The 72,089-nt window shown below is 43.0% G+C and overlaps 2 protein-coding genes across 7 annotated transcripts; both read right to left on the bottom strand.

The window, feature by feature from the left end:
• Window positions 1-18,983: 18,983 nt before the first annotated feature.
• Window positions 18,984-42,262, bottom strand: LOC308328208 (phosphatidylinositol 3,4,5-trisphosphate 3-phosphatase and dual-specificity protein phosphatase PTEN). Of its 5 annotated transcripts, XR_013965271.1 has the most exons (11): window positions 41,000-41,520; window positions 32,981-33,065; window positions 32,364-32,408; window positions 31,881-31,924; window positions 31,169-31,407; window positions 29,843-29,984; window positions 26,898-26,966; window positions 25,844-26,010; window positions 23,267-23,668; window positions 19,579-21,864; window positions 18,984-19,542 (listed from the first exon to the last, which is right to left on the bottom strand). XR_013965271.1 is itself a non-coding variant. In XM_080781949.1 (10 exons), exons 1-10 carry the CDS (start codon window positions 41,076-41,078, stop codon window positions 21,679-21,681), a joined length of 1,458 nt encoding a protein of 485 aa, XP_080638075.1. In that variant the 5' UTR covers window positions 41,079-41,520; the 3' UTR covers window positions 18,984-21,678. The 5 variants fall into 5 exon arrangements, 4 of the variants coding, with proteins under 4 accessions (XP_080638075.1, XP_080638076.1, XP_080638077.1 ...); XM_080781949.1 differs by having other exon boundaries at window positions 18,984-21,864; XM_080781950.1 differs by having other exon boundaries at window positions 18,984-21,864; window positions 23,276-23,668; window positions 41,000-41,518.
• Window positions 42,263-45,435: 3,173 nt separating this feature from the next.
• LOC308328225 (bifunctional 3'-phosphoadenosine 5'-phosphosulfate synthase 2-like) lies at window positions 45,436-65,640 on the bottom strand. Of its 2 annotated transcripts, none has more exons than XM_080781981.1 (12): window positions 65,431-65,640; window positions 58,934-59,114; window positions 58,249-58,484; window positions 56,642-56,780; window positions 56,091-56,209; window positions 55,350-55,463; window positions 54,177-54,288; window positions 53,648-53,853; window positions 52,488-52,623; window positions 49,520-49,788; window positions 48,397-48,626; window positions 45,436-47,178 (listed from the first exon to the last, which is right to left on the bottom strand). In XM_080781981.1, the coding sequence occupies exons 1-12, from the start codon at window positions 65,455-65,457 to the stop codon at window positions 47,040-47,042; spliced, it is 1,908 nt and encodes a 635-aa protein (XP_080638107.1). In that variant the 5' UTR covers window positions 65,458-65,640; the 3' UTR covers window positions 45,436-47,039. The 2 variants fall into 2 exon arrangements, with proteins under 2 accessions (XP_080638107.1, XP_080638108.1); XM_080781982.1 differs by having other exon boundaries at window positions 58,934-59,048.
• Between the last annotated feature and the right edge of the window lie 6,449 nt (window positions 65,641-72,089).

The raw sequence follows: 72,089 nt of genomic DNA, 5'->3' as shown, positions 1-72,089 counted from the left end.
ACGACCCCCAAAAAATATATATTTGAACTGGGGACCCCACACCCTGACAAGCACTTTGAATAGTATAGGAGCTGAACTGGGGACCCCCCACCCTGACAAGCACTTTGAATAGTAGGAGCTGAACTGGGGACCCCCACCCTGACAAGCACTTTGAATAGTAGGAGCTGAACTGGGCACCCCCACCCTGAGAAGCACTTTGAATAGTATAGGAGCTGAACTGGGGACCCCCACCCTGAGAAGCACTTTGAATAGTATAGGAGCTGAACTGGGGACCCCCACCCTGAGAAGCACTTTGAATAGTATAGGAGCTGAACTGGGGACCCCCACCCTGACAAGCACTTTGAATAGTATAGGAGCTGAACTGGGGACCCCCACCCTGAGAAGCACTTTGAATAGTAGGAGCTGAACTGGGGACCCCCACTCTGAGAAGCACTTTGAATAGTATAGGAGCTGAACTGGGGACCCCCACCCTGACAAGCACTTTGAATAGTATAGGAGCTGAATTGGGGACCCCCAACCTGAGAAGCACTTTGAATAGTATAGGAGCTGAACTGGGGACCCCCACCCTGAGAAGCACTTTGAATAGTTGCGAACGCAGTGAGCACTTACTATGAGACCTAGCAGATCATGTGTGTGTGTGTGTGTGTGTGTGTGTGTGTGTGTGTGTGTGTGTGTGTGTGTGTGTGTGTGTGTGTGTCGCTATACGTCCAAATATGGAGTGTGTTGCATCAATACGTCCAAATATGGAGTGTGTTGCATCAATCACAAACAAATCACTCAGCTCCATATATGGGCACAAAAGGGGCCAGGTCCACATATACAGTAACAGCGGGACAGACACACAGACAGACAGACAGACATGATCTGCAGGGTCTCAGCTGCGTTTGCTTCCCGCGTTTGCGCGTCTTACTGGTATAGGAGCTGCAGTGTTACATTTGGTTTGACTTGGCTTCACATATAAATATTGTGAAAATAGCAGCTCTACAAGCTTGTGGATCGGAGCTTGTGGATTGGCTAATTTCTAAATGTGTATTATATTTATGGACAATTTGGCCAATATTCGGCCAGTTTTTAGTATAGTTTATTGATTACGTTTGATGCAGAAACGTTTTGAAGGTATTAAAATGGTCCGAAAAGTCCTTAAACTGTCATATCTGGGAATCCCCCCAAAATCATGGCATGTGGGGAGGGGTGCCCCCTGGGGGTCCTGGCCCACAGGTTGAGAACCACTGCTCTAGCATATACTGTAGGACTTCCTTTCTTTTGCTCACGACCCAAAAGATACATTAGGCGTGCGGTCACACCAAACTTTTATTCCGCTCTTGAGAGCAGATTCTGCCAATGCTTTTCAATGAGAACCAAACAGTTTGTTGCCATTTTTCAAACGCTATATTAAATAATTGTGCTGGGGACCCCTTGGAAACCCTTCAAGGACCATTCGGGGGTTCCCCTGCACGGCCACTGTGAGGATTTATGGCAGCATGGTGTTTTTTGAGCGGTACCTCCGCTCCATTACAGAGCTGTGTATGTATGCGTACGTGCGTGTATGCGTACGTACGTGTACGTACGTGTCCCAGCGCGGACACCCCCACACCCTAAAGTGGTACAGTAGAGTACAGCACAGCGTAAAGTGGCACAGACTACACTACGAGCCCTGGGCATGTTCGGGGACCACCCGGGGACCCCCTTGAGGACCCCCACACGGTAACTCTGTCAGACTCATTTCTCTACCGTGTAGGACACGGGGAGGCTTGTCGGAACCCTGGCCGCGTTCATGGGGGTCTGGATGTTTCAAAGACTTTCAAGACTTTTTCCAAAATTAATCAGGGTACAGTACAGAGCACAGTACACTACAATACAGTAAAGAGCACAGTACAGTAACTATAACAAAAATCACACCCGTGTGAAGTGAGGTGCGCTCTTATCTCTAATATATTAAAGTCTAACTCATGTTGCTATGATTAGGTGTTGTAATGATGATGTAAAACAAACGGTGTCAAAACAAACTAAATTTAATTATCTTTATTGTTAATGGGATTTAATGTTTGTGTTAGGGACAAAACAATTAATTTCTCTTCATTGTCAATGGGCGTTTTTAAAACAAACATAATTGAACTAAAAACAAACCTGTATATAGGTCAATAAATGTATAGTTGCACCACTCACTTCACACAAGTGTGATTTGTTTCTTCTTTTAGCTGACAGAATGTTATCTTAGTCAGTGCACTTCAACATAAACACTGCTAATGGTTTTAGCATGCACACCATGATAGCGAACTGGATAGATATAGCACTGTTTACGCTGCTCATTTAGGTACAGTTGATCGTTGTCAGACCTATTATTTTCATATTTTAACTCATTTGTGTTTTTTCGTCAATTATAACGCCCTAGTTTACAGTGAGTTTACACCCGACAGAGAGGTGATGTTATTTTCACAGAAATATTATAAAGCTATTGTAGTCTATACGCTCTGTCATTTTCATGTTCTGGAAGTGTAGATTTATTTTAACATTGAGCTAATAGAGCCTGCCTACTTGTTCAGGGGAGAAGTAGAGTTTTGACCTCCAGGCAAGCAGTAGTAGGTATACCTCCTGTCAACCAGGGGTTAAACCTGACCACTAAAGGTCTGAATAGAAGGGCAGGGAGACCAAATACAACAATTGTATAAGTCATATTGTATTAACATATACTCCACCATACAGACTGGACAAAATAACACTCTATTCACAAAGAAAGCGATATTCAGCAGCATAGCTATAACCACTCAACCCCTATTTTATACTTTAACGATTTGAAAATAGACGGTCTACATTCTAAAAGCTCACTATGTGTGTGTCACATCACAAGCCTGTGTATAGATCTGCACATTTTTGGAAAATCTTTGAAAAGAATCTGCCTATACAGTATAGGATTTTCACACAATAACGCCATGCCCAAAACAGGGTCTGTTAATGTCTTGGGAATTAAATTAAACTGATGTTAGAACATTATATATGTGTAGCATGAAGACAAGGTTTGCATTGGAGCGGTGCATAGGGCCTCATTCATAATTCAGAGGTGTTGCAGCGATATGAGAGAGGAGGACGTGCTCATCTGTGTGTGTGTGTGTGTGTGTGTGTGTGTGTGTGTGTGTGTGTGTGTGTGTGTGTATGCGTGTGTGTGTGTGTGTGTGTGTGTGTGTGTGCCCGCGTGTGTGTGCGCAAAACTGTGCATGTGTGTCTGCATTACAGTGGCGTTGCATCCACGTTGCATCACCCTCCTGGGTGGTTCGTTTTTTTCCACAGTTTAATGCACTCCCCTATCAGTTGCGTGCGTGCGTGCGTGCGTGCGTGCGTGCGTGCATGCAGTTGGCTGTATGCGCTCTAATTCCAGACTCTGATAACAGCCTTTTATTTGGTCTCGTCAGCTCTCTCAGCCCTGTTACAAGAATTAAAGGCCTGCTTTAAAAACATTTACATCAGTAAAAGGAGAAAAGCATTGGCATCAAAATATACTTACAGTACAAAGGTAAAAGTATTCACATTTGTCAAATTAGAAAATATAACACGGTTAACAATTTCCATGCCAACTGCCAAGGGCCCTCAAATTGATTTGACCACAGACCACCATCTGAAAATGTTTTACTTAAATATGAATATGAAGGCATAAATAGTAGCAGGTGTGTAGCTATACATAAGGCTAGAGTCTAGCCTTATGTATAGCTACACACCCGCTACACACCTTATGTCTGTCTAGCCGTTAGACAGACATAAGGTGCATGAAAAGTATTCGACATATTTAAAGATTTAAAAAAACAATAGCAGATCTACAAACTCGTGTCACATGATCGCCACAAAATGTGAGCTTGTACATGTGCTATTTTCGAGCAGCCGCTGTATAAAATACTGATTTCCATTCTGGCTGGACCCAGTGGACACCCTCAAGGAACACCTGGGGGTCCCCAAGCCGCACTTCGAGAACCAGTGGGCAAGAGCTGCATTCTGGGAGTGAAATGTTTGTAACACTCCAGACGGGACAAGAAAGCCTAATGTATACTTTTTAGTCGCATGTCGGTATGTTGTGCTCAGTAAATAGCAGATCTACAAGCTCACAAATGCGTCACAAATGTGACACGTTGTGAGCTTGTAGATCCGCTATTTACGGCACGCAGCAATATAGGCACAGCACAGGTTTAAGTCTCCGCGGGTTACAGCAGATTTCCCCCATGCACCCAAAAAATAAAAATGTTAAAAATGGTTACAAAAAAGATTAATTTCTGAATAATTAAAAAATCACACCAGTGTGAACCGAGTGGTGCAACTCCCCCCCCCCTCCTCTCTCTCTCTCATTAGCAGGCAACAGTGCAGCACTATCCCTCTCTCTGTTTCTGCACAACAGCGCCCCTACTGGTACTCATTATACTGGTAGGTAGGTGAACACATAGGTGAACACATATAGGTGAACACATAGGTGAACGGAACACGGACATTGCTGTTCCTTGGAGTGGTTGCACCACTCAAAAATATAATAACTAATCTCTCAAGATTACAAGATTATAAGATTATATATACATTTTATTTTATTTTTAATTTATTATTATTATTATTATTCTCACCGAATGAGTTCCAAGATTGGGGCTTAACTTAATTGTTAATATAATATTTCAAAATAACAATGAAAATGGTGGGTTTTCTGAAAAGCACACACGGTTGCACGAAGGACGATCCATGAGTCTTATGGATATTATTATGAGTCCTGTGCTATCGACCCATCCCCCCTAGACATACACGCACGGACGCGCGCTGCATGCACGCATGCACACACATATACACATGCATGCATGCACGTATACACACGCATGCACACACATGTATAGCGTGCATCTCACACACAAAGAGATGTGTTTTATTGGAAGCCCTCTCTCTCTCAGTCACACACACACACACACACACACACACACACACACACACACACACACACACACACACACACACACACACACACACACACACACACACACACACACACACACACACACACAGCTGGCTGCTGGTCTGTCTGACCTAGTTTAGGTCTGTGGGCTGCCTCTAATGGAAGAGGTGCATTGTGGGACGGCATGTGATTTGCATTTCTGTCCTGTCACTGGCAGATGGCACCAGAGGTCGACAACACAGCTTTTGGAGACACACGCACGTCCACACATATTGCACGCACACACACACACACACACACACACACACACACACACACACACACACATGCTCGCACGCACGCACACACGCACGCATGCATGCATGTGCTGTGCATGCATTTGTGCATATGTGCAGTATGTGCATGCACATAAGCAGAAATGCATTCACGGAGTTCACGCATGCGTGCACACACACACACACACACACACACACACACACATGGACATACGTATAGGCCTACAGAGATACATCCACTGGGGTTTGTGCGAAAGAGTCAGGAAAGCTATCACACACACACACACACACACACACACACACACACACACACACACACACACACACACACACACACACACACACACACACACACACACACACACACACACACACACACACACACACACACACACACACACACACACACACACACACACACACACACACACACACACACACACAATATCGCTCTCTCCCCAGAAATTACAGAGGAAGTGAAGAGACATGAAACCTCAGCACTTTGCCAATTCTATCTGACAGATCAGTGATTCTTAAAGTTCGGTGGACTCACCAGGGCTCCTACTGTACAGAAATGGAAGAAGGGGTTAAAATGATTGTGATGCTGTATTAACACATTTAGCAATGTTCACTTTGACAACTATACCAATGCTTGATACGTACTGTAGCCCACGCAATCCTAAATGTAAATTATATAACTCTGAGAGACACAATGGTAGGCTACACACCAAACTACCAACTATAACCAATAGTTAAATTAAAACTGAGGATTCTGATATGCAATGACAAACACCATGCCACCCGGCCGGGACTGACACTTTGACAATGCAGTGTGTGTGTGCGTGTGTGTGTGTGTGTGTGTGTGTGTGTGTGCGTGCGTGCGGCATGGATATAAATGTGACATTTGTTGAAATATGTTAATGTTGTACGTCGTCAACCTTAAACGGCTGTGTCAGATTTGCTGCAGCATGTGACCCATATACCGTCAGAGATATCGTCACTGTCGGGTAGAAGCCTTGTATCTCCATGTTTCTTTCTCGTAATTAATGCCCTAATTTGTAGAAGAAGAGTGTCAAGCTAACCTATCTGAAATAGCACAGAGCTCTACATCTGCTATGAAAAGAAATAACAATAATTGAACATGAAAGTGATTAAAGTGGCACTATTTAACTATTTAACTTTAGAATATAACTTTTGGGGTGGTTGTATTTGGATTTTGGTCTCCCTGTTCTTCTATTGAGACATTTAGATCGTGTCAAAGGTCAAGTCTCACCTATAGACACAGGATCTGACACAAAGTTTGCCCTGATGGTCAAGATAACATGCATCTTCCGGGCGAGCAGGCAGGCTCAATTAGCTCAATGGGCAAAAGAATCTGCAGAATTTGACAGAAGTAGCAGGATTTTGGTCCCGCTCCAGGAAATGACGTTGACCCTTTACAAATCTGTTTTACATTCTCCGTGTATGAAACAACGAGGCTACTATTTGAGTTTTTTCGCGCAATATCGCCGTCGGAATTAACGCTCGCTCCTTGCCTGTGTAGATGAGGTGTTATAAATATTGAATCAATGAAAAGTATTAGCAAGAGCTTGTGAAAAATACTAACTGCATTGGGTCCATTGGGACACAGACAGTGTAGTAACTATAAGTACATTTATTCAAGTACACTTTTGAGGTATGTTCTTTTTACTTTATAGAGTACTTCCATACTTCTATTCTACTACATCGATCTCAGAGGCAAATATTGTACCTTTACTCCACTACAATTATTTGAAAATGTTATAGTTATGGTTACTTTATAGATTTTGATTACTATACAAAACCAGTTACCCACTTCAGCCTTTATATATTTCGGCACATTCTGAATAATGAGTACTTTGTACTTTTGGTATACTTAAAGTACATTTTGATGCCAATACTTTTGTACATTTACTCAAGTCAATTTTGAATTCCAGACTTTTGTTTCTAACAGTATTTCTATATTGCAGTATTGATACTTTTACTTAAGTAAACAATGTTTTTCCACCACTGAACACAGGGTTCTTCTTTACGTTGGCTGAAAAGTAACAGTTTTTTGGACATACAAGGTTTCCACCCGACAGAGACGCTACACAAAATGACAAAGCCTGCATGGCTTAAACATGGATTAGGATCCATGTAGCGCTGAGCACAGTCTGCTGCTTATATGTGTCCAGACATACTGCATGTGCAAGTGTGTGGTGCATGTGTGCGCGCACACACACACACACACATGCACATGTGCGTGTGGCGGGGCCGCGGGGGTGGCAGTGGCTGTGGCTCAGGGGTAGAGTGGCCACTGGCCAGTAGTGCAGCCCGTCGGATTGATCCCAGGCTCCTCCAGCTCAAGTGTCCTTGAGCAAGACGCTGAACCCTCCATGTGCAGCATGTTGGGCCCCCATGACGATTATAAAAACATTTCGTCCCTGCCATTGACCACACTCTCAACCATAGACATAAACACCGCAGCAGAGCGCAGCGCCTGATAACACCCGGCTAATGTTATGAGCACACTGGAGAGCAGGAAAGATGCAAAACGGAGACAGCATTTGTTTCACCTGACAAATACGACTATGTAATATTTCTTGTTATTTTAAAATATATTTTCGAAAGGAAATGTCAGCTTCCTTGCTCGGATTTTGGGAGGTGTAGTTCTAGACTCTATATAGCATTCGGAGATTGTGGAATAGTTGTCTGGCTATGCGAGACTAGCATGTCCGAGGCCGGACCACCAGAGGAAACAAGTTCCCAGTCCACTCCCACATTGCTGCCCAGTGTCAAAGCACTCTCCGTAGCATAGCTGACCCCCTGGTCCCGAAATCCACCCACTGTTGGTCTGACTGTAGTCAGACCAACGGTTGCCTCACTGTTTTCCCGAATATTTGACGATGGGATTCTCAGATTGGTCTGACTGCGGACGGACACATGCACCGGAAATAGTGGATCTACAAGCTCACAAACGGTCTCAGCACCATGCATTTTTAGGGCTACATAATGGCAAATGTATTGCAACAATGCATTCATAAAATCGGCCTCGAAAATGTTGATGAACCTCACAGGTAAGTAATACAAACATATCATCTCTGTCCAAAACTGTTACTTTTCAGGATCCAAATTCAAAAACAGCAAAAGTAGAAGACCTGCAAGTTCAAAACGTGTCACTTCACACTGCATTTTAAGCTTGAAGATCTGCTACTTTTGTATGACGCTGTAGTGTGGCGTTAATTTACGAAAAAACACAAAATGTTAGAATATGGAGATAAGAGGTTACTGCCGACAGCGACGATATACAGTAGGCCTACTCTCTCAGTGTGTGTGTGTGTGTGTGTGTGTGTGTGTGTGTGTGTATGTGCGTGTGTGTACGTGTGTGAGTGTGAGTGTGAGTGTGAGTGTGTGTGACTGTGACAGTAGCTTCACATAGCCGGGTTCAAGGAAGGGACACCTTCTTCCTCGCTATATTTCTGAAGCGAGGGGGTGGGAGAGGGAGATGGGGGGGGGGGGGTATTAGCACATTATCTGAGACCATGCACGCATGTTCTATTCATCATTTAATTTGCCGTCAGCGTGGTGCAGCCATGCCTTGTCGTCTCTCTCGCTCAATGTTTGAGGGGAAACAGCTGCTAATCCTAATCCTACCCAAACACCCCCCGCATGCGCGCACGGACACACACGCACACACACACACACACACATGTGCACGCACACAGGCACGCGCACACACACACACACGCGCGCGCACACACACACGCGCGCGCGCGCACACACACACACACACACACACACACACCCTTGGGATTCTGTCAAATCACAGACCCCCTTTCCAAAGCCCTCACTGGCTGGCTGGTTGACTTGCTGACTGCGCACGCACGCATGCACACACGCACACGCACGCACACACACACCCACACACACGTTCCACCAGTATACAAAAAAAGTGCTTCTACACGTATTTATACTTTACTGCCACTAAAACATAATGGCCGTATGAACTTTGGCTCGCCCATCAATAAAAAATATTTTATTGCACCTCGTGTCATGCTGTGTAAACCGTACTTGATAAGAGAAAGACAAAGACGTAGACCTACAGAAAGAACCAAACTCTAATAAAGCAAAATAAAATACAATTTCATGACTGAAGAACCACTTGGTCCCAGTCTGGGATTTGAGAAGAAGAGTAAGACAATGTTATTAGGTGTTATCATTCTAAATAGGTATCATTGTAAAAAGGTAAGATACCTGTCAAAATACTTCCTTAATGTCAACAAAGTCCACGATCACAACACCAGAGGTAGTTCCACAAACCACGTTCAAACCCAGATTTGGCTCCAACGAGGAGTTTAATTCATTTCGCTCCTATGCCATGCACTAAAATGTGGAACAGCCCTACCAACAGAGAAATGCCAATCCCTAGATGCCTTCACCCCTTTATTTTTAACTGTTTATGATGATTTATTTTGTTGCATAAAAGTGTCTTTAAATGTTCTGATGAATTAAAAATGGAGGACCAAGTCTTAGTGCTTTTTCTGGTTTTATACTCGTAGCAGTTTTTGTATTGACCTGGACTTTTGTTGAACTGTACCCATTCTACAAACATTCTACAAAATAACATGCTGCGTTCATGATTTGAGGCTTTTTGTTCAAAACGGGCCAACTGCAAACTTTGAAAGCCAATGGTAGCCAATTAGGATGGAATCTGAAATATCGGACAGATCCATCTTTAACACATGACTATAGAGATAGTGTGTAACAATTTGCGGGATTTTTGGACAGAATCTGGAGGAGTAATATCAAAATATCAAAAGTTGGCCTCCTGGTGGCGCTATAACAGGCTGTTCTGGAAAATTTGGGGCAGAGGTTCATCGTTGGCACGCACGCACACGCACACGCACACGCACACACACACACACACACACACACACACACACACACGGGGGGGGGGGGGCGGAGTGCAAAACATACTCTCTTCCCATGCCTTCGGCCTGGTGGAGACAATAATAACTAATAGAAATAGCTAAGAGGTTTGGTGTAGAGGGAAAAAGAGTAGACCAAGTACAGATCCTAAGCCTAAAGTTTACTATAAGACAGTGAGAATACACTGATGACAGTGCTCTCAAACAAGTCTTGGAAGCTGTCCATCTATGAAAAGGTTTAATCTACAACTCAATTTTAGCTTGTAGATCTGCTATTTTCAGTGTGTGTGTGTGTGTGTGTGTGTGTGTGTGTGTGAGAGAGAGAGTCTTTACAGTAAAGCATTTGTGTGTGTGTGTGTGTGTGTGTGTGTGTGTGTGTGTCTTTTTACATAAGCTGCACGTCATTTGCCCGTAGCGACAGTACATGCATGTCTTCTATTACTCTACACGTGTGCTCTTCATTGATCATATGATGGGAACGAGTGTATATGTGTGTGTTTTGGGGAAAGGGGTGGAGTGTGGAGGCGACAGCGCTACAGTAACCGTTTCCATGTGCTTCACTTATTCGTAAAGACACACACACACACACACACACACACACACACGTTCATGTGAGTCATTAGGTGAGTCAGTCTTGACAGTAAAAAGCAATAAATATGTGAAAGCGCCAAAGCCCGTTTTATCGTCTTACCGACATAAAGTTTGATAGTTGCCAACCAACGTACCATTTAGTCATATCATATGTCTCACTTACAAACTGCAGCACTCCATTCACCTGCACTGTAGATAGATCATTCTCCATTTTACTTCCCCCGCTCACTCATCATAGTTCCCGTTTCATAGGACAGTGAGAGTGTGTTGGTGTTAAATCACTATACTAAACCGGGTCCTCCCTTGAGCAAGGCACTGAGCCCCAAACTGCTCCCGCGGAGCAGCTTTTACTGTGTGTGTCCATGTGTGCGCAAGGGTGTTGCTGGAAATGAGCAGTGGTGGATTTTGAAATAATAATTAAACATTAATTGGAGGAAACAAAAAAACTAAAGGGACCCATAAAGATTGCTCAGCGACCACATACTGTATGGGTCCTGGAAACAGTGGGGTGTGGAAAACTGTGTTTGAAATTTTAAAACTGCAAAAGTAGCAGATCTACAAGCTCGAAACACGGCGCGGATGCTTCTGTGTGACGCCGTAGTATGATCAAGTAGTGGTGTTAATTTGAAAGTTAAAAATATCCATGACATAAGAGGTTTCTGCCCAACAGCAAAATGATCATTTTCCACAAAGCGAAAACCCTCGACAACACCGGGCAAAGAGCCGTGCTTTCTGCTTACAGAAAACACACATTCCAGATGTCCAGGCCACTGCTTGGCTGCTCCTAGATTAAATCAAGACACACTCTTTGGTGTATTAATGTGATTATAATAAGTGTAAGAGACCTGTGCTTAATCGTGTTCTATTTGTTGTGTTGGCATCCGCTCTGCATCCACCATCTCATAATGGAAATGTCAAAGATCTGATTAAAAGCAACAACAGCAGCTTCGTCACCAGGAGTCAGCCCAGCTATAGCTCCTTATATCCTTATAGAACACCTGCCCTACAGGTAGCCTGGTTCCCTGCCTGGTTCGCAGCCTGCTTGGCTGCGTTCCGTCAATTTGTTTTGACCCTTTGCTTCTCGTGACAAAATTCACGGAACGCAGCAAAGCAGGCTGCAGTCCGACTCCGACACGTATTAGTCTGACACCCTACCTCAAGCCCTATCCTCACAGGGAAGCCACGGCCGGGTGAGTCTTAACCGGCCACGCATGTCGGTAGTCTTAACCGGCCACGCATGTGTCTTAACCAGTCATGCATGTCGGCGCAACGGGTGAGTCTAAACAGGCCACGCATGTGTCTTAACCGGCCACACATGTGTCTTGACCGGCCACGCATGTGTCTTAACCGGCCATGCGTGTGTCTTAACCGGCCACACATGTGTCTTAACCGGCCACACAAAGCGGCGCAACGGGTGAGTCTAAACAGGCCACGCATGTCGGACTGTTAGTATGTCGGACCAACATATGCGCCTGGCTATAGAAACCAGGCTATACCCTACAGGGCACCGTGATCAGCTTTAATGGTACACCTCAGTATTGGCTGTGGCAAGTGGCAACCCTCTGTGGATTCGTAGTTTTTATGCTTCTGTTGGAGATGCAGTTTCACTCTGTAGCACGTTACTGTCCGTCCGTCTGGGTGTGTGTGTGTGTGTGTGTGTGTGTGTGTGTGTGTCAGAGAGCGTGCATGTGTATGTTTGTGTGCGTGTGCAAGAGTGTACCGAGTGGACCGTCAGATATTCTGCAGAGGCTCTGGTAACTTAGGAGAGCCGAGAGTGTGTGTGTGTGTGTGTGTGTGTGTGTGTGTGTGTGTGTGTGTGCGTGTGTGTGTGTGTGCGTGTGCACGTCTTTGTGCACGTGTGTTTTCTTTCTTTTCTTTTTCTCTTTTCTTTTTTTTTCAAAGCTTTGTTTAATTTCTACTTCCTGTTTTATTCTTGGCCTAATCCAAACGCAACACAGCTGTGCAGTGAGCCAGAGAAAAGGGGGAGGGGTTGGCAGGTCCTGGCCAGCTCAGCTCAGCTCTGAAGCTATACCAGCTCTGCTGCAAACGACTACCAACAGATGGGAGCCGGGAAACAAGCAACTAGGTCTGTGATGACGACCCAACGCCCAAAAGATGCCAGCTCCCTTCGCCACTTTAACCCATGCAGGCCTGACGTCTAAATCATGACAATTTTCTGAAAGATTTGAGCCACATTTTAACGATTTTTCAAAAATAGCAGACCTACAAGTTCATAGCGTGGCACTCGGTGCCGTGCTATGAGCATGTAGATCTGCTATTTTTCAATAGCTAAATTATAACAATGTATGTAACCACCAAAAGGGGTTCCCGCTCAAAATGGGTTAAACATAGATAACACGTTGGCTATTGGAAAATAGCAGATCTATAAGCTCAGAAGAACGAGTTGTGACGTGTTGTGAGCTTGTAGATCTGCTATTTTCAAAAAATATTTTGAAGAAATTTGAAGGGATTTGAACAAAACAAAAGTTTGAGGGGCCCAAGCCCCTCCTATGTCCAGCTTTTAGTGTGCGTGTAAACACAAACTATAACACAAACATTAAATGCCATTGACAATGAATGGAAAGTGTTGAGTGTGTGTGTACAAACACGGCCTAAACACAAACATGGAAGATGAAGGTGAGAACGCAAATTCTCATTGGCCGGAATGAGATGATGTATTATGACGTATGATGATAATAGCGCCGCTCACTTCACACTGTTAAACCTTTTAACAACACAGTTAATCTTGTATGGGGTGCCACTCACTGGCATAACATATTTTCAGATGGGGGTCCGCAGAAAAATACATATTCGTATTGAAAATGTTTGAGAAACATGTGGTTTAAACAACCTTATATGAAGCAAGCCTAAATATCCAACTACACACACTTTAGAACCCCCCCCCCCCCCCAAAAATATATATAAAAAACAAGCCACAATTACCAGTATTTACTGGCAACTTTACAGAAAAACAAGCCCAAAGTCAAGCGGACATGGCACCCCTGGAAATGGGGTTACCAGCAGTCTGGGTTGATCTTACTGAAAGTCCCCACCCCCTGCGCCCCCAATTTGACCATAATACTGTGTTTAAATCTGGGCTCCCCCCACTCTTTCACCCAGCAGTGGTTCTCAAACAGTTTCATGTCAAGGACCCCCCCCCCCCCCCCCCCCCCCCCCCACACACACACACACACACACACACACACACAGCCAAGTCTATGGACTCTTAATGTTTGTTTAGAGTACTTTACAAACATAGTGTGGCAGCCAAGTCTTAAAATCTATGGACTCTTAATATTTGTTTAGAGCAGAAAACGTCATGCGACGTCTTGTGGGTCGTCACATATGTTTTTAAAAGGAGTGATCACACAACTGTGATTTGTTTTCTTTCAAAACAATTGCCGGTCCACACTGTTTTTGCTCCAGCTATTTTTGAGTGGTGCAACCACTCTCTGGCTGGCTGTGTCCGAGCACGAAATAGTGTTTCAACGTCACTGTTGCGCAGCCTAATACATACACACATATTAAAGGGACACTTCACCCTTTTTGCAAAAAAATATATGTTAATGACGTTTAGAAGCTTTAGAACACTTTCCTGGGGGTCTTTATGTGTGTAATATGTGGTTTTAGATATTTAAGATTGTAGCAGTGAGCCTGTTGTCTCTGATGTCATGGACACTGGGATCACTTCCTTCCTGGACTACATGTTGTCTCAGTAAGACAGCTCTCCCCACTATCCACAAGGAGGAGCAGTGCACCAAAGAATTATGGGAATTGTAGTCCAGGAAGGTAGTGAGACCTGCAGTGTCCTTGACATCAGAGACAACAGGCTCACTGCTACAATCTAAAATATCTAAAACCACATATTACACACATAAATACCCCCAGGAAAGTGTTCTAAAGCTTCTAAACGTCATTAACATATATTTTTTTGCAAAAAGGGTGAAGTGTCCCTTTAAGTGTATATATGATGATTTGGGGTGTAACAGTACAGTACAGGGACCCCCTGGGGACCCCCACACGGTAACGGTCATTTCTCGACCATTTCGGACGCGGGGTGGCTCACCGGAACCGGGCTGACCCCCCTGGGCACGTTCCTGGGGGTCTGGATGTTCCGGGGACCCCCACACGGTAACTGTCATTTCTCGACCGTTTTGGACGTGGGGCGGCTCGCCGAACCAGGCCAGCCCCCTGGGCACGTTCTGGGTGGTCCGGGTGATTTCGGGGACCCTCAGAGACCCCCACACGGTAACTGTCATTTCAGATCTGCTACCCTTGATGCTTTTGTGGGACGCTGTGGCGCCAATGTACAGGAAAAGAAAAAAAATCACAAAAGTTCCATCTACAATGTAATGTATAGGTGGATTTCATCGATTAAAAAACTATGACTAAAATGTTCGTCGACTATCTGTTTCAGTTTCACTGATGAAAACTATATAAAAATGAAGGTACGATGACTAAAATATAGGGCCTACTGACAAAAACTAGACTAAAATGTTAAGGAGGGACTATAGTGGAGAAGAGATCCAGTAGAACTTAAGTAATTTTATGTGTGGTTGGGCTCGGGTGTTGCTCTCTGGAAATACCTAATAAAAAAAAGGATAATAATTTCAGCATGCAACAACTAACACTAGACTATAGACTAAAACAATATCATGCAAACTAAATGACATTGTATTCAAAAGACTATGACTGTCTACAACTAAAACAAAGCTTTCTGTCAAAATCGACACTAGTTGTGTGCCAGGGACCAATGAAAACGATCATGCCCCCTCCCTCTCTCCCTCCAGCTGAAACTGTCTCCTACCAAAAGAGTCCCTTTCATATTCACTTCAGTTCCAACTGCCTGTGGAGAGCAGAGCACCAGGCCTCTCTCTGCTCTCTCACAACCGACCTACAGCAGCACATCCATTATTAATCCACCACAGTCTCTCTCTCTCTCTCCCCCATTCTCAGTTCAGCCAATTACTGTAAGGCTCCAGCTACAGTTGCCTGTCTCATTCGCTGACACACTGGCTGGCTTTGATGTTTTTATCAACATGAGAGAACCGGGGACCAAGTTTTAACCCATTCTGACCGGGCACCCATTTTGGTGTTAGCATTATGTTATGCTTTAGCTATTGAAAAATAGCAGATCTACAAGCTCATAGCGCGCCACCGAGTGGCGCGCTACGAGCTTGTAGGTCTGCTATTTTTTGAAAAATCGAAGAACGACTGACATTTTTATAATCTGATCTCAGGTCAGAATGGGTTAATCAGACCAGTGTGTGTCCAGTGGAAACCTCGTATGAATCTGATCTCAGGTCAGAATGGGTTAATAGAGCAGAAGGGGATTATGTGGCTGTCTGCCTCTGGGGTGAGATATATATATATATATAAATATATATATATATTATACATATATGCGCGTGTGCGTGTATGTTTCTTTCTCATTCCAATTGTATTATCAAGGGTCCTACAATGATGCTTTTATCCAGGGTCTTGACCTGAGCCCATCATCGTGACATGCTATAGTTAATGACATTACTCTTTCATTTTTACTTGCTTTCATCTTATGATGTATATACTGTATCGTCTCCGTCGGGTAGAATCCTCAGTGTCCAAATGTCAAAACTACTGTGACTTTGAGACTCGAATAAAAAAAAGCATCAGATCTACAAGCTAATTTGACCTCAGTGGTATAGCTGGTAGCCTACTTTAGCCTCCAGTAGCTCCCTGCTCCACCCTTCACTCCCAGCGATAACCTTTGAAGCAGGAAGTCACTGTTAACGTGTTTCACAACCTGCTACGCAGCATTTTCTTTTTTCTACCTCACCCTCCAGTGCAGAGCTGAGCTAAAAAAAAAAAAGCACTGTTACAAGTAAAAGTCTGGAATTCAAAATGCACTTGAGAAAAGTACAAAAGTATCTGTACTATAAACAGTGGTGTACAGTAAAGTACAATTGCTTAAGTACAGTTTTGAGATATTTGTTTTTGCTTTACTGGAGCATTTCCAATTTTAAATACTACAAATTATACAAATTTGAGTACTTTAGATAGCTTGTCAGTCGGCTCTTTATAGGCTTAGGCTGTTAAGATGAATAGAAACAGGGATCTGTTCGTAATTAGTGACCACTTCTGACCGAGGCCAAGTCATTGACATTTTTTACATTTCCGTTGCTTCGTGTCATATGAAAGCAGGGAATCATAGCTTCAAATTGACATATTGGTTGTACTGTTTGACCCATCAGTTTAGGAGATATATATGGCTTATAAGAGTAATATCTTGCGAGTTGAGATAACCGGCTCGAAAGGTTCACTTCTGTGGACTCTAACATTACACCTAGCTGTTTAAGCATTTATTTCATATTTACATGTCGATTTCAGCTCTGACATTTATTTCAGACATGCTCTAGTGTGTAAAGAGTCTGCCTGTGCCATTAACTCATTTTGCATTAAAAAAAAGAATCAGTTCTTCTCTTCTCCTGGACAGTCAAGGTGCGTTCAGACTTGAATAATGTATATTCGCCTCGGTCTGTCCCGTGTGCCAGGTCGCGCCGATCCTGTTCGCGCAACTATCGTCTTTGCATTGACTTTGTACGTAATCACGCCGCTCTAACCATCCAAGTCTGAACGCAGCATTAGTCTTGCCGCCATGACGGTCTCTGCATCAAAAAGTAATGTAGTCCGACAACGTGGCTTCGTGTGTGGTTAGGGTTAAAGACAGGGTTAGCAATGGGGCGAGTCAGACCAATGGCCGTCGGAATAATGGCGCTGCCCCGATGGAATCACCAACTGCTAGCTATCCATTCTGCCGCGGGCGGCTATAACTGCTAAAGACTAGAGACCGCCTGGGAAACAAAAGGTCCCAGGTTCGATTCCCGACCCTGGGTATCCGTCGAGGTGGCCATATCGAGCAGTTAGTATCTAGGCCAAGGTTGTATCATGGTTAGTATCTATGTTACTCATCTATGTTACTAATGGCCTGACAGCCAGACATCTGCTGGGTGAAGCCGAGACTGTGGGATGAAAATAACTGCACCCTAACAGGATAGTTGGCAAGCAGGGAAAAGTGGGCACATTGCTATTCTTTCCAAAATGTAAAAAATAAATAAATAAATAAAAGTTTTTACCCAAAGTAAGTAAAGTACATCATGCTTAAACATTTGACAATTAAGGTCTAATATTTTTACTAGGGATGAACCGATGTATGGGCCACATCGGTATCGGACGATATTTGCCGTTATCGGTCAATATCGGTATCGGCAAATAAAACTGACATTAACCGATGGCAGTAGCCGAGATTTATCTGTTGATAAGCATACATTTGTCGTTGGCTATGTTGGTCATCTGCAGATGACTTCAAATACTTTATTTTTAACATTTTGGACAAAATAGCCAACAGTCCTATAGTGCCCACCTATCCTGTATCCAACTACAGTACCACAAGCACAGTTCCCATCTTAGTAAAAGTTGTACAGTACGTTTGTTTTCTCACAAAGCTCTCTCACACGAACACACGCCCGCCGGTGCACGGGAGACCATTACACACACGCACGCACGCCGGCGCACGGGAGACCATTACACACACGCACGCCCGCCGGTGCACGGGAGACCATTACACACACACACCGGTGCACGGGAGACCATTACATAAACCTTCATGACATCAATGTTTTTCGGCACACCAAGGAAATCTCTCATGACTCAACAGAAGCACTGGGGGAACCCCACGCACAACAACACACGTCACAGATTATGCCTCCTGGAACAAACATGGCAGAACTAGGGCTGCAATACCCATTATATTCCAGGCATCCAAGCTCACACCGCGATGCGTTGAGCTTGTAGATTGGCTATTTTCAGTATTATTTGCGACAAAGTATATACTGTATGTATATACATTATAATACTTTTTATGTAAAAAAGAAAACCTACACTTCTTGATTCAACGAAAAGGTTATCGGTAGATATATACCGATAACATACATATACATGTATATACATACCATGTGTGTATATACAGTATATATATATATATATACACACACACACACGTAGATCATTATTTATGATTTTCTCTTTGCTCTCCCTCTCCGACAACCACACCAGCATTTTATTTATTTCCTAAACGCAACAAAACGATGGAGTTTTGCACAAAAACACAGATTTGTACACCTGATGTAAATCTGTGATGTGTGACACACCGATTGCGACACATGCACAAGCTCCTTTTAAACGGATATCTACGACATTATTGTCCAATAAAACCCAAGAACGTGTCTCCGCCGCTTTGTTTCGTGGTATTATATTTTTATTATCTTAGGATAAAAAAAGAAAAAAAAAGAAAAAGAAAAAAAAAACATTGACAATTACATGGGATGCCTTGTTCTGCATAATTTAAAACGTATACACACAGTGGGGGGGAGAAAGGAATGGCAATGCTTTTATTAGACATCATCACAGCCTCTTCAGGACCCCCCCGACCCCCCCCCCCCTTCCCTCCCTCCCCACTAACCCCAACCCCCCCTCCCCCCCACCACACACACACTGCCCGCATGCAGTCTCCACTGCACAAAAGGCCGAAAGTCACGTGGGACAGCTTGCAAAGAGCACAAGAAGCATTCACAGTAAAGAGAGGGGGGGGGAGGGTGGGGGAAGAGGGTTGGAGGTTAGAGCCCGACCGATTGCCAAGAATATTTGGAGTGCCGACGCGAATCCCGATTTCGTTTAATTTCAAGGACCGCCTGAGTGTGTACACAAAAGACGGAACGTCCCCTTGGTTTCACGTTGTACACTCTCCGAGTTCACAGACATGTAAGGGTCCATTTGGAATCCCCTCTCAGAGTCAACAGACCTGTAAGGGTCCATTTGGAATCCCCTCTCAAAAGACCTGTAAGGGTCCAATTGGAACACTGAGGGTCCCTGGACCCCACTTTCAGAACCACTGTCCTAGAACAACCGATCACCGATATTTTTTTGTCCAAAAAAAGTGCTGAAATTTTATCATTTGACAAGAAAAAAAAAGAAAAACACTGCCAAAGACGTATATTTACGTCCTATCAAATCCAACGCTTCCCTGCCAAAGACGTATAATTACGTCCTATATGGTCTTTATAGTGGCTTATGATAGATAGATCGCGTTCACAATGCAACATACATTAGCAGGTTACATTGGTCAGGTTGCTATAGCTAACGTTAAACAGACCCTGTTGCCCTGACCAAGATGGCCGCTCCATAGGAATTGAGGCTCAGATCGAGGTGTTTGAACAGAACGTCCATGTTAGTGGCTCATTAAAAGTAATCGTCGCTACCTCGCGGTCACATTGACGCTTCTAATGATTTTCAAGTTACGACCGCCACATTAGCTATAGGCCATTTTGCTTCCGGTTCATTTGGGGGTTTTCTAAATAAAAGCCCCCGTGATTGTGGCGGGCAAGGGAAGCGACAGCGCCGGAGTTCAATGGTGACAGTCAATGTTGATTAAACATTCAGCTTGAAATTTATTTCATTGAAACACTTAAGCGCTATATTCAAAATGTTCTAAAATAGACGATGAAGATAGACACATTTTTAACATTTTTTGAAAACCTTTTAAAAACTCTCTCACCAACAAGAACATGCCCCCAAATACTTGGACGACAGGTTGAAAAGTGCTAAAAAATATATAAAATAAAAGTCAAGAATATCGGGGCATACGATCGGCTGCATAAGTGCCAATAATGCAGCACTTCTGAAAGTGGTGTCCGGGGACCCACAGGGGGTCCTTGGGGGGTTCCAGGGGGTCCCCAGCAAAAGTAATTATTATAACATCACATTAATTTGAACCACTATCCATTTATATATTGGATATTCAAAGATGTACAAGCTCACAGCACATCACTTGCCACACTGTGATTTGCACATCTGCTATTTTTGAAAAAAATATAGAAAGGGTTTTTGAATATTTTTTTTAACATCTTCTCTTCTGGGGAGGTCCCTGGCACAAAACCTTTTCAGATGGGGTGGTCCACGGCCAAATACATAATAGTTTGGGTGTCCTTGACACAAAAAGGTTTCCACCTAAATCCAAAATGTTCATTTTCTGAAGTTAGCTGCTTTAGCAGACAGTTTGAGGGTCCAATGGAGTTTGTCCGAAGCACTTTTTTAAATACTTTTCATTGGTTAAAAAAAAAAAAAAGGGAGTTAGGTGGTTCCTGGGCCCAGACTGAGACACGCGGGACGGGCTCTGAAGGGAGGCAGGGGATGAGAGGGGAGTAGAGGAGAGGATAAAGTAGCTGGGGAGGAGGTGGAGGGGGAGAAACAAAGTGACTGCAGCACCGCACTGGCCTTGGTTTAACAGGAGAAGGAGCAGCATAGTCCTAGTTTTATATCATTCTAAACTTCTCCCACACGTCAACTAGCTCCTGCTTTTAACAGGAGAAGGAGCAGCATAGTCCTAGTTTTATATCATTCTAAACTTCTCCCATGCGTCTCAACTAACTCCCCCGTCTCCTGATTGTGGTAAAATCTTTCCATTGTCTTTGACACAAAAAAAAGTTTCTTTATATATGCATGTATATATGTGTATATACACAACATATATGTATGTATATATATAAACACTTTTTTATTTTTTTTTACTTCTTTTTTATATTTTTTGTTTTTTTAAAGAGCTACAGCACCTTTTCCCACGGGGCAACAGTGTCGATACCTCGCACATGGTTACACGGCTGTGCCGAAGAAACGAATAATAAAAACAATATATTGGTCAAGGATATTCATCTCTCTTTTTTTTCTTTTTTTACTTTTTTCCCTAAAATTGGCATCTGACATGATGATATTCTATTGCCGTCTGGGGGGGCGGGGCGGGGGGGAAGGAAGGGACAAAGGTTCTTCTTTTTTGAGTTCATATTCAAGTTTTCTCCTTGTATTTTTTCTCTCTCCTTTCTCTCCGTTTCTCTTTCTGGTTTATATTTTTCTTTCTTTTTTTTCTTTCCCGTTTAAAAAGAGTTCACACTTTGGTGATCTGCGTGTGCTGCTCGTCGTCGAAAGGTTCATTTTCCGGGTCAGAGTCTGTGGTGTCGGAATATCGATAATGGTCCGGCTCATTGTCGCTAACGTCCGGGGTGACCGACGTCGAAGTGCTGGCCTCCGAATTTGAAGGCTCCTCCGCGGTTTTCGTGAAATACAACTTCACCTGGACAGACCGCAAAGACAAAAAACAAAAAACTAAGTCATTTTACACCGTAAAATCCTCCATTAAATTTACTTTTAACTCTGTAAGAGTACAGTTAACTCTATATAGATTTGTTGTGCGAATAGCAAAAACAGTAGATCGGCAAAATAAAAATGTAATAAAATAAACGGCTGGTCTCGCTCTAGCGCCATGCAAAAAAAGATATTTAATTAGTTTGACTTTATATATGGACTAATCGATTAACCCATTTAGTACATAATACGTCCTGAAACGTCATAAGGATTGGAACCGAGAGGTGCCTTAAGCCCGACACACACCGGCTGCGTCCCCCGCGCGGCGCGGCGCGGCGCGCACAGCCGCCTCCATTATTTTCAATTAACCTAACGCACACCGGCTCCGTCCGCCGCGCGGAGCCGCGCCGCGCCGCACACGGTCGCAGACGGTGTGTGGTGGGCTTCAGACGTCTGTGGACGTCCAAACGACGTCCAAACGACACGGGCGAGATAAGAATATTCAGAATTATTCCTATTTTTTTTTTGGCATTTCGCTTTTCGCTTGCCGTATGCTAACGCTCTGTGCAACTATTAACTTGTCATTGACTGCCATGTTAGCGCGGCGGAAAGAATGACTCGTATCTCCTGATCCAGGGCGCTCTCCGTGGTGATGAATGGATCGATATGCTGGCGCTGCATTTCTGCTCCTCATCCATCTCTCCCGCAAAATATGAACTCTTTTTGGAGCGTATATAAATATATTAAGATGATCGGAGATTGTGAGGTCACTTTGTCAGTCAACTTTTTTAAGAAAGTATTTCCGGTTCATGGCTTTCAAAATAAAAGCGATCACTACTCTGGCGATTACTCTGGCGCAAGCAACGCCTTTATTTTGATGCAGTTCCGGTACTAAATGTGTTAACCACATGGTGCCAAAGTATGCATGGCAAACTTGTGAAAAATATAAGATCTACAAGCGCACAGTGTGGTGTGCTATTTTCATTATTTCTGAATGTTTTTTTTAAGTGAAAAATCACTACCACCTACAGTATAATGACACATGATATGACTACATATACTGTATAATGACATGATATTCAATTGAATAGTTTTGATAAGGCCTTTAACAATAATTACATAAATGCTTTTTCACAATTATTTGAGATATTCGCGTAATAGTAAACAAATTAAAGAGCATCTACAAGCTTACAATGCATCACTTTGTGACGCGATTTCTAGCCATTTAAATTATTAAATATGTCAGTAAATTCTTTGTAAGTTATTTATCATACAAGTTTTCATTAAAAGACCAAACAGCATTCCATAATTTTGATTCATATGTGCCAATGTTCAATGGCAAAAAGCACAATTACAAATGTTAATTTGATTTGATTTAAAAGCGTCCTCACCGCCCCTACCTTGAAGTTTGGTGAGAAGTAGCGGTTAGCTTTGTCTTTGTTGGCTTTGTCCAGGTCGTTCTTGGTGAGCGCCAGGATGAGGTAGTCCCTGTCACTGTCCCTGCGCTCCGAGCTCTGCGGCTGGCTCTGGACCCCCTGGAGCTGACCCTGACCCTGGGCCTGACCCTGGCTCTGGGCCTGGGCCGGGACCACCGCGGCGGCCGGGCCCTGGATCTGGGCCGCCTGGCCCCCACCTCCTCCTCCTCCTCCTCCCCCACCCGGCCCGCCACCGGCCTGGGGGCTGGCCAGGCCGTCCACCACGTCGTTCACCACTGTCCCGTTCTCCACCTTCTCCCCGCTCTCCTCTGGTCCGGGGATGAAGAAGGTGTTCACCCAGAAGTGGAACATCTTGTCCTGGAGAGGCCCAAGAAGAAGAAGATGCATTAGAGTTCTCAAATTCTGCCCGCATACTAGTCGACCCGACGTTTTCGAGTCTCGGAAACGTAAAAAAATGTTTATTTCAACTGCGCCTAGCGGCCTACGGTTAAGGCCGACAGGAATGTAAGTGCATATGTTGGATGAAGCTCAAAGTGAACTTTAATCAGGTATCTAGTTTGTCCAACATTCCTATGCCCGTGTTTATTTATGAAAGAAAAATAGGCAGCCAAAACTCAATAGAAAACGGGCACTCGAAAATCGAAGAAAGTGGCCGATAAAGGTCCAATAAATATGCTCAGTTCAGAGCGTACGTGACTTTGAGGACATTAAAACGCATGATGACACCTCTTCGGGTTTTCGGGCACAAAAGTACGGTAAGGGACATTTTCTCCAGTGTACCCCTGGAGAAAATGTATGTGGCCTGGTATAAAATGCCATGAACCTTCATCTGACTGGGGGGGGGTGAATCAATGACCTTCCCTAAGTGATACAAAAGAAAAAAGATGGTCAATCACCACCGTTGAGATGCTGAATTGACTCTCTCTCTCCCCGTCTGTGAGGGAGATTTGACTGGGTCGTTCACACTGCTTTGTGTTAATTGCTTGTTAACGACCGTCATTGTCTCATTGAAATTAGCTGAACTTTCCTTGGACCGAGATTAGAAAGGCATAACCCTCCCCTATTTTTCTCCAGGGGTACACGTTTTATAAATGGACCTGTCCCTAACTGTTCCCAGTAGGTAGCCTGGAAACAAGACAATCTACCCAGTAGTGCAGAGTTATGGCCGGGCCTTAATTTTCATTCAGAACGACTGAAACATTTTGTATGGCCAAGTCCTAATGTGTGATTTGTGAAACCGTGTAAAAAAGGAGCCGCCTACACACACACACACACACCCAAGACTGTGTCTTTCAAAGCCATCGGCAGGTGGCTCGTTGTGAATAAAAAACAATCCATGACGTTTCAAAGGTTAGTAAAAAACACTCTGAATGGCTGGCAAGGGCATCTATGGACAATGATTTAACTCTGGCATTCAATGTAACAGTCTGATTACTTAACGGTTCCCGTTAACGATTCCTATAGGGGGTTCCAAATGGACCCTTTGAAGTCTGTGTGTACAAATTAAACCAAATGGACGCTTACGGGGCAACCTCTCCAAATAATTTGGCGGCCCCCAGATTGAGAACCACAGGACTAGATCACGTCCCCAGCCTCTTCCTGTGGTAGCATGTAGCGCACAGGTCTTCACTATGTCACTCAATGCAGTATTGCATCGTGTCCTTTTCATTTGTGTCTTTAGGTACTGCACTAGAGGGGTTCTTCATATGTCTAATTGTCAAGTAATAACAGCGTATCTAAGGCGAGGAGGGGATCTTCAGCGGATTCCGTCGTTCTTCCGGGATCTTGGAAACGCCCCCAGCCACTGCGTTTAGTTTTACTGAGGTTATGGATAGGTATAGTTTTACTGAGGTTAGGTTTAGAGTTAGGTTTAGGCTGTCAATCACAGCGACTGGCCAATCACAGCGCTCCCTCTACTGAAACGTGCTGAAGGACCCATGCTCATGTATCTCAGGGTCCCGGGCTCCCCCAGAGTCAGCGTCGAAGTGTCCTTGAGCAAGACACTAAACCCAATTGCTCCCGATGAGCAGGCTGGTGCCTCGCATGGTTTCCTCTGCCACCATCGATGTAAAGCGCAATGGATAAAAGTGCTATATAAATGCACAATTTGCCGATCAATCAGCAATAAACATTTCATGACCTGTGTAGGCCTGTCACAATTATTAAATAATCGCCTAATCGTAATTATTTTAGATAATCTCAATAATTTTTGCATAAACGCCAATCGTTTTCATGTTGAAAAATGGCCATACGTTTTTTTCAAAAATAACACATCTATAAGCTTACATGTCGCGACATGTTGTAAGCTTGTAGACAAACTATTTCTGCTATGTTGGAAACTTTTTGTAAAGAAAAAATGCAAAGAAAAAAGTGATTACGAAGCCTAAAAGGCAAACTAACGTTCCAATGTTCAATGCAAAATTGTTAATCGCAATTATTTGTGTGACAATTAATCGTCAACTTAAATTTGTAATCGTGACAGCCCTAGACCCGAAGCGTCCCCAATGTGCAACACACACACGCCACACTGACCTTCTTCATCATCTTGTTCAGCTTGTGGAAGAACTCCACCTTGATGTCTCCGCACACTGGCAGCGGCTGGGGGAACTCGAAGAACATGTGCTTGTCCTCGCGTCGCGTGTGAGCCGGGTTGGACGTGTGGATCTTCACTTTCAGCTGGTACACCACAAACTGAGGGTCTGCAAAACGCGGTCAGTGACGTCGCACACGGGGGGGGGGGGGGGGTAGGAGGAGGAGCGGAGGTTTGGAAGAGCAGCGTAGTTATAGAGATTGTTGAGGGACAGAAGGAGGAAACGTTCAAAGAAAGAAAGAGGGGAAAAAAAGAGAAAAGGAGAAGTGGAGGAGGGTGAACCAGAGAGCCAGACAGGATACCACAGTGTTAGTGTCATGAGTTTAACAGCACGAAGCAAAAATAAAACCCACCCTGAAGTACACACACACAAAAAAAGTTCTCTCAGAATTAAGGAAGAGAAACTGAGTAACAGAAAAAATAACACCCAAAGAGACCCAGAAACAAAGAAACCCTATTCTGATAAAGACAAAGGGGATGTCTTTAGGGGATGTAGACAATGTGTCGGTATCTATGATTTGTTGAATTATCGTTTTTCCACCTTGTGACCCCCATTTTTCTTTCCAACTTAATGATGGAGCTCGCACAAAGAAACTATTCTCACTCACTTCTTTACACCTTTAAACCTGGGATGTTGTTGACATTAGAATTAATTATTGATCCTTAATATCCTTATCTTGTCTGCGGGCAACTTTCCTTAACTCGAAACAGATTCATACGTTAAACTGCACAATGGTGCAGCTAATAAAAGCGCGGCGAAACAAAAAGCAGATCTGCAAAGAATCTCCGATCCTGCCGCAACGCGACGATGCGTCGTGAGTTTGGAGATGGGCTAATTTCCGATAATAATGTGTCGTGACACACCAGAAATAGACGATCTCCAAAACCCAGAATGTGTGATAGGCGTACAACAAACTATCAAAATCAAATGAACAGGCAAATGATAAAATGAACAGCGAACAAAAACCAATTGATAAAAATGAAGGACTCATTTACCCCAATGCCAATTCCCTTTCTTGAAGCCCTGAGGGGTCGGCTCACTCCTGTTTTTAAAGGTACTGTCCCCTTTAGAGAGAGAGAAACAACACACAATTTAAACACAAGCACCTACTGGCCTGGCCTGGCAGGGACCACGAAGCACAGCACAGCAGCACGGCACAAAACACACATTCTACAGAATATATGGACGTACAGATTCTAATCTACACCAGTGTTGATTTTGACAGCACCAGAGCATGTGAGCGGCGCGGAGCGTGAGCGGCGCAGAGCGAGGAGTGGAGCGGCTTGATTTTGAATTGAGCGCTGAGTGCGTTTTAAAATGGATCAGAATGGCTTCCGGAGCGAGAACTGTCCTCCACTCAGAGCCGCTCAGTGCACACGGCACATGTGTTTAGAACCTAAACGTGTGGATTTAGTGTGTGCACAGCGCATTTACCAAAAGTATTAAAGTGTGCTGAAAAATTTGAACATTCATCAACGCGCATTTAACATCTCCTCCCTGACGTTGAAGGAGAAGTGGAGAAAGATGATGATGGCGGAGGAACCTTCGCTCTCGCAAAACCAAGTGGACGGGTTACTAATAATGTGGAGGCTATGGTAAACCAGTACTTAACCGTGTCAAGTTTATCTGCTTCAGTTAGCCATCATGATGATATCGATCACCCGTTAGTTAAAGTGGGAAAGCTAGTGAACGTGCTTTTAAATGTGTCAGTGTTTAGATTATAAGAAGAAGAACATGTTTAATCGCCGGCAACACCTCTTAAACACATAAATGTTTATGCTCTGAATGCCTTCAGGCACTTATGACAATGTGTCGAATTAGACAATTTCAGGAAAACAGCTGCTGAGCGAGCGTATCTTAGCGGAGTGCCCGATGCGCAAATGAAGGTGAGCACTAAGCGAGCCGAGAGCGGCGTGGGAGGGGATCAACACGAGCGAATGACGAGCAGGACAAAAGCCGTGGGGAAGATTTCTCGGCCACTCACATGCTCTGGACAGCACCCTTTGATTTAGTTTTAGTCTTTTGAATAGTTTCATTTAGTTTTAGCCATATTTTTACACACACACACACACACACACACACACACACACACACACTTTTCACTATTTTTGAAATATGACTTAACCCTTAAGACCATAGCCAGCCTTCATCTGCCTTTGCATGCATATTGCACTTCACGGCCAAAGTGGTGACGAGCCAACCAGAATCGTCTGGAACCAGGCTATAATCAACTTAGGGCCCAGTATGCAAATATGGGCCGGCATATTGCAGAAATAAAATCTAATGCCGAGACCAATATGCACGCTGTGATATTAGTATCACTACGCGGCCAATTACATATAATATTTGGGGTCCTTGTCGACATGAAAAGGTTTGAGAACCACTGATATAGAAACAGGTTTATCAGAAAACTGTTTAGATTTAGAAGACAATAAAATCTGGTCTCAGGTCTCAACGGGTTAAGAGCTTAATTCACAATGTATTATTATTATTTTTAATTAAAGTGTGGGTCTCGGGGTGACACAGAATGCTTCTTTTAGGTTGTGGAGCTGAATATGTCGGGGAAGCCCTGCTGTAGAGAGGGGGAACATGTCCAGCTCAGAATAGGGCCTTTTCAACGGGAAAGAGACGGATGAACGCAACCAGGACAGAAACCTTGTATCTCCACATTCCAAGTGTTTGTACAAATGGAACCCATAAGGGTCCATTTGGTTCCATTTGTACACTCTCCGAGTTATAGACCTGTAAGAGTCCCATTTGGAACACAGAGGTTCCCTGGACATTATTCTACGTGAGTGTCATGGAAAAACAGTTAAAATAGCCGCTCTGCACAAGCAAGCTTGTAGATCTACTATTTCTGCTATTACACAAAAGGCTTGACACTGAAAGAGCTTGTGACCAAGATAACTTTTTTTTCTCCCATTTCCTAAAGCTTAATTTGGACATACAAGGATTCCACCCGACAGGCCGACAGCAACGACATCCGGGGGTTATGTTAAGAGTGGAAAGACACCAAGTCAAGTCTGAGCAGAGAACATGTGTTTCGTCTTAAAAACCAGCAAAGAACAATTCTCCACATAGAAAGCATACACACACACACATGCACAGAACTGAGATTGGAAGTAGAGGAAGAACATTGATTGACCATCACATTCAATCACTGGCAGACAGTTCGGTGTCTCTGAGCAGCTCAGAGATACCTTCCTCACTAGCCTTTTAAATCACCGTTTCCCAAACAGTGATTTTAAAAAAATATAATGATCCATAAATTAAAACTAAACGTGTAAGTAGTGAAAATAGCCGATCTACAGTACATGCTCACAACGCATTGCTGCGCCACATTGAATGTGTTCTCTTAGACCCACTTCTTCCCAGTGGTTTTTAAATAGGAAGTTTGGGTCCAGGGGAGACACCAAATGTATCCTTTGGGTCTCAAGCGGAAAATGTTTGGGAAACAACTGCTTTAAATGATGTCTAACAGTTGCATTACATAATTGCTCTAATGCTCTGGTCTGACAAGATGGACCTTGATAAATGCAGCACAAAACAAGGACATCGCTGCTGTCGGCCAGAAACCTCTCACTGCATATTTTATTATTATTTGAGTAAATTAACGCAGTACTTGATCATACTACGCCGACTACGTTGTCGCACAAAAGTAACAGATCAACACGTTTGAAAAGTTTTGAGGCCGTCTACTACTTTTGAATTTGAATCGTGAAAAGTAAAAGTGGACATATGAGGTTTCGAACCCGACAGACGATACAGATGGATCAAACAGATAAAAGACAAATCCACGCACAATCTTTTCTAAATTACTGTAAATGTTTCTATACGATTTTCTTATGCGCCGAATCCATTTCTGCCGTATGCCGAGAGCCACGAGTCACAGTTTGGTCATAAATTGTAATTAGCATAATGAGCGAAAGGTGTGACTCACTGCAGGTGCCTCCGCTGAACATGGGGAGCGTCTCAAACACCATCTTGTGGAAGAGGAGGGCCACGGGTTTGTACTCCAGCTGGTTCTTCAGCAGGTAGCTGTAGTAGGTGACGTAGCGACGCTGGCTGGGGATCGTCACTCCCTGCGGACCACAAGCACAGCCACAAAAAGCACTTAACACATTGTCTGCGTCTGACACACACACACACACACGCCCGGTAGAAAAAGGGCCTGATGCTGCGCTCACACGGGCAGACACAAAGATCAGACATTTTCAATGGAAGCCAGTGACATGAAGATACAAAGATACAGCCACTGTCTGTAGCTGCTGCAAAGCTACAGCTACAAAGCTACTAAAGTTTGAGCTAGTTTCAACTTCAGCTACAAAGATACAAAGCTACAAATATGCTGTGTAGCTTTGCATCTTTGAATGTACAAATGGGTCCATTTGATTCTATTTGCACATTTGGTCCATGGCCTAACGCATCCCAAACTAGAGTGTCTTTCGTGGCCCTGGGCAGGACCTAGGGCTGTCACAATTACCCTTTTTTATCCTATGATTTTGTAACACATTTTTTTACACCCAGTGTAAATTATCAGTGAGAATGTGATCCTCCAGAGTAAAAGCAGCCATGTCTTTCCGGCACCCCACTATTTTGAAGGAATCCCGGTGCTGATTGTGTTAAAGACCAGCTTTACTGCATGTTTTTTTAGGGTATCTATCTACCCTAAGGGACACGGGGAGAACATGCAAACACCACAGAAACACCCAACCTCGGGTATGGGCACTGATGACGCAAAGGCGAGAACACGCCCCCAGTGCCCACAGCGGGAATCGAATCCAGGACCTTCTAGCCGTCAGGCGACAGCGCTACAGACTGCGCCACCACGACACAATTACATTTAAGAAAGAATAGCCGTTTGCCCCGTAATAAAAAATACACAGGGCAGATATGACAAATGAAAAATACAAAGAAATAACTGACATAATTCATTAATCGTATACTAAAAAAAATAGCTGCTCTACAAGCTTACAATGCACGTTATAAGCTTGTAGATGAGCCATTTCAGCTTTTTTTAACCCATTTTGAGCGGGAACCCCTTTTGGTGTTAGCATTATGTTATGCTTTAGCTATTGAAAAATAGCAGATCTACAAGCTCATAGAACGACTGACATAGAAACATAGCTTTTTCAGAAAACTGTCAGGATGTAGAAGACATTTTTTTAATCTGATCTCAGGTCAAAATGGGTTTTTATGTATGAACATCTTTCAACATGGAAACAGTTAGGACAAAAATAACGCCTAGCAGGGCCACCCAACCGACCTTCTTGTCCCTTGTCCTGACTTCGCCGTAGAAGTCCAGCGCCTCCTGTGGCTCCTGGAACTTGCCGCGGTGCAGGAGGTAGGCGCAGATCATCACCCCCGTGCGGCCCTTCCCCGCCTTACAGTGGATCGCCGCCACGTGATTGTCGTCCTCGCTGAGCCACTGGTCCAGGTCTTCACAGAACGGCTTGATCAGCTCCAGCTGAGGTGGATTATGGTCTTCGAATGGGTACTGTGCAACTGACGTGCGTGGGCGGGAGTGGAGAGCAGCGTTAGTCTTTTTGAATGACATTCCATTTAGTTTTAGTCATGTCGACTATGTCGATTTAGTTGACTAAAAAGTATTTTGGCAGGCCTTGATGGCGTAAATCTGGCAAATTTTACATTTGGTTGCATGCTGAAAATAGCCAATCTACAAGCTCAAGTAATGCTTGACACAGATATTTAAAAAAAAAATACAAAACAGTAGGGCAGGACGATTAGCTGAAATTATATCAAAAGCTTCATTTAGAACCAATAACAGGCAATGCAGCAGAGAAGACAGACTTCAATGACCTGGTACAAGTCGGGCTTTCAGGCAAGGACAGAACATGAGATCGCTGAAGTGTATGTGTGCATGCGTGTGCGCACGCACACAAACACACACACGTGTGTGTGTGTGTGTGTGTGTGTGTGTGTGAGTGAGTGAGTGTGGCAGAAATGGGATGGCCTACCTCTGCAGTTAAATTTGGCAGCATCATAGTGTCTTTCTGCGCAGCTGAAATGGGAAGAACACAAGCAGTTAACAGTCAAACAGGGAGGGAAGTCTATCTTAGTATTAGCATCTGCCGACTGCATTCTGTTACTTTTCTGCTGTACATCCGGCCTGTGTTTCACAACTGCTGTAATGCCACGACAAGTGCACTGTCACACCTTGTGCTCATTATGCTATATGCATATTATCATGCATTTTTGTTCTCCTTGATCTCCCCCTCTCTGCCCCTGTGTAAAACTAATGTTGCTTGCAGTATTAGGAAACCAAATGGACCTGTACTGTTGCGCTCGTCCATGGCCCTAATGCATAAAAAACCTGGAGATCCTTGACATTTAAAAAACGCTGAAGCTCTGTACTAGGTAAACACAGCTAAGACATACTAGTATGTATCCTCATGCATTAGTAACAGAGTTTGTATTAGTTTTGTTTTTGAGACACTTACAGGTTGTAGATTTTGTAATGGTTTTTATGTTTTGAGTCGAGAAACCTGCGGGAAGAGAAGAGCACAGCCAGAGTGAGAGCATGACCACATGCAGGCCTAGTACATAAAACATTGTATTTTAGGACACACAGAGCTGACAATCAGCACTTCACACATTGCCAATGTGTTGCCGTAGGGCAGAAACCTCTTTATCGCCATATATATTTAACTTTTTGTTTTTCCATAAATTAAACGACCTACTTGATCATATCACCACGGCGTCACACAAGAGCATCAAAAGTAGATCTGCAAGCTCGAAATACGGCGTGAAGCGACACGTTTTGAGCTTGTAGATCAGCAAACATATAGAGATAAAGAGGTTTCTGCCGACGGCAACCAATTGCATTTCTGTCGTTTAACACTAGAGCATATGAATGCTTTTAGGCTTCATGAACAAAAGTTGCACAGGGCAGATATGACAAATACATTTACATAATTGAATAACTTAACCGAACTTAATCACTGAAAAGAAATCATGGAAATAGCCAATCGACAATCTCAAAACAGGTCACGCCATGACGTTGAGCTTGTACTGTAGATCAGCCATTTCCTAGACAGGCCTAGGCGATGGGACTCACCGTACAACATCATCTATGTTGTTTCTGTACACTCCTTCCAGTCGCTCTGCTGGAAAGCCCATAGCAATGATGTTAGGATAGATATCTGTTCAGCCGTGGGTCAAGGAGCCATACAAAGTGTGTATATGACCAGTGGAAGACAAAAGTGCACAACACATGCCCCAGCACTTGAGTCCAAGTACAGATAGTCCTGGTCAAATATTAATACTCCATTAAAAGTGAAAGTTGTACTCCAGTTAAAGTATTGGAAAACTTGTGTGCATTGAAAATAGATGCTATACAAAATACTACAAATTAAATTGGTGGCTCAGGAGGTAGAGTGGCCGGTTTCCAGTTCGATCGCGGGCTACCCCAGAGTTAGTGTCGAAGTGTCCTTGAGCAAGACACTGAACCCCTAATTTCTGCCGATGTGCAGGTTGGTGCCTCGTGTGGTTTCCTCTGCCATCAGTGTATGAATGTGTGTGTGAATGTATTGCACATCCATGTAAAGCGCCTTGGATAAAGGTGCTATAGAAATGCAACATTTACTATTTACTACCAACAGTTTGACTGCGGAGACAGAACTACCATGCCACGATCATTGTTCTTCCGTTTCATGAAAATTCTCGTTATAATGTTGTGATCGCTTGCAATAGTGTCCAAAAATATTCTACAGACCCGACAACAAAGAGCAACGAGGAACTGCAGCGCACGGACACAGCCATTACGATACGAGCCATAGACCAACATTAATTTGCGCCTCAGTTTCCCAGAAGCCCTAGCAAACCAGTGTGACTCATCGATTTCCAGTTACATCATCCAAACGCATCATCCTGTCTGAGGAAAACCACGTCTTATAAAAATGGTGAATTAAACAATGAAAATGTAACTCGTGTAACTCTTGTTCGGGAGAGAAGCTGTTTTATGTCAATTAACTTGTTAGGGATGGAAAGTGCTAGAATTTAGCTTGAATTTATATAGCCTTTAATTGAACCCAAGGAAGCTTTACTTTAAAAATAAAAATGAACCAATTTTCTTTATAAATAGGTGTCTTTTCAAAGCAGCCTTTCTACGTTTTCAAATACAAGTACATTTGGGTTTTAATATTCCAGTATTCCATCAATATTAAAAGATTCTCTTCTTGGAGTCCCAGGAAGAAAATAATTTCAGATGGGGGGGGGGTTCCACGGCCAAATACATATGATTTTGGGGGTCCTTGGCACGAAAGCGTTTGAGAACTACTGGTTTAGAAGGCATTTGTAGAATCTGTAGTACAGCTAGCTACTGATGTCAATGTGCTTCGTTACCGTCCCGTCCACCGTGCGGCCATGCAGGGACAGACACCAAGGCTGAACCCTACAAAAAGCATCACAAGCATCACAACCACAACAATGAGCAATCAGTCAAACACGGGAATCCTTTCAGGCACCATGTGGCTACAGGCTATGTAACAACAGGATCCAGAAAATTAAGTTGCTTAAAATTAAACATTAGTTTACAGATCGACATACTACGTGACCGTGCAGCTGCACGACTGCCACTGAATAATTATCCCATTACACAGAGTTGCTCAGTATTAGTTAACAACACAGAGGGGTCATCGTATATACATTGATTATTTACACAGCGATTATTTAATCAGTTACTAAAATAATTGATCAAGCACCTCTCATTCTTCTACTACTCTGACACCAAAATGTGGAATGCTCCGACACCATAGTTCCCTGCCAAGGACTACATTGGACGAAAGTGGACTTTTATACTGAAAAAGAAATAGATAGCTCAATAAAAATAATTGGCGACCGCGCTGGACCGTTTCAGCTGTTGTGATCACTGACCATGTATCTAGGGTGCACCCCTGAAATGCTTCAGTGTTCCCGGAAGTCCGTCAATTTTGTCGAACTCACTTCTTAAAGAGGCCGCATTAGGGCTAAAACCGCAACGCTCTGAGCCATTTAGACGTGGCAGGGAAGGATGTGAAACCTTTTTTTTCCCCAAATTTGGCCTGAAAAAAAAACATCGGGAGGTAAATGTAATTATCCCATCTCTTTTGTATGCCGTGTTTGTATTTGTTGTGTTCATTTTTCATGCCATTATATTAGCGAAATAGCGATTGCATTTCATAATCGATTGAATCAAGTTTGTTTAACTCTTGCACCAGTCGTGTGAACATAAGCGGTGTCATTGTAATATATAGTCTGGATATAGTCAGGATAGATGGGAACTAGGGCTCTGATCAGCTTGTGCGTGTCTGCTGTGACAGATGGCCTTGACTGTGAGAGGCAGGCAGAGCAGAGGGGACAGGAGTACAGTGCTCCTGCTTGAGCCAGGCCCACATGTGGGTGCACTAGGAGAGGCTCTACAGCCTGACCTGCATGTATTTTTAGAGCCCAAAGTTATATTGAGATCATTGCAAATGTTGGGCTTATCTCTCTTTCCTTCCGAGCTCTCAGCCGAACCGAGCAGAACATTGAAACCGATGTAGTGCAAAAGACACCGACCGACCTCCAGAAACCGAGGAAGCTTTTTAACCAAGAATTACATACACCATATATCCATCCACACCAAATAGTTTTGGTTGTTTTGTGTACTGTACACAGGTGTGATGGAAGCTCACGGTGCCTGGAATCAGCTGCCGCACTTGGGCATGGCCGAGAGACGTGAGAAACTGTAGATAACACACACACACACACACACACACACACACACACACACACACACACAGGGCAGGTTCCAACTGCAAACTACACCATATTGTCATTCTTTAACCACATTCTTTTACCCTAGTGTCGTTATTCTGGTCACATCATAATAGGTGAGCATTCTGCAAAAGTAGCCACAATCTAAATAAAATTCTACAAGCCCCCATCACATTGCAACGTGACTCATTGTGAGCTTGCAAAATAGTCTATTTCTGTAGGGGGGGGGGGGGGGGGGGGGGGGGAGGAGCCAGCCAAGGATGCAACTCTGGGGGACTCCGGGTCGACAGCGTGTACAGGGTTAAAGTTTTAAAGATTCCATCAGTGAGCATGGTTCTAAATTCTCACCAGGTTCCACGATAAACTACACCACACTGCCATTCTTTAAAGACTCCATCAGCAAACATGGCTCCATATTCTACTGAAGGATAGTGGGGGGTGAATGTCAGAACCAATTAAAACTAGGATATTCATGCAATCGTAAAGACCCATATCCAATTCAGTGTCATGTTGCAGAGAAAAGCATAATTGAGTTGGCATGCATGTCTCCCCGACTCGGCTTTTAACGCCTACCTGCAACTGAAGTCTGCTCGTCGACATAGGCTGTGGGATTCAACATTTTAACCACCGACTAAAAGGCCAAACTTTTTCCTGTGTTTATGTCGGAAATAGATAGGCAGAACATTTCTAATTTGATGTGACGCTTTCACTTTTGAGCTGAACTATTTCAGAGGCTTATTGTTTTTTTTAATGGTCCAAAATATATGACACACACACACGTGACAGTGAGACAAAAGACAACGGACACTGCAGTATTTTAAACTAGCCCATGTCATGTGTACAGTGCACACTAGGGATCAGGGGACGATAATGCAATCACATGTCACGATTATTGTAGCAAAAGTCATTTTGATTATTGGCTGCAATGCCAATTGCCAATGTGTTCGAATTCCGTTCCCGGCGACCTTAGTGAGAAAAAAAATGAGAATAGTGTGAGAATTGTGATCTCAATTATTGTGGAGGAAAGATTCAAATTTGAGCAAGAATCGTCCAGCACTAATTTCACAATAACTTAAAAACTGATACGATTATTGTGCGTGTTTCGCTTCGTCCTAGCGCAGATTCATGCACGTAGGCGAGCATCCCAGATCTCCTGGTAAAGGGGTTTTATTCATGAACGCAGAGGGATTGCTGCAGTGTTGTTTTTGTTGACTATGACAAAAAAATATTATTGACTACCTAACTCGATAAAAACTACAATAGGATGACTAAGACTAAATAGATGGACAATTTCGTCAACAATAAGAACTAGACGAAATGTGAGGGAGGGACTAGTAGAGAAGCGATCCAGTAGAACTAAAGAAATACCATTTTAGTGGTACTTTTATGTTTGGTTGCTGCATGCAGAAACTAGCAGATCTACAAGCTCACAACAGATCAGCTATTTTGTAAATGTTGTACATCGGCTATTTTTGAGGGTCGCTAGGCCCTCCTGTGCCCAGCTTTGTGTGTACCCCATAGCGATGATTTGAGTGGCTGAGCAATGTGCGTAGCCCAGGCATAGCGATCATTTGATTGGCTGAGCTCTGTGTCTACCACGGTTTTGAGGATAAAAAGTGAGTACAGACAATTGAGGACGCCAATTGTGATTAGCTGGAATGTGATGTATAAGAGTGGCCCTCACTTCACACGAGTGAGTTTTTTATACACAATACGGATGGTGGGGGTTTAAGTGGTTGAACTAAATTCATGCGGGGAAAAAACTAAAAACGGTTGACTGCCTTAAAGATGGATTCAAATACTGTACTAAATGCAGTATATCATGAGATATACGTTTTAGGAACACAGAGCAGGCCTTGTGGCTTTCAATGAGCCTACCAGCAAATCAATGGCACTCCTTTAATGCATATGGCCTGCCTACCTCCCCATAGTTCTTAAAATGGAAGCATGTCAATACATACTGTATTGTAATAACTTCCATTAATGCCTCCAAAGTCCTAATTAGGACGCAAATGCAAGTGCTTTTGTGTATAGTAGCCCATTTCATGGGCTACTATAACCCTTCAGACCCAGCGGTAAAGTGATTCCAATCCAGCCAGACTATTTCTAAGTGTTTTTAAAAAGCTCCAGTGCTCCCAGGAGAGACTGGGCCAGGGCATGGGGGGGGCTTATTCTCTGCAGCTGGGAGGAAACGCACACGCAGGACCCCGACGGAAGCTCCTTGCGAGGAGAGCAGGGTGGGGGGTGCGTTGGGGGGGGGGGGGGGGGGGTGGGAGAAAAAAAGGAAAAGAAAAACTGCCGTTTCAGGCATGCCTCTCTACTCCAAAGCCAGTCCTGCTTCAGCTCTGTGCATACGCCAAATCTACTACTGAGAGCAAGACAGGGGAAAGAGAGAGTTGGAGAGGGGAGGGGAGGCAGGAAAGGAGGAGAGCTAGGGAAAAGGGGCAAGGAAGGGAGGGAAAGAGAATTAGAGTGGGAGTAGAAGAGAAAAGGAGTGATGGTGGGTGAAGAGAGAGAGAGAGAGGGAAAGCACTCGGACGGCATTGCTGCTGATACAAGATCACTGGTACGCTATTTTAAGGGCAATTCCCAGAACTGTGATACTGCATTACATAACTGCAGTAGGCCCATATTGTTTTTAGACACCGTGCCGAACATGATAAAAGGGATGGTAAAAAATAAAATATATATACATATTCTGGATTTTTAACTAGAGGGAACTTTCACCCCAACTGTCCTTGGAATGGCATCAGTTTAAGCAGCGATGGCCCTGGCTCAGCAACATCAGCCTCATCTCAGAGGCTAGGGCTGGGCATTAACCAAAAATATCAGAACCAATCGTTAGAAGCAGCAAAAAAATACAAAACAAAAAATAGCGAGCATAGCCACATAGTGACTTGTTGTGAGCTATTTTTACCTTTTTTCCCCCGTACTAATTGTTCGTTAATCGGAATCAAGGCAAAGGTTTGAAAAAATTACAATATTGATTTGAAGCCATATCTTGCAGTCCTACTCAGCAACAACACCCCCTCTACTTTCTTGTCTCAGAGGCACACCACAGTGCTGACGACAGCCGTCAATGATGACACCAGATTCAACCACATATCAAACCCTGAGGCGTGACAAATCTGACCGCATGAAAAGATCATGAATCATTGAGTGTGGCTGTGCAACAAAAAGTACATCGTTGCTGTCGGGAATAAACATCTTTACACATTCACTGCCAGGTATTAATTAATTAAGGCTTATTCCAAAGGTCCACCAAGGGACCAAGGGACCCGAGGCGTGAAATGGATGTAGAAAGTTGAATAAAACTTGTTTTGACCCAAAATGCAATATGGGAAAAGAATCAGAGAAAAAAGCATTTTTCTGGATCTGATCAAATCAGATGGCAAGCGAAATTCGTTTCATTTCCAGTTGTATCGGTTACTTGGTAACCTTGAACCAATCGTAAATTGGCGAAGAACACAATATACATCTGTCATCGGCAGTAAATCGCTGGATTAGACTTGATGGAGAGCTCCCCCAATGGCAGACGGCAGGGAATGTGTTAATCTCCATATTTTAAGTCGTTTGTTCTTTTAAAAATTAGCGGCCTACTTGGATCATACTAGTGTCACACAGTAGCATCATATGAAGTTTCCACCCAACAGAGAAGATATGCACATGCTTACTGATTATGATCACACTACTACATTATTTTAAGTTATCACAAATGAATTACAAGCTAGTACAGCAATAGACCTTAACCAAAACAAAATAATCCAATAAATGCTTACTTGACCTACTTAAATGTTCATTTGCCAAATTCCCAAAAATCAAGCTGTTAAACTGCACTGTATTGATTTTGTTTTGCCATGATATAAGACACCACGAATTGATCACTCACCTGAAAAGCAATGCACTGCAGTACTAATATTCCATCAACCAGCTTCTCAACATTACATTAATATAGTGGTCTACATCTGTGGTTCTCAAAGTGGGGTCTGGGGAATCTGGCGGAGGGGGGGGTTCCAGAGGGTCCCCAGCTAAATTGATAGTTAGGTTTAGGAAACCAAATGGACCCTTTACAGGTGTGTAACTCAGATAATGTACAAATGGATGGGGTCCATCCATTTGGTTCAATTATACACTCATTTATGGGAGACCGTGGCCTTATAAATAGGGGTGCTTGAAATGTATAAAAACGTTTGAGAACCACTGGTCTACATAGCATTGATCAAACCCGGCTAACCAACAATTTGTAGCTTTATGTCCACTTTTATATCCACCATGGCTGGCTATTCATTCAACACAACCAGGTCTACAACGGTCACTGGCTGGGTCCGATAAAATAGTGCTGCACAAGTATGCAATATGTATTATGGCAATTATTGGGTTAACGTGTCCTAAAGGGAAGGAAAACTACACTCAGGCAGTGAGGCAGACACTTTGGAAATCTATCCAAAAAAAAGTACAGGGTCACATTATTATGCAGCAGCATAAAGGACACAGGGAAAAATCCTGGTTGTGCATATTTTTAGGGGGTGTTTTGCAGCAGAGCTTACAGAAATGGGGCCCGCTACTTCAACATGCCGTTATTAGTCAGACTAGTCACCAGAATATTATATCTGACTCACACATCAATTGCCTACAACATCACCACCAAACCAATGTTATAAACGATACAGTAATGATGAGCGTCTAACATAAATGCTGAAAATCGACCTGCATTCACAGAAATTAATTGCTGGGGTCCTGATTGATCAGCCCTGAGTGTGGGTGTCTCAAACGCTAAAGGTAGGGGGGGGCATATTTTCCCCTTTTAATGTCACAGCTGGCTGGGCGACTGACATATCTAACTGACATCACAGCCTGCGAGCTTTGTCTATCGGTTTTATTTAAAGAAAAAAGAATACAATGTTTGAGAATAATCCAGCTTTGTGGTTGTCAAGAGAGGGGGTGCACAACTGCACAAAGAGATTATGATTGCGACATGTACTATGCATTACGTGCCCCCGTTTTTTTCTCTTTTTTTGGTTGGTTTTGACAGTTCCACCATCTTTCAAACACGCTTTGCTGACAGCAACGCTAAGGCTGGAAAGCAGCACAGCGCTGTCTAATCAAACTAGCACAGCCTAAACTGAAGCTAACCTAACCGAGTCAAAGCAAATGAAAGGACTGAGTGCAGCAGCGGCGCTAACTGGTGCTAGCCGTATCTCGTTTGACATTTCCTCTGCGGGTCTTTTTTTTTTACAAATACAAACATCAACATTACCCCTAAATGCGACGAACATCCTCTGGATTCAGACACAATAAATAAAATAAAAAGCCAAGCCACAGAATGGGCAAAAAAGGATACACGTTAAGTCCAAGTCGAAGCCATCCTCCTGATATCTCCTTTTGTTCCGGCTGACCATTTCTTTTATAATCGCAGCCATTGTAAAAGCGATGTGTGGGCAGGAGTCCTTTAACAGTTTCAAATTATTAAAGTATATATTTAAATATATATATATATATATGTGTAATTTCTTAAATTGGGTTCACAGTCCCAATATAATGTTTGTTTTCCCCCCGCTGTGGGGGTAAAGAACCGAACCGCTGCACCGTTCACCGTGGTGTTGGTGCAGGCTCCCCCGGCTAGCTACGCTAGCTAGCAGCGGGGGCTAGTAGCAGAGTAGCAGTAGCTTGTCAATAGGATTAGAATGGCTTCTTCTTGTTGGATCATATAAAGAACGGGCCTTGGTGGTGGTGGTGATGATCCGTGCCGTGCAGGCCCGGTCCGGGCCCACCGAGGCCCCAACCGGTGGTGGTACAGGCTAGCTAGCCAGTACTCCTTCTTGAATCTTCCCCCCACACCCCCCCCAGAGTCCTGCTGAAATGAAATCCCGTCTCTCTTTTTTTTGCTTGAGCTCGAGACCCCCTCCTCCTCCCCCAGCAGCAGCAGCGGCCTCAGGACCACCAGGAGGACCCCCACTTAAAAAATAAAACACACATGCAAGTTCTATCTCTGGCTGTATGTTGGGAGAAGAAACCTCCTCCTCCTCTTCCTCCTCCTCCTCCTAGTCCTCCGTCCGCTGCGGGTCAAGGCTCCAATCTTATCCGCTGTGATTGAGTCACAGAGCGGGGTGGTGGTGGTGGTGGGGGGAGAGGGAGAGCAGCCCCGGATCCAGTCACTCTGTCTGCACGGAGAGGGAAGCTAAGCTAGCCGAGGCTAGGCTAAGCTAACCCAGCTAAATAGAGCTGCCTGGCAGGCTAGCACCGTGGCTAGCTTCGCTGCCGTTAGCGTCAATAGCTAACCCTGCTACCCCTCCTCCTCCTCCTGCTGCTTCTTGCTTCTTCCACACAGAGGGGGAAAAGAGCCCTTTTCTCCTCCTAGCGAATCAACATGGTCGTCGGTCGATCCGGTCCGAAAAACGCGAGCGGGGAAAAGTGACAGGCTCCACCGTGAATGTAATAGCAACTATAATGTTTCGATCATCAGAGCTCTGCACGGATTCTTTTGACAGTTCCGTCCCGGGGAATCATCTTCCTTTCTTGTCTCTCTCTCCCGTTCTCTTGCTCCGCTCTCCGCTCTCCCCTTCCTCTCTCTCTCTCTCTCTCTCGCTCGCGCTCTCTCTCTCTCTCTCTCTCTCTCTCTCTCTCTCTCTCTCTCTCTCTCTCTCTCTCTCTCTCCTTGCTCTGCTGCCTGCTGTCCTCTCTCGCTCTCTCTCTCAGTCTCTCCAGCTGAACTCAGGCTTCCATCATGGCCTCCACCGAAGGAAAAAAGAAGATAGAACAGGCTAGGTTTTTTTTACAACACATATCCTGCCGCCTTTACGAGATATAGTACCCCCCCCACACACACACACACACACACACACACACACACACACACACACACACACACACACACACACCTGAGCTAACTAAACAAAGCAATTACACACGATATTGATATAGTTTTACATGCATTTAGATTTGGCACACACGTGGCTGTCACACAAGTTCTGACAAATAATTGAATGCAAATTTGTATTATATTTTTCCTCTAGTCGCGGAAGGACACCATTAGGGCTTCCTTCTGTCAAAGTGATCACGTGTGTCTGTAATTTGGGAGCGTTGAAATATAATGTCACTTTTAAACTTAAGTGTCTTTTAAATACAATGACACTCACAAACACAAACTATTGCCTGTTTTGTAGCAGTTAATCTAAAATTATTATGTATTTATTGTTATTATTATGACACACACACACACACACACACACACACACAATCTTCTACTAGGCCTACTACTAAAATTACCACATTAAAAAATCTAATCACATTAAAACACCTAATCTTTCAGGGCATAAGAATGATTTCCATTTTAGCCATATCACAGTTCAGTTATCATGACGCATTTACACCAGCCACAACAATATCACAGTTCAGTTATGATGCTGTCATGAATTAAGCCTGGTGGTTTTGGACAGTGTGCCTTCTCAGTAAAGGGGGCAAACCTTTGTAACTCTCTACCCACGGGTTTAAAACGGATGGTAATGTGTAACAGAGGACTCAACTTATGGTTGAAATCAAATCAACTGTGCTAACATGAATTATTATGTCTACCTTTGTTTTTTTTCACAAGTTAATGTATTGGGTTTGATTTACCATAAATGCATGCAGCCACATTACATTTCACACTAGCAATTCTCAACCTGTTGGCCCGGGGCCCACTGGTGGGCTGTCAGGGTATTGCTGTCAGGGTATTTGTTAGCCTGCAAGTTTTCTTTGTGATACTGATTGATAGGAAAGTAATAGTTAGTTCCATTAATCCAAGGTGGGGACACAATCGATTGATTTGTCATTAAAATAAACATGCTCTGGCCTGGGCCATGGCTCAGTGGTCCAGGCACCTTGGCTGGTAATCCAGTCTGGCAGTGTGCTGCGGGTTTGACTCCCGATCCCGACGGCCCTCACTGCATGTCTTCCCCCATCTCTCTCCCCATTTCCTGTCAGCCTACTGTCTGTCCCTCCATACAAAATATAAAATAAAGCCGAAAATGCTCTGAAAGTGCACTCGGCCCATACTCACCTGACCACTTAACACAGCAGACGAATGGCGGCATGGGCCACAAAACATTATATTGTTTCAAACTGGGCCCTAGTCCAGAAAAGGGCTGGCTGGGAATCGGGAAACACTGGTTTACATGGTTAAAAACTGAGTGTGAATTCCATTTGATCATTATTAATGAACTGCAATCTGAAACAACAGGTTATAAGATGCACAGCACAATTCCCTTTTGACAAATAGCCTATTTTCTTAGTTGTCACATGATCCCCTTTGGCTGCATGTGTTGTCTTCTAAAGCAGTGGTTCCCAAACCTTTTCATGTCATGGACCCCCAAATTGACACAAATTAGCCTGCGGATCCCCATTTGAAGAGATATGCCAGGGACCCCCATAAGAGAAGATTTGTACGGCTCTAGCAGTGATTCTCAACCCGTTTAATTTCAAGGACCCCCAGTTTGACATGCATTAGTCTGCAGGCCCCCATTGAATGGCATTTCTATCTCTGAGACCGCAATTTATATTGTAAAATCAATGTTAATTTTAACTGAGTTACAGTCCCATAAGTATCCATTTGGTTCCAAACTATCATTTAGCTGGGGACCCCCTGGAACTCCCTCAAGGATCCATAGGGGTCCCCGGACCCCACTTTTGGAACCACTGTTCTAAAGCAACCTCCTGCTGTCTCCTGCATTATGTGCAAATTCAAACAGGTGGGCTGTGGAGTGATAGACAATGAGCACTTCCAAACTCCAGCACAAAAAATCACCTGCAAGGAATTTCTTGACAGAAAGGAGCTCAAAGCATGTCTACAGTGGATGTTTATGAAACAAACACTTTGCAGATAGAAAGGGGATAATTCAAGCCTTTCGTATTACTGCAATGTTGGTGAGTTGGACGTTGTTTAATACAATTAGATAGGACTTTTCTGTTTGGATGAATGGGCTGTCAATGGGAAATTGAACCTAGTTATCCTCCCTCCTCCTTGGTAGTCAATCAGATTTTTACCTCAGTAGTCATTCAGATTTGTATCCAAATATCAATCCTGGTGGAGACCTGTGCCGAGGGGCACTTATTCTAGTTATTATTTCAGTAATGGCCAGCAGATGGCAGCCTAGGCCATGTTGTCTATACTAACTCATAAGTTTTTACAATTTAGGCATGATCTTAATCCAGAGTGATTTACAGTAATTAAGCAAGAACCACACATGGTACAAATACATAACCAATAGTCATCAAGGATCATACGTAAACTACGAACCTAACATGATCCGTCTACCAGTGGAATATCTATATAATGATGTAGTATACACTATAGAGTGAATGCTACATAAAATGCTATCTAAATTACATAAATTGAGCCTTTGCAGACGCCTGTAAGGTCGTCGAGGCTAGGGCAAGTGCTACGGGCGGTGGTGGGCTTTACAACTGCGCTCCTGCGCCACCTGATACCAGTGGTGTTTTGTGTTGTTCCTAATTTGCAAAGTAACTATAGCAAACTAAAGCTGTAAAATAATTGTAGTAAAAAGTACAATATTTGCCTCTGAGTTGAGGTGCAGTGAGTAAGTAGGCTATTATAACGCATACAGAAATGGAATACTCAAGTAAATTTAGTAAATGTACTGTATCTGTATCTTTTTACTTGGTTATTTTCACTGTTATCACTGGACAACACAAATGTCAACCTTCAGTGTTAATCTGATATGGTGATCCACAAAACAATGTAGCTTCACTGCTAGAAATAGAAAAAATGAGATTGAGACATTTAGTGAAAGGACAATATTATCTTTTAAATCTATACATTCAAGGACAAACAATTAACATTATTTGCCTGCACGTTTCAAAGTGAGGCATTGGTCGATTGACAGTAATAAATATAGTTTCATCACTTGATTTTTCATACACAACACATTTCCCCCATTGACATTTTAAATCTCTTGCTCTTATTGCATAAACACACATATGCCTTCTTCATAGCATCAGTGATATCTGTGAACGGAAGTCACCATTTGTGGCATGAGCAATACATTTATATAATGATGGTTTCATAGTGTTTACATTCGTTAAAGGCAAGGCACTTAAATTATTATGATTTTGTTTTTTATCAAACACAATACAAAACATGAACATAAATAAAAAAGTAACTTACTTCCATTGTAATACAAATAGGTAGCAATATGGTACGCAGTTAAATCTATTTTGCGCAGCACCATAGATAGATAATACCTACATATCTCAAATGATTCAGGAATGTTTCCTATTCTGATGGAATGTAAAAAATAAGTAGAAGAATATCGTTACCTTCAATCTAGTTAAATATATAGTTGAAGTTAAAATGCATAAGATCGTAAAAACAAAGGTTTCAGTTGAACTGAAACAGAGATTGAGAGTGCTTTAATCGTTGGGCTTTACTCACTCAAAGCACGTTGTTTAATTTAGTAAAAAAGAAAATGGAGAAAGAATGTCCTGACTGATTAATTAATTTGAACTAAATCAATCAAAGTCATGACACTTGAAGGATGTCTAAAAGTCGTAATAAAATAATAATAATGCACAATAAAAATCCAGAGCGGCAATTTAATTCCGGTGGATATCTTTATACACGGTCCGAGTTAACCGCTTAGACCCTATGAACCTTGTTGATCGGGGTCCCCCCAGGGGTCTATACTTGGTCCCCTTCTTTTTCCATCCCTACACCAAATGTCTTTGTTAGAAAACAGCCGACCTACAAGCGTGAAGATCAGATGTTTGCCTTATTAAGACATGCCCAGACTGTTTTTTTGCTGTGTTTGCTCCATGAGTCGTGTTAAGGCCATTTCCATGCTTTGGAGCGACAAGTGTATAAACGGTCACCTCGAAACAACAGACAAAATGTGTTGCGGAGGGCGGGAAAAATGAAATGTCGCAGACCCTTCTCATAAAATGTCACATACGCTGATTGTTTGGGAAAATTAGGTCATTTTTCTGGAGAGTCGTTGAATTGCAGACCAGTGGTTCTCAAAGTGGGGTCCGCAAATGTCGTTAATATGGCATCGCAATCATTTTGACCATTTCATCCATTTATATGTTGGCTTATTGGGATATATCAGATAAACAAGCTTGCAGCGCGGCACAAAGCTTGTACATCTGCTATTTCTGTAACATCTTTGAAAAATATCGAAATTGTTTGGAAACGTTGAATAATCTTGAAATTCTTTTACACAAATCTTCTCTTCTGGGGCTCAAAAACATTTCAGATGGGGGTCCGTGGCCAAATACAGAGGTCCTTGACTTGAGAAAGTTTGAGAACCTGCACTGTCACAGTCTCAGAATGAGATGAAAAACTTGTCGCTCCAAGCTTAAATTGGCCTTTGGAGCTATGGGAGAGTTTAGTCCTTCTGTAGCGAGCTATAGTAGTCGGTCAGAACCTTCCAGGCTTTGGGAGCCATGAAACCTTCTGGAGGATTCTCTCCGCTCCGAGCCAGCTTCCTCATCTTGGTGCCGGAGATGAACTCAAAGTCAGCATTTCTAAAAATAAAAAAATAAATATATATACAGGCATTAGAGCAAAAACAAACAGCGGCAAATGTCTGTTAAGCTGGTTAAGCTGTTCCAATCTATGATCGAATTATGTTTCCTAAACAATTGGCACAATAGTTGTCAACTAAAACTATGACAAAAAATGTTTGTCGACTACCTTGTAAGCTATGACGACTAAAACTATATGACTAATTAATATATTGACAATCAATAAAAACTAGACAAATGTTAGGGAGGGACTATAGTAGAGAAGAAATCCTGAGTGCGTTCGTATATGCGCACCGGGAACGTGCTCAGTTTTTTGTGTGCGCTGGGTAGTCACGTCACAGAGTATGTGACGAGTATGTAATATATTTACTATATTTATTTCAATGTTTAAACATGGGCCAAGGTAAATGGTGAACACTTGTATGGTGATGTACAGTACAATGCTTGCCTTTTTAATTAGTTAGCTTAGCTTTCGCCCTGACGCACTCACACTGAATAACCCCAACTTCTGAGTAGTCTTTCAGTGCAAGCACTCAGCACACCAGGGGCGCAGCACACTAGATGTTTGCCCAAATATGGAGATGTCATACTTCAGTTAGGTTACACTATTGTTACACCTTGCTCTACCTTACTGGCAGTGGTGGCCCATCAACATATTTGCATTGCAATACTTAAAATGTTTCTGCAATGTTTCCATTTACAAACCGCCGAAACCGGATATGTATGTTGCCCTGATAACAGGAGCTAAAAGTAGTTGAACCTCCAGCCTTAACACATTTAGGCCTAAGGCCGATTCTAAAAACGCCTCTAAATCCTGACCTAAGGTTCTGAAAAACTTCAAATATTTATATAGCAGCATCAAAAATGTAACATTTTTGAATACTGTACAGAACCCAAATATGGGTTCCCGGCCTGAGGGGGTAAGATACCAATAGGGGTTCCCGCCCAGAATGGGGCCTTTTCACACAGAAAATGACTGACGCACCTTGGTAATTATTATTTGAGGGGCAACTAAGTTGAGAAACGTTGACGCAAGCCGGTGCGGCCCCATGTTAAATAGTTGCGTGCATGCACGTTTCTTTGACCTTTCGTTGTAAGTGTGCTTTATAAATGTGGTTTGAGTAGAGACAATTAGTCATCAGGTTAAATGTCACGATGATGACCCAGCCCTAATGGTGACAGACTAGTATTAACAATGAACAATCTCATCATACTCACCGCTCCTTGTCATAAAAGTCCATGGCCTTCTTAACCTTGTTGTATGCAGCTACCCTGAAAGGGATGATCTCCACGGACGTGAGGCCAGGAGCCATGGTGAGGACCTTACTCCCGTGGGTGGGCTCATATATGTCCTGTTTGGTCTCGGGGTGAGGCATACCTGCCGGGTCACGGCCCACTATGTAGAAGTTGGCCCCAGCCACCATTCTTGCCCTGCAATGCCATTGCACCTGGAAGGGGGGTTCGATTTGATTAGATCTTTTAAAACAATTAAAAAACAAATACACGAGATATTGCAACAAAAAACAACAACTGTACTGTACTGTACTGTTCTGTACTGTACTGTATTGCCTCTGCTGACCCCTGCTGGACAGTTTGTTAGGTGCATAGATACAAAAGTCTACTTTGCACAAGCAGTAGTGTTTGCATTTGTGGGTGACATGTATTATTGTGTTCATTTGTTATGCTACGTTGATTAATTCAATGCATAGGACCACAATGGAAACAAGTCCCCCAGACAGTACCACGTGCTGTTTACATTTCTGACTAATAAAGTATTCAATCAATCAATCAATCAGTGGTGGAAAGTAACTAAGTACTTTTACTTAAGTACAGTTTTGAGGTATTTGTACTTTACTTGAGTATTTCCAATTTCCAGTACGTTTACTTCTAACCAGAACCAAATTTTGTACATTTACTCCACTACAATTATTAGAACATTTTAGTTACTGGTTACTTACCAATTTACTTAATTTTGATCAGAAAACATACATTAACCACTTCAACACTATACATTTTGGCAATTTGAAAATAGCTCTAGATCTACAAGCTCTACAATGCGTCACGTTGCGACGCATTGTAGAGCATGTAGAATAGATCTGCGATTTTGTACACATTTTGAACTTGTGAAATGGGACATTCTGCAATACGAGTACTTTCACTTTTAGTACTTTAAGTATATACATTTTGATGCTGTACTTTTACTCAAGTACATTTTCAATTCCGTACTTTTACTTTTTAACGCAGTACTTCTAAATTGCAGTATTGGTAAACAATTGAGTATTTTTTCCACCATTGCAATCAATCAATGATTCAATCAATCAATCAATCAATCAATCCTCACCTCGGTGGGCCCGGCGTACATCATGGGCGAGGGGAAGATGGCCACGATGGTGCTGTCGGGGTCCAGAACGCCCTCATCCAGCACGGCGGCGTGCTGCCTCATCCTCCACTCCAGAGGCACGTCGTCGTCCTTGGTCCAGCCGCCCAGCGGGTGCAGCAGCAGCACGGGGCGCTGGAAGCCGCGCTCCAGCAGGCGCCGCTTGGTGTCCTGCATGAGCAGCGCGTGGCCGTTGTGGACCGGGTTGCGCAGCTGGAACGCAAATATGGCGTCTGGAAAGGGGTGTGGGGTGAGGAGGGGGGGGATGTGTACATTAAAACCCATTTTGACCTGAGATCAGATTAAAAAAATGTCTTGTATAGCTAAAGCATAACATAATGCTAACACTAAAAGGGGTTCCGGCCCAGAATGGGTTAAAATAAAAATCAGATAACTTCCATTCCAGATATTTTTGGTCTTCTGATTTGTGTATTTTTGAATGTGAATGTCATTCCTGTTGATTATTGTGTTCTGTATCTCGGCTACATTGAAAATGAGGGCCTGCCCCTCAACTGTACTCCGAGCTGAAATAAAGGTTACGATGATGATGACGACATCAAAGTAAAGGTTGTTTGTAGTTGTGAAAGCAGGTGACAAAATAAACGAGGTAAAGATAATAAAAAACTAAATGTAGGAAACAAAAAATAAAGGGACCCAACAAATGTGTCCCGACCCACTGTTTGGGAACCAGTGAATTAGATAAGTATACTATACACAGTAGCTACAGTGGACAGTGCACATAATGTATTCACCCATTATAAACACAGTTTAAGTAAAATAGTTTTTGTTTCACAAACGGGGCCTTCACATTCCCAGTGTACATTTTGTGCAAAGTGTACATTACACACATACATGCCGCCATGAGTCATTATCAAAGCTCAGATGATAGGAGCACAGTCTAGAGCAGCAAATGAACATCAAAATGTACAACTCCAAAACGTTCAGAAATCATGGTGCAGAGTAGGGATTTTAATATATATATATATATATATATATATTCTTTTTTTAAATAAAATTTATATATCGACAAATCGATTAACCACTTAAAGGATTAGTTCACACACAGAGAAATACTTATTTTCTATCAATTACACACCCTGCCCTGGAGTTTGTTGTTTTTAGTTTTTTTTTTACCACATTCCTATATGCCAATAATTTGATAACCGGCTGTGCAGAGTTTGTGCTTTCGGTAGGAGACACAAAGGAGACTCTTTGTGCCTCCATAGGGAACCACTGCTGGTCATCAAATTATTGGCAAAAGAACCCCACAAAAGAATTACATAACAAAACAAAACAAAAAAAATCCATGAATTCAAGTCTCCATACTCCATAGGGTGAGTGATCGATAGGGAATTTTTATTTTTGGGGGGCTGAACTATCCCTTTAAGCGTTATTTGAAAATGGTGAAAACGGTGGACCTACAAGCGCAAGCTTCCGACAAGACAACGCAACCACTTAAACCCCAGTGACCGACTGGCCGTGCAACGTGTTGTGAACTTGTTGTGGATGGGCTATTTTCAGCCAAAGCCTTCCCCACGATGAAAGAAAACCGAAATGACAACTAGTCCAGAGCCCTGATTGACTCCGCTCAACCATAATGGGGTGGTTGAACGCAGCGTTCCACAAGTCAAAGTGGGCGAAGGCGCACAAGGACAGGGTTGCATCATTCATTCTTCAACACTTTACAGATGCGTGAGCTGCCATCAAGTGAAGTAAACACAGCAACTCAGACATGCTTCATGCAGCTTTTAGTTTACCATTATACTTTTTTCACCAGGTCCTTTGTCAAGAGCTTCTGAAAAACATTTAAAAGTTGCTTTAAGTGGGGGCGCCCGCAGGCCAAGTGGTCCAGGCGCATGCCACATATAGGCTTTGGCCTGACAGCGAGTTGCATGCTCGAGTCCCTCTCATGACGACCCTAGCTGCATGTCTCTCCCCCTCTCTCTCTCTCTCTCTCCCTCCCTCCCTCCCGTCAATCTCCACTGGATACTATCAATAAAGGCAGAAAAGCCTAAAACAAATCTTTAAAGAAATAAATAAAAAGGTTTCTTTAAAGGGACACTTCACCCTTTTGCAAAAATGTGAATGACGTTTACAAGATTTAGAACACTTTTCTGGGGGTCTTTATTTATGTAATATGTGGTTTTAGATATTTCAGATTTTAGCCCAATGTCTCTGATGGAATACAATAGTCCTTCCTGGACTACAATTCCCATAATGCTTTGGTTCACTGCTTCTCCTTGTAGAAAGATGTAGTCCAGGAAGTAAGTGAGCCCAGTGTCCATTCTAAATGTCATTAACATTCACACTTTTTTGCAAAAAGGGTGAAGTGTTTTCTTTTTTCGCTATTGCCATGTATTCATTAATTAATTATTCTGCCAACGGCAGTGTTTTTACATTATTTTGTTGACCCACGGGATGCCCCAATGTGTCCACGATGTAAACAAAGGCTGTCTGGAGGGGCGGATGATTGTATTTTCTTTTACCCGGAAAATTAATTTTGTAAACGCGATCATCCGGTCTGGGCACCTAGGCTGCTAGTCCAGGCTGACAGCGTATCGCGGGTTCGACTCCCGATCCCGACGACCGGCTGTGTGCCACCGCCCATTTCTCTCCCCTCATTTCCTATCAACTTACTGTAGCCTACACTATCTAATAAATAAAAAAATATATAAAAAAGGAAAAGTGTTGTATAAATCTGAGATATATTTTTTTTAAACACAAATGTTTTACTTAAGTAGAAGTATCAATACCGCAATGTAGAAATACTTTGTAGTGGAGTAGAAGTAAAGTGAATACTGGAAATACTCCAGTAAAGTAATACAAAAATACCTTGTACTTTGTATGGTACCCGAGTTATGTACTTGTCTTAGTTACTTTATACCACCGTTTGTTATCAGTATTAAATACATTATGTAATTTCATTTCTAACCTGCTTTCATGTCTTTGAACTTCTGTTTGAGCTCCAACGGAGTGAGGCGGTACTGGTCCAGCCCGTCCTGCCATCTGATTCGCTCCAGCACCTCGAGGTCTCCGCCAACCAGCCATTCACCTCCCTCCATAACCATCTGCAAAAGATACAGGAAATAGAATCATCCACATCATAGACATATAAACGCCTCTTCCGGCTCTGGCGTGCGTGTCAGAATTGAAGGCACAATTTTCCCGAGATTCCTTGCAAAGCATTTGCCTTCAATGAGAGGAAGCTTGTCAAGCTTCCGTGTGCGTAACATAAGTCCCGGAAAAGACGCGCTGTGATTGGCCAGTAGTCACTTGAGTGACAGCGAGAGACACAATTAGTACCTTTATGTAGGTGTGTTGTGGGCAGGTACCTTTATGTAGGTGTGTTGTGGGCAGGTACCTTTATGTAGGGGTGTTGTGGGCAGGTAAGTACCTTTATGTAGGGGTGTTGTGGGCAGGTACCTTTATGTAGGGGTGTTGTGGGCAGGTACCTTTATGTAGGGGTGTTGTGGGCAGGTAAGTACCTTTATGTAGGTGTGTTGTGGGCAGGTACCTTTATGTAGGGGTGTTGTGGGCAGGTACCTTTATGTAGGGGTGTTGTGGGCAGGTACCTTTATGTAGGGGTGTTGTGGGCAGGTAAGTACCTTATGTAGGTGTGTTGTGGGCAGGTAAGTACCTTTATGTAGGGGTGTTGTGGGCAGGTACCTTTATGTAGGGGTGTTGTGGGCAGGTAAGTACCTTTATGTAGGTGTGTTGTGGGCAGGTACCTTTATGTAGGGGTGTTGTGGGCAGGTAAGTACCTTTATGTAGGTGTGTTGTGGGCAGGTACCTTTATGTAGGTGTGTTGTGGGCAGGTAAGTACCTTTATGTAGGTGTGTTGTGGGCAGGTACCTTTATGTAGGTGTGTTGTGGGCAGGTTAGTACCTTTATGTATGGGTGTTGTGGGCAGGTACCTTTATGTAGGTGTGTTGTGGGCAGGTACCTTTATGTAGGTGTGTTGTGGGCAGCTACCTTTATGTAGGTGTGTTGTGGGCAGGTACCTTTATGTAGGGGTGTTGTGGGCAGGTAAGTACCTTTATGTAGGTGTGTTGTGGGCAGGTACCTTTATGTAGGGGTGTTGTGGGCAGGTACCTTTATGTAGGGGTGTTGTGGGCAGGTGGTTCCCCACTGTCGGGCGCAGCGCTCCTCCTTGCGGTGCTCATAGAACTCTGGGTTCCTCAGGATGGCCACCCTGTTGCCCTGGAACTCCAGCGCCACGGCAGCACAGCCATCCAGCTCCTCCTTGGTCTCAGTGCTAACAGGCAGCACGATGGGAACAGACAGGTTGATCGTCCCACCTGAAACGCACCCCAAAAAAACACATCACATTAATCCAGTGATTTTCAACTTTTTTTTGGAGGGGCGCCTCCTATCCACAGCTTTGTGTGTTTGTGTGAATGAGCTTGGAATGTGCTCAGCTGATTGGCTGAGCACGGAATGTGATCACTTCACACGAGTGTGATCGATTTAGTCGTCACTTATAATGCCTACTGTAGATATAATAGAAAAACGTGCTTCTCAATAATGAATCTCTCACATTTTTTTTAATCGTGGGATAAAAAAATAAGAAAACCACTGGACTAGATAAAACCTGAGTCGAGGGACAGCCCTAGAATCTTACCATCCAGCAGGTTTCCAAAGTGCTGAACCTGGAGGAACTCTCTCTCCCTCATGAAACCCTTCAGAGGACTGGCCCAGCCTTCTGCCAATACCTGCACCCACTGGAGGTCCAGCTGCACCAGGAGGACAAGCCATACGTTAATAACACTCACATCAACTGCACCAAAAATAATCAATTTAATTTAATTTCATAATTTTCCATGATCTGGCACAAATTAGCCACCTATGAAGTTGGGTCCTGTTGCACACCAACAATACAGTGGTCTCCTATACAGGCAGCTACGCTAAAGTTGCTAACAGGCAGCTAGTGAGTCTGAGATAAACTTAAAACTAAGTAAAACAGAAGGGAGGAATATACGTTTGGCGTGGGACTGGGAGTGATTAAGTTCTTAATGATGACGGCTGGATATGCTGTATGAAAATACGTTGCAATGTGAGACCGCTGACGGCGTGTTACCATGGAAATGGATATATACAACCACTACAGTAACATTGGTGAACTGTCCAGAGAGTGGTGAGTGACATTGTTTGTACAAGTACGTTTAATATACTGTATACACTGGGGCACTTCCCTGCGCAGCGGATTGCGGATTCATAAATTGGATTAATGAATAAATTGCGGTCGGATAACGGGCGGATTATAATTATGCACGCGTGGATTCGGGTGACAAAAAAGTTCATCCGCTGATCTCTAGTACTTAAGTAACATTTTGAGGTGCTTTTACTTTACTAAAAAGTAAAGAGTAAAGAGTATTTCCAATTTCCAATACTTTTTACTTTGAAAACATTAGTAGATTTTAATTATTATTACAAAACATACATTAACCACTTCATTTCGGCCATTTGAAAATAGCCGTTCTGTCTGCATCATGTATGTAGATTTGCTATTTTTGAAAACTTAAAACGGCCAATTCTTGCATAATGAGTCGTTTTACTTTAGGTGCTTTAAGTACATTTTGAACGGAAGTAAAAAAATATATGGAAGTAGGTTGTGAAGAGAGCATCTTTCATCTGGCGGAGTCAGTGCCAAGCGTGCTGTTTACATTTCTGACTAATAAAGTATTCCATCAATCAATCTAAACAACAACTCGGGAGGACTCTGGACCCAGTATTTACACACAACTACTGACCGGTAATGACCCCTATCCCGTCCCCGGTTTATTAAACGTGTTACCTTGGTGATGGTGATGGTGGGCAGTGTGCTTGCGTCAGCCACAGCCAGATGAAGCTTATTCTCTGGAACAAAGAGTTCATTCACCTCCTCCAGAACCCCACTGGGTACTATATTCTATGTGCACAAAGACAAAAGGTACAATATTATATATATTTCTGTGCAAAGCCAACTGTAACCTCACCTGAAATAATTTGAAGGCTATTCAATTTAAAATATGCAGAGACTGACATACCCGGTAATGCCACTTAATTACATTATGCTTTAATTGGCTACAGGTTTAATCAGACTAGTGTGTATAAAACATTAAATGTACAATATTCGATAAAGATTAAGTGCAGTGCTGTACCCTGCACACCCACAGCCACAACACTAGAGGGAGCAACCATGATCTAGTACCACCTGAATGTAGAACAAACATGGGGAAAAAATCTCCTTCAACTACTCAGCCATCAAAATACGGAACGCCCCGACAGCATCCATTAAAGGATGTAAATCACTGGTTTCTTCCAAAATTGTCTTCAAAAAGTGTAATTGTCCCATCATTTGTGTTTGTGTTTGATGATGACATGCATCGTGTTAATCTTTTATGTTGATCAGTTGAATACTGTACTGGACCACAATGGAAGTAGTCAATCAATTAATATTCAATGCTTGCCTAAATGCACTTAGTTATTTTCTAGCACTGAATTGTTGATATTTGTTGGTTCAGGCAGAGGTTTTTAGAACGTGCTTCCTGCCCACCTGGTCCCTCAGCAGCTTGAGCACTTGCTCGATGCACTCGTTCACAGTCTGCTCTCCTGTCTTCAGCACCAGCTCTGGTGTCTCTGGTCGCTCATAGCACGAGTCGATCCCAGTGAAACCTGACAACAAAGAGACAGAGAGAGAGAGAGAGAGATATGTGATTAACCAATCACATGAACACTGACATCCCTTTTCCGCTTGAGGATCCCTTTAATGAAGTATACAGGGGTTAAAGTGGTGAAGCTTCATTAAGAGATGGCTCAGCCAGTTCAGTCCTACTTCGGTGGTTTTCAACCTTTGTCATATGAAGGTCCATTATTTATTTGGCATAACTTCCTATAGCTAGGATTGCCAAATTCCCAGTTAAGACCACCATGAGGACACTGGCCTCGGCATTAGTTCAATGCCATTTTGATTACACTTGCCTAACCTGGTACAGTACGTGGCATATCTGAAAGTGCTGCCTGTTAGGGAGATCATAGATGTAAATCTAAATTAAGAGAACATTAACCAGTACATAGTTTGATATGAAGGCTGCCAGCGACACAGACCTTTGATCTCTCCAGCGCGAGCCTTCTTGTAGAGTCCCTTCACATCGCGGCTCTCACACACCTCCAGCGAGGCGTTGATGAACACCTCGAAGAAAGGCAGACCGGCGCCCATATGGATCTTCCTGGCCTCGTCACGGTCCTACAGGGACAGTGGTGGAAAAAAGTATATATTTATGAAAAAATATATAATAATAATAGAAACAAAAAATAGCACATAATGCTCGCGACCGATAAAGATGGGCACCCAACCCACTTTTTGGGAAACACTGGTTTATCATAACTTTATTTGTGTTTATAATCGATTGAACAGGTTAATTTAATTAACGGTCGCGGCCCTAATTCTGAAATGGAGAGTGGTAGACGAGAGAGAGAGAGAGAGAGAGATAGAGAGAGAGAGAGAGAGATTGAGATAGATGTGGGTCTTTAAACATTTCAACACTCTTACTTTCTGTTGTCATGTGTTGTACTGCCTTTAGCATCTGTGAATTTCCCTGGCAGGATCAATAGAGGTGTTATCTTATCTTATCTAATAATAATTTATGCTCCGCAGTAAGTGGTGTTGCGGCACTGAAAATAGCTGATCTACACTACAGTACAAACTGCACATGCATCCATGCATGCAACCAGAGACAGAGGATCACAGTAGAGACGGAGGACAACCATCACCCTTCCATGACTCTAGCTGATCATTTCCCTGCAGGCACACATTGCTTTGCTATTTTCATTAAAAGGCGTGCCTCCTGGTATATACATAAAAGAAACCCAACCCAACAGAGACATCTGTTAAAGTTCAAGGCTGCTAAAAAATGTCATCCATCAGACAAAGGCGATGTAACGACTCACTGAACTCACGTATACGATTCGAATCACGATACTAGGTTTGATTTTTCACGATTTTTACCAGCTGCTTGAAAAGCGTCTGTTTAAAGAATGACTAGGAAGTGTACGCGACCAGTCACGACCTAGTCTACTCCAGGGTTGCCAAGTCTGCTTATTTCCAGCAACACTTGGATTGTTTTTTCTACACAGTTGCTTGCCTTGTTTTTGGAGGTTGGTTAGCTTATTTCTGTCACGACAGTTGCCACCACTGGCAACAACCCATAACATCCCATCGTCTGCGCGGCATGGCTAGTCGAGCAGTTCTGATTGGCTGCCTCGTCTCCAGCCATGTTGCCTCAGAATTCTTTAGGGTTACGAATTTGAGCATAACAGCAGAGTGCAGCTAAAAAGTGGCATAACGTCAGCAGCAGACCCACAGATAATAATAATGCAGCTGGTAATTAATTGATTTAATCAATTTGGGCTTGTTTAATTCTTATTTCTCTTATTTCTTTAAATCCAACTTCCATCATACCCGGAAGTTATGCAGGAACACCTACCAACTGTACCAAGCAACATTAGATTCACTGTACCCACTCGATCTGCTATTCTTATGCATGTGCAATACCCTTTTTCTTTCTCTTTTAATTTTTTCTTCTTAACCTCTTTTCAATATCTTACCGCCCCCCACACCACCTATTTAGAATGTCATTGTAGAAAGTATTCTGTACTGTTACAGTAACGGCATAACTTGTAATGCCGTTAGCCCAGACACTGATGACAATAACCTTGGAGTATGGAGAGATGAAGCTGGTGATGCAGACCAGGCCAGCGTCGGCGAACAGCTTGGCCACCTCGGCGATACGGCGGATGTTCTCCTCGCGGTCGGTGGCAGAGAAGGCCAGGTCCTTGTTGAGGCCGTGGCGGATGTTGTCTCCGTCCAGGGAGTAGCAGGGGATGGCGTGAGACACCAGGTACTCCTCCAGGGCAAAGCCGATGGTGGTCTTACCAGCACCGGACAAACCTGCATTATGCATAACGTGGATTTGATTTGATTTATTTGACGTTATAGGTTTAAAGGACAAAAATGGTAAATAGCCTCTCACACAAATGCCATTGTGATCCTTGTCCTTAGCATTTAACCAATCAGGAGAGAGTACCCATGTATCAGCTTAATTTTATCAGCTTGTTCCAGAATCCAGTGCCAACTTTGTCTGTGATGTGCCATCACGTCCAATTTCACTTGTTTAATCTGTATCTTGAGTGAGTTCTCTATCCTGATTGGATAAAATTGGTATCCTTTATTAAAGAGCTGGAGAGACATGGAGACACTTGTTACTGAGCAAACATCAGAATATAGAGTTATTTAAAATTTTACATTTTAACCAAAGAAAATCACTTACCCTACCTTTAATCGATTATAACAAACACTCTAAAGGAATGGCCAGCAGCAGCCCTATTAGAATGCTTTACCTGTCAGCCAGATGGTACATCCTCTGAAGCCTCCTCTGGTCCCGACGATCTGGCCTCTTTTGCTGCGACTCACATGGTGGGCTTGGTACACAACGTTGGTGGATCTGTTTAGGTCCTGCATTACAAACAATGCCTGCTTAGTGCTAGAACCACCGTTCATTTCGTCTGCATCTTTTTGTCCCTGGCGAAAACGAAGTAAAACAAATTTCTGAAAATAGCCGATCTGTGAGCTTATACAACGCAGTGCGTTGTGTGAGCTTGTAGACAGGCTATTTTTGGCACACAGCCAAGTATAAATCAGGCATTAAGACGCAAGGCCGGCCAACACAACTGTAGATTTTGTCAACTAAGATCTTAGTCAACTAAAACTAGACTAAAACTAAAACATTTCAGATTACTAAAAAAATATGACAAAGACATACAAAAATGAACACTGCTTAGAACATGATCAAATGTCAAGGTCACCCAGTTTGGTATGCTGACCCATGCCATATAAGGGTCTATTTGGTCCTATTTATTTTGCACTCTGTAAGGTCCATTTGGTTCATGGTTCTATTAACTATTGATGCAACGCATTGTGGAACGTGCATGTAGATCGGCCAATTTCACAGATTATGAAATAGGATTAAGTGATGGTAAATCATGATATTATTTTTCTTAGGAGAGACACCATCAAATTCCTCTTTTATTATGTCTCAAGCTAAAACAAAAAAAAAACTACTACTACTCTTGGAGTCTCGTAAACCGTACAGATTGGTTAAAATAATGTTGTATTTATTAAAATAAGACCTGGATCTGCAGCTGTAATAAATTCCTGAGTAAGAAGAACAGCATCGCTGAATGACTTCATTCATTTTTCTGACCATATGTAATGGGCCCCTCCAGTCACTGACTAAGTGTGACTGGAGGAGTAGTGGGGGGGGGGCTGGCTAAAAGAGGCTGCATTGAGAGAGAGAGAGAGAGAGAGAGAGAGAGAGAGAGAGAGAGAGAGAGAGAGAGAGAGAGAGAGAGGTAGTGCACATGGACAATGTGTCCAGTGTGTGGCCCTCAGTATCCTAGTGATGATGTGGCACACACCGGCCGAATGCCCACACCCACATGCTGTGCACCCGTCCAGCCATCCATCCATCCCTCCTTGGCTCATTCCATTCTACTACCCCCCTTATCCTTTTTCTTTTTTCCAAGGACCCCCGTCCCCTCCAGTTTGATGTCGGGTGCGTTCGGATATAGCGCACTGAGCGCACTGTGCAATACAAACTAATAGGTGAGTGCTCTCCCTCCCAGTGCCGTGCGCATTTCCAAACGCACCCTTCGTCGCACTCGGAAAGAAACCTAATATCTAATAACCTCCATATTCTAACTTTGTGTGTGTGTGTGTGTGTGTGTGTGTGTTTTAAATTAACACCCTGTATACTTGATCATACTACTGCGTCACACAAAAGCACACTCATTCAAAAGTAACAGATCTACAAGCTCGAAGCGAACATAATGAGGTTTCCTGCAGACAGAGACAAATATGCATTAGACACACTTTTTTAATCTCTGGGACACACAACGACATGTACACATGTCGCACGCACACACGCACGCACACACACACGTTTGCCAGTGCCTGTAAAACCAACCCCACCCGGTGTTGGTTTACAAGCACACTCAGGCTCCTGTTATTCAGCCCTCCGCCTCACAGCACAGGGCCCCCTGGCTGTCACCTCCTGAACGGCATGCACTCCACTACACACAGAGACCCTCTGTTCCTCACACACACACATACATGCATATCGTCGCTCTGTCTGGCAGACACCTCTCATCTCCTTTTTGATATCTAACTTTAATTTTATGTTGTAAATTAACGTCACGCCCTACCTACCCTATACTTGATCATTCTACAAAAAGCATCAAAAGTATAGAGTTTCGAGCTTGCAGATCTGATACGTTTGAAAAGTACCAGTTTTGGACATAGGCTACATGTACGTGAGGTTTTCACCCGACAGAGACCATAGATATGGGAGATATGGTCTGATATGTCAGACAGCCAACCCCTCGATCGTTATACCGCTCTAAAGCTGCGTCAGCCATCATGCTGTACAGCTGTGCTTCGATCTCAACCCTTTTCATATCAAGGTCCATTATTTGATGAGATCTAGCCTTTCAGACCAAAGACTTGGAATATTTTGTTGTCGTTGGATAAAATCTTGTCCACAATTCCACGCTGTATTGATGTGGTACCATTAGGAGAGACAACAGGCAGACGTTGATCAAAATAACAATTCTTCTACATTCTCCAATTGTGTAGATGTCTTGGGAAATTAATTAAGTAATGCAGATGCTTAACAATTTAACTGTTGAGAGCGAAAAAAAAATCAAATGAACCTGCAAGCGTCCATATGGTTTCATTTAGCTGGGGCCCTAAAAGTGTCATGACGTCATTTGACAAACACTGGTTTTCAACATTCACGCCACAATTGTCCAAGTTTTCGTAAATTGTAATAATGTTCTTCTTATGTGAACATGCTCACCTAATCAATTAGAAAACGTGATGTTTGTCAATCGGCCATTGCCATCGGTCGTACGCAACACACCTACGGTGCCTATACATGTGTGTGCATGCATGAACGTCACGTGCATGCGTGGCTGTGCGTGTGCATGATGAACGTTGGCACATTGATTTAAGGGTCCCGGTTTGAGGGGCGGAATATTTGATCACAATGACTATAGTAATGACTCAAGAGTCAATATAGTAACTAACAATAGAAACAATGCACAATACAGCATGTCCATTACTATGATTCATAAAATGTAGTGATGCTAATTCATGTACACAGACAGACAGACAGAGGGAAAATGGCAGAGGGCTGTAAACAATTAGCACCATTCATCGAAGCATACTGTAGGTGCATTCACTTTGTCATTATGCGTCAGCATGTGAACAGACTGTGCTCTACTATTTAGCTATAATGTGAGTTTGTTTGTGTGGTTACCCTTTGTATGCCTTCCATGTATATTGTGTCTCCTCCAGTTTCTACCCTTTACTACACTACAGTAGCCTACATCTCAGGGGCAAATATTGTTTTTGTACTGTGTAATTATTTGAAGACTTTAGTCACAAATTAGAGGAAGGAAGGCACTGGAGCAACTCAGACATGCCTTGACAAAGATGTGACCGATACATCGAAACGTTGTCAATTGTTACTTGCACCCTGTGAATTAAAAAGGGCTTAAACTGTCTGAGTTGCTCCAGTGCCTTCCTTCCTCTTGCTACCTGTCCTGCCTCTGAGATGCACCAGATTAGCCTACCACTTACTTTGCAGATTAAAATTATTATTAGAAAAACATCCATTAGCAAATTAAGCTCCATGCATTTTATGGACATTGCGCTTTTGACAGATTTATTTGAAACAGATTACAGACCTTTTCTTGTAAGCAAGTTTTCTATATTGCGGTATTTGCACATTAGAATTTTCCTTAAAGGACAACTTCACCACTTCGTCTGTGTCTGTGTCATAGGAGAGCTGTGGGCAGTTCAGAAACCTGTCCTCCAGTGACATTATCAATGGGGAATCCAAGGTTGGGTGCCGGGCAAACGTCTAATTTCTCTTTTGGGGTCTTGAGCTACAGTGTTTGGGAATGCACTGATTTAACGTATATGCTGGCATCCACATGAATGAATGCTGTGTGTTGATAAATGCAGTCCTTGAACTGAAACATGTTTCTCAAAGTGAAGTTGGGTCCAGGGACCCCCATGGGTCCTTGGGGAGGGGTACCAGGGGGTTCCCCAGAAAGACTGGTTAATGTAGCATCACCATTTTTAAGATGATTTTGAGATTTATTTTATTTGCCAATCTGGCTTTGTTTGCCTGGCACAAAGCATTTTCAGATGAGGGTCCGTGGAGATGCCCGGCCCACTGATTTACCAATATTTTGTACAAAAACTTGGGAAAAACTTGATCAAACAAAGATTTGATTTGAGAACATTTAACTTACAAGCAAAGGAATGAATGAAAACGACAGACCGATTCTTGACATTATCTCTCTCAGTTAGGTTCTATGCGCATAATAGCATACTGTAAGTGTAACTTAATAGGTAGGCTATTCAGTAGACCTGCCTTTGGTTCTAAAACTCTTTGGTTCTAAGGCTGCTCATAAAACTGTTATCACAATCTAAACATTGTTGACAGGTTTTCCACCAAGCCTTAGTGTTTATTCTAGGGACAGTTTGCAAATAATGGAGATTACGTTAGATTAGAGGTTGACTGACCAGACGCCCGGGTTTGGCCGGGATTGTCCCCCCCGATGAATATCTCTAAAAGACTCAAATGTCCCGTTTTTCAACATTCACTACCGGTTGCATATATGATAGACATTTATCTTAGTTAATTCGACCCTGGCCCTGGGTTTGTATAAAATGTGCACGTGTGTGAACGTTCATGAATGGTTGAGAGCATGCACGAACGTGCACATTCATTTAAGGGTCCCGGTTTGGGGGGGCGGGGGGTTATATGTTAGTCCGACGTACCAGACTCACCTGTGGCTACCGCCTGCGGTTAAGGTTAGGAGTAGTAGGGTTAGTAATGTGGATTATTGGGATGACGGTCTAATGCTACCCACCCTCCGGTTCGGGGGGGTGATGTCACTGGTAGGCGGCTTCCTGAACTGTCCACAGCCCTCCTCTGAGACCCAGACTGAGTACGCTAAAATGGTACTATATTAAAATAAGCATTAGTGAGGATGGTAAGTGGAACGCTCGCCCCCCCCCCCAGCATTCTAGTCTTGTATTCGTTTTACTGAGCTTATAAGGTTTAGGTAAGGTTTAGGCATAGTTTTACTGAGGTTAAGTTTAGGAGTAAGGTTACGTTTAGGAACACCTGGCGGAGACCGTTCCGAGGTCGCCGGATTTGACCTCGAGGTGAGAGCGTTTTGTGGCGAGCATTCTTGTATTCGTGAGGACCAACGATATGATGATTCTTGGTTGAAAATGGGTGTTGGTCCTTTTTATGCATTTCTTTGGGTGGTTGGTTACCACTACACAAAACACCAGTGCCAAGTCACTCTACAAGTTCTTTGCTGGCTCTGTATTGGTTCTTCAGCTTAACAATAGAAACAATGCACAATACAGCATGTAGCACTATTTGACAAAGGTGCCTGCAGCCTTATGGCGCCTTTAACAACACAGGTGCTATAGCACCAAAACGGGCTCCCCTATATATGATTCACGTGTGAGCCAAAGTAGGCCTTCCATTTGCAGTGCTAGAACCATTTGAGTGTTTGTACAGAACCAGATGTACAGCTGCAGTACACACTAAGTTATGTGTGCACATAACCTGGTGTGCTGCGGCCTACATGCATATGGATTCAATATAGCAACATCTGCCTACATCTGATTCAAAATACAATGCCTATAGTTTGCTCCTGTGAGCACCTGCAGTGTTCTTGTTTTTTCTGACAATGTATAGTTTTTTAATACAAGCGTGTTCATTTGAATCTGATAGTTTATTTGGTGTGTACTGTACTGTAAATCAGACGGTCTCATATAGTTGGGTCCTCCTGCAGGCAGGGACCATCAGGAGTGTTTTTGGGGGTCCTTGAAATTAAAACGTTTGAGAACCACTGAGCTATTATAACAGTGTATAAAGGACATAAAGTTAACATGTACTGTATATAGTTGAAAATAGGTTACAGTACATGAGCTGTGACTAAAGGCAGTGTCGCTCCAGTAAATTGATTGATTGAAATATTTATTAACAGTTTGCAGAATTACAGTAGCCTACATTTCAAGCACTCAATACAAAGACTGTGTTAACTGTGAGTGGACGACCCAATAAAGCATTACACTTGTTTACAAGAGGGTCCACCTTGTTCAATTCATCAAAACATTTAGAGATGTTCAAATAGACACTTCTATATATAGCCAAAGAATCATCATCATAAAGGAGGTAAAAAGGGAAAAGAAACATATAGCCTACAGTGAGGGGGAAACAACGGGGGAATCCGATTTTACGGGGCCAACGGGGGCCAGTTTCGAATTGCAGGCGTCCATAGGTGCCCTTTGAGAGCGGTTTTGAAGGAGTCAAGGGATTCACATGTCTTAATGACTGTTGGTAGGGCGTTCCACATTTTGGTGGCATAGGAGCGAAAATATTTTAGTCCCTTGTTTGTGCCGAATCTGGGTTGTACATGGTTTGTTGCCCTCCCCATATTACAATAAGTGCTTTTCTTTTTACTGTAGGTTACAGACCGTTATTAATTTGTAGGCACCAGATACACATTTTATTAATCCTAATAGAGCAATAAAACTACAGAAGCGCCCATAAACTTTGTTACTGTGCAACTAAGTTGGTCAGAATGTCAAGAAGAGCATTACACCGACAATAACATTATTTTACGCATACATATAGCCTGTAAAAAGTAACAGACTAAACACACCCTCTATGCATTCTTATACAACTCTGGGTGTTTTGACAACTACATGTCTCCAAGACTTTCTCTTTAATAAAACTTACCGTTCGAAGCTTTTTAATTCCAGACATTGTGTGCACTGTTATAACCCCCGACCGACCGACGCACTATGGACCCTGGCAAGCCTGGCTCTTTGGATTGTCGCCTGGTGGTGATTTGATGTCGCCGGCGGCTCGTCGCTTCGCTTGTCGGGTTTTTATTTCACCAACGTCGGGGAGTAGATCCTCATCGAAGAGAAGACCATAGGGCTTGCTTGCTTTTTAAAAGGACTCCTCCAAGACACGTAGCATTCCGGTGGGCCAGCCTCCATCCCTCCACAGATCTGCATATTCGCTGAATTGCGGCCAATGCGGGGGCGTGACGTACATGCACGGGGCCGTGCCTCCGGACCGGGGGGGGGGGGCTTGGATTGAATCGGGCGTTGTTTTAGAGACGACAAGCTGAAAGAAAGGGGTAATTTAATAGCTGCTGCTAAAGGATCTACTACTACTAGTAGTAGTAGTAAAGGACTTTCCATTTAATGAGTTCACTTCATGACTAGTTAGGCCATAAATAAGGCTGTAGGACCCTTAGCTTGCCAGTCATTCGTTCAAGTATTTTTCATTAAGGACCTCAAATTCATATTTTTGGCAGTGGACTCCAGTGACAGTCCCCTCTCAAAGGATGTGTGGCTAAACTGGCAGGCACGGAACCAATACAATTGTTGAAATGTTCAAAAAAAAATCATAATTAAAAACTAGGCTACATGTCTAATAGCCTACTTATTAGAGCTAGGAGATGAAAAATCACACCTGTGTGAAGTGGCACTTTACCAACCCTTATCATCTTGCATCATCATGATATCATAACATAACATTATATGCCGATTTGCTCAGTGGCCGACAAAACAAACATTAAACTCTGTCCATTGTCAATGGCGTTTTTAATATTTGTCTAGAGAAGACAAACATTAAACCTATATGAGTATAGGGCCTACTGTTTTAATCGATTGATTGATTGAATGAATGAATGAATGAATGAATGAATGAATGAATGAATGAATGATTGATTGATTGAATAGTTTATTAGACAGAAATGTAAAAATCACACCCTTGTGAAGTGAGGGGACGCATGGGCGCTCTTATATCATATATCACATTCCAGCTGCACAATTGCCGTACTCACTTTTCTTTTCCTTAAGTCTGTGTGTGTGTGTAGCGTCCTCAACTTTCTGTCCTCACTTTTTATCCTCAATACGTACATTGCCAATCAAAGCATCGCTAGGGGGTGCTCAGCCAATCAAATCATTGCTATGGGGTGCTCAGCCAATCAAATCATTGCTATGGGGTGCTCAGCCAATCAAATCATCGCTATGGGGTGCACACAAACACACAAAGCTGGGCATAGGAGGCGCTAGCCTACAGTGAAACACTCTAAAAGGGATTGTTTCCGTTTAGGCCCTATGCAATCAATTCATAGACATCATACCTGACATGAAAAATAACAACAACATTCAAATCATCACAGGAAAAAATAAAACACTGTATGTATAGGCCTACAGAGTGGGATAAAAAGACTATGGAGAAGTTATCATTTCCTCTCCCTTGGGCCTGCTGAAAGGTGGATTTTCAGGCCTGAAAAGAAGTAAGTGATCTGCATTTTTTAAGGGAGGGTGTCAGGGCATTCCATGGAATCCGCGCTTGGGTGGCAGTGTAGAAGAAGAATTTACCTATACAATTGTAAATGGAATTCCTCATATTCCAAACTCATATAGACTATAGATAGCCTATAATTAGCTGCACAATACAATCCTCATCTCTGCCAGTATTGTTTAGGTTAATTGTAAGGACATTTCTGACATAGTTACTGCTGATGATTCAATGGTTCAACCAGGCAATCCGGTGCATGCACTTCCCCCAGTGCAGTCTGTGGGGGCCGGGGGGCCAGGGCCCACATGAGGAATTGGACCAGGGATCTCGGCCCCCATGAGGAATTGGACCTGAATATATATATATATATTCGCCTCGGTTCGTGCCGTTTGTACCGCACCAGGTCGCGCCCGTTCGAGCAATTCTCGTCTTGCATTGACTTTGTATATGTAATCGTGCCGCTCTAACCATCCAAGTCTGGCACCTTAACACTTCTTCTTTTCCTCACTGTCCGGGACGGGAGGTGGACTGCGTTACCTGTCCCTTGTACACATGCAGATCAGGCATTGAAATGCTAATCTGGGTGCTTGTTTTCACCTGCCAGGTATGGGTATGGTATGCATGCATGCATACAGTACTGTACTCTGCTTAGGCTACTGATAGAATATGAAACCACCAGCAGCAAGAACACCCTGGCTGGCAACAGAGATGCCAGCCTGCCGTTGAAACCTTCCGCCGTCCCTGCGACAGTTCTACAGAACTTCTGTAGAACAGAAGCTGCCGAGGCGGACAGGACTAGCCTGTCTAGCCTAGGCTAAACATTTTGTCTCTGCTTCCCCCTCTTGAGATTCTAACTCCCTTTTTCTGTTGAATTGCTTGACCTCCAACTTCAGGAATTGACTACATGGACGGTCATCAGGTCACCAGGAGGTCATTCAGTTCACTGTTTCTCAAACTAGAATGATTTTTGTTTTTTAAATCAACAAATCCTACGTTACTAAATGAATGGCCAGGGACCTCATGCAATGGTAAATGGTGCATTTGTATAGCACCTTTATCCAAGGCGCTTTACATAGATTGTGCATTACATTCACCCATTCACATGCACATTCATACACCGATGGTGGCGGAAACCATGCAAGGCACCAACCTACACATCAGGAGCAATTAGGGGTTCAGAGTCTTGCTCAAGGACACTTTGACACTCAGGGCTGTATTTTGCGTGTCTTAAGTACCAGGTCTTATTCCCTAACTTGAGACCTGGAGGTGTGATCAATGCCATTTGGCTATTCTGAGTGTCCAAAGAGCATTGATCACGCCTCCAGGTCGTTAGTTTACTCAAGTTAGGGAATAAGACCTGGTTCTTAAGACACGCAAAATACAGCCCTAACTCTGTGGGAGCCCGGGTTCGAACTGGCAACCTTGCGGACGGTTTCCATCCAGCCACTCCATATGGAAGAATGTTTGTGAAGATATACTGGGCATATCCTGTTGTGCCTTGATTTTCTCGCACAACAGGTGTGTGCAGCCACACCCAGCTCTGAGTCTGACGGAGGCCAGGCATTGTGTGACAGCTTCAATCAGCCATCCTCCACTATCTCACAATAGGGTTTAAAATACCTTCCAAATGGCGTGGTGGTTTGTCACATCAAATGACATGCAGATCTGTAATTATAGGGCAAATACAATAGGGATCACGTTACCAACAATGATCACTGCAGCACCCAGTAAGACTAGTTTTAAGAAGCTCCTGACCTTAAAAGATACGTGATCAATGACCCTAACTGACCTGAATAACTTTGATGGAACGTAATTTATATACTTGAATGGTTTGTCATGCTTATTATGTTTTGTTTACTTGATATATTGTCTAAAATGTTTTTAGAAAGATAGTAAATGTTGTTATTGTGTTGCGTTATATGTTTTGTTATGTATAGGCACTAAAAAATATTGCTCCCCCAGACCTCGATCTACTCAAACCTCATGTCCCCTCCCGCTCCCTCAGGTCTGGTGACGCAAACCTCCTTGAGGTCCCCAAAGACCAAATACTTGGGATCCGAATGAATAAAGAATACCATGTGAGGGTGTGTGCGCATATCTGGAATTTGCCCTGTGTGTGTGTGTGTGTGTGTGTGTTAAGGCTGTCCCCGAACATTCGGGGTTCGAACCTTTGCTCGTTCGGGTGGGCACTTGAATCTTAATTAATGGGCTTGAACCATTCGTTTTTTTTATTATTTATTTATTATTATTATTTCCCCCCCCTTTTTTAACTCAATATTTCTCGGCGAGAATGCGATATGCATAATAAGAGTACTATGTTCAGTGTTTCAGTTGTAAACAAGCTACTATGACACTTTCCCAAAGTTACGTGCCCCCTCAAGAAAGATGCAGAAGTGCAAAGCACCAACGAGCTGGCCGGAAGTATGGAGAACCGGGATAACTGGAGGCGACGATGGAGGGCTCGTCTGAGGACGACCTATAGTGAAGGAGGTTTGCGTCACCAGACCTGAGGGAGCGGGAGGGGACATGAGGTTTGAGGAGATTGAAGAGGTCTGGGGGAGCAAGATTATAGTGCCTACAGTATAAACATAACAGTAACATAGAGTCTGTGGGGGCCGGGGGGCCAGGGCATCCCCATGAGGACTTTCGGGGAATTCCTAAACTTTTAACACCTCTTGGACCTCTTGAAATGTTGAAACAATTTAATTATTTACTGTTGATCATTGCATGCTGAAATGTTGAAACAAGTCATGAGTGAATCATTTGTTCTGAAATCGTACCACTGTGTTTATTACCAAACTGTAAATAAAAGTATGCAGCGAAAACGACAACTTCTTAGTTTTAAGGTCAGGAGCTTCTTAAAACTATAACTGGGTGCTGCATATTGTAATTGCCCTATAATTACAGATCTGCATACTGTATTTGTTGTGGAAAATCTCTCACATAATGTGAGTAGCCTACAGACATCACACAGAGCTGTCAAGAAATTCTGTGCAGATACATAACGATACAAAGTCAAAACAATACGATATGTTGCTGTTTACGCATTGATATACTTATAGATTGTTGAAATGAAAATCAATGTTTCGATGAAGTACTTTTATCGTTACAAACCTAACTAAATATGGTGAATTGTTTCTAGTGACATCTTCAAGGAGAATGTTTAGCATATTGCTAGGATATTACAGTTTTCAGAAATACTTTTTGGGGCTCTGTTATTGACATGAAAGACTAAGCCCTCTGACAAGACATGCAGATTTAATAACTATAGGAATTCATGCACAGGCTCTGGCTTATCGCCCCCCTGAGCAGTGATGGAAGAAGTACTCACATGTTTTACTTATAGTAAAAGTATCAATACTACAATATACTCTGTTACAGTACAAGTAGAAGTCCCATACTTAAAATGTACTTTGAGTAAAAGTACAAACATAAAAAATACCAAAAGTACCAAAAGAAAAAGTAAAACGGCTCATTATGCAGAATGCCACATATAGGCCTACTGTATAACAAGTTCAAAATGTATTAAAACAAAACATTTGAAAATAGCTAATCTACAAGCTCACAATGTATTGGGTCACGAGCGCATTGTGAGCTTGTAGATCAAACAATATATAAAGTATAAAGTCACCATTTTAGTTTTTTGCTTTACCTGTTCAAAAATAGCAGATGTACAAGGTCACAGCGCGTCAATTCGTGCCATGCTGCTAGCTTGTACATAGTACAGTCATCTGCTATTTTCGAAACATCCTGAAAGTGTTTTGAATAAAAATCTTCTCTTCTGTCAGCAGTACTGATTTAGAAGGCTAAATCAGTACTGATTTAGAAGGCATTTCATAGAATCGGTCTCAGGCCGTACTTGTGTTAAAATAACGCAATGTCCTTTCCACACTCGTGAAATGACCAACATTGACGACTTGACGTCTGTCTTCGCTCTGCCAGATGTCAGGAGGAATCACCTGATGTACAATCCGGGTGTGCCTAGCTGGCTCTCCCTGTTTATGGTTTTATTGTTGCTGCTAGGTGGTATACTGTACCAACAACACAAACAGGTTCCTTAACAATGACACCTGACCTCAGCTCAACAGAAACACACCACGACACAAAACTAAAGAAATGTTCTGCACATATAAGCTCAGTTGTATAATTATTATAATTATTAATTATTATGACACAGGTGGATTATAACCTCCTTGGGAATGTCATTCATCAGGGCAACTAACTGGTATTATTACGTATGACAGCTGTCATCTCATCTGACTGATGATGATGCATGTATTAGATTAAAATGGGTGAGGTTTTAAAAAAAAAGGCTAATAGCATGCTCTGTGTGTGTGTGTGTGTGTGTGTGTGTGTGTGTGTGTGTGTGTGTGTGTGTGTGTGTGTGTGTGTGTGTGTGTGCGCTCGCGCGTGTGTGTGTGTGTGTGTGTGTGTGTGTGCGTGCGTGTGTGTGTGTGTGTGACTTATTTACTTACTTACTTAAAATGGTGCATTTATATAGCGCCTTCATCCAAGGCGCTTTACATAGATTGTGCATTACTATTTATTTGTAATAATAATAATCCAAAATTATAGTAACTAGTAACTATAAACTTCTCAAATAATTGTAGTAAAAGTGTAATATTTGCCTCTGAGATCTAGTCGAGTACTGAAATAGAAGATTTTAGTACAAAATAAAACTCAAAATTGTAGGCTACAGTACTTGAGTACACGTAGGCCTAAATTCATTATGAATTTATAATTTGTTAAATTGGAAAAAGGGCTTCGTTAAGACCTCCATATTATTATAGTCAATGCCTGTGTGAAAGTGGGAGTGATTGGTGCAGGCAGTGAGGAGCTACGGCAGACACAGTGACACACATTCAGACAGACAGACAGACATTGTCAGAATTATAGTATGATAGTATGATGATGATAGTATGATATATATATATAATTCACATCAAATTTGCAGTGATGTAACTAGGTTTTCAATGTAACAAGGTGCCTCGGTTCATTGCATGCAAAAAAGAGGCAGCAGACATTCTGGAGAGAAGGCCGCAAACACATTCATGTTGTGCGGGAATGTCCGGCAT

Source organism: Protomyctophum bolini (genome assembly GCF_963924005.1).
Source record: "Protomyctophum bolini genome assembly, chromosome: 14".
NCBI classification, from domain to species: Eukaryota; Metazoa; Chordata; class Actinopteri; order Myctophiformes; family Myctophidae; genus Protomyctophum; species Protomyctophum bolini.
This window is presented reverse-complemented; position numbering and strand designations above follow the sequence as displayed.

Bases quoted from the DNA above. Each gene is read 5' to 3' on its own strand.
- LOC308328208 (XM_080781949.1), bottom strand. From the start codon at position 41,078: ATGGCTGCGATTATAAAAGAAATGGTCAGCCGGAACAAAAGGAGATAT. The intron at 31,925-32,363 runs GTAAGTGTCTCA...TTCCCATTTCAG, and splicing joins CATTACAAAATCTACAACCT to CTGCGCAGAAAGACACTATG. The intron at 29,985-31,168 runs GTCGGTTGGGTG...TGTGGTCCGCAG, and splicing joins TCAGGACAAGGGACAAGAAG to GGAGTGACGATCCCCAGCCA.
- LOC308328225 (XM_080781981.1), bottom strand. From the start codon at position 65,457: ATGTCTGGAATTAAAAAGCTTCGAACG. The intron at 59,115-65,430 runs GTAAGTTTTATT...CGTTTTCGCCAG, and splicing joins GAATTAAAAAGCTTCGAACG to GGACAAAAAGATGCAGACGA. The intron at 53,854-54,176 runs GTAAGATTCTAG...GGTGCGTTTCAG, and splicing joins CTTTGGAAACCTGCTGGATG to GTGGGACGATCAACCTGTCT.